General features: G+C 42.7%; 1 long non-coding RNA gene across 3 annotated transcripts; it reads right to left on the bottom strand.

Moving 5' to 3' along the window:
- Positions 1–40,488: 40,488 nt before the first annotated feature.
- Positions 40,489–58,578, bottom strand: LOC306665493. 3 transcript variants are annotated; one of them, XR_013765046.1, is made up of 4 exons: positions 58,467–58,578; positions 58,201–58,379; positions 44,518–48,998; positions 40,489–42,254 (listed from the first exon to the last, which is right to left on the bottom strand). It is a non-coding gene; the product is annotated as an uncharacterized lncRNA (long non-coding RNA). The 3 variants fall into 3 exon arrangements; XR_013765047.1 differs by having other exon boundaries at positions 58,201–58,526; XR_013765048.1 differs by having other exon boundaries at positions 44,518–44,750; positions 58,201–58,526.
- Positions 58,579–72,089: the final 13,511 nt, after the last annotated feature.

The raw sequence follows: 72,089 nt of genomic DNA, 5'->3' as shown, positions 1-72,089 counted from the left end.
AATGTTAGGAATGTTCCCACTATCCCTATTTTTTCTAGTGTTTTGAGCATGAAGGGGTGCTGTATTTTATCAAATGCTTTTTCTGCATCTATTGAAATAATCATGTGATTCTTGACTTTAAGTCTATTAATATGGTGAATTACGTTTATTGATTTCCTGATGTTGAACCAACCTTGCATCCCTGGGATGAAACCCACTTGATCATGGTGCACTATCTTTTTAATATGTTTTTGTATGCGATTTGCTAAAATTTTGTTGAGAATTTTTGCGTCGATGTTCATTAAGGATATTGGTCTGAAATTTTCTTTCCTTGATGAGTCTCTGTCTGGTTTAGGTATCAGTGTGATATTGGCTTCATAGAATGAGTTTGGGAGGGTTCCCTCCTCTTCTATTTTATGGAATACTTTGAGAAGTATTGGAATGAGCTCTTCCTTAAAGGTTTTGTAGAACTCGGCTGAGAACCCATCTGGTCCCGGACTTTTCTTTGTTGGTAGGCTTTTGATGACTTCTTCTATTTCAGTACTTGAAATTGGTCTATTTAAATTGTTTATGTCCTCTTCATTCAGTTTAGGCAATTCATATGTCTCTAGAAACCTGTTGATGTCTTCGAAATTTTCTATTTTGTTGGAGTATAGATTTTCAAAATAGCTTCTAATTATGTTTTGTATTTCCATCCTGTCTGTTGTGATATTTCCTTGTTCATTCCGAATTTTAGTGATTTGGGTTTTCTCTCGTCTTCTCTTCGTTACTGTGGCTAAAGGTTTATCAATTTTGTTTATTTTTTCGAAGAACCAACTATTTATTTTGTCAATTTTTTGTATTGTTCCTTTGTTTCAATTTCATTGATTTCAGCTCTGAGTTTAACTATTTCCTGTCTTCTACTACTTTTGGTGCTGTTCTGTTCTTCTTTTTCTAGGGCTTTGAGCTGTAGTGTTAGGTCGTTTATTTGTTGAGTTTTACTTCTTTTATTAAATGCGCTCCATGAAATAAATTTCCCTCTAAGTACTGCTTTCATAGTGTCCCAGAGATTTTGATATGATGTTTCTTTGTTCTCATTTACCTCTAAGAATTTTTTAATTTCCTTCCTAATATCTTCTGTTATCCATTCATCATATAATAGCATATTGTTTAATCTCCAGATGTTGGAATAGTTTTCTGTGTTTTACTCTTTCATTTATTTCTAACTTCAATCCATTATGATCTGATAGAATACATGCTAGTGTCTCTATCTTCTTGTATTTGCTAACATTAGCTTTGTGGCATAATATATGGTCTATTTTAGAGAAGGATCCATGTGCTGCTGAGAAGAAAGTGTATTCACTCTTGGTTGGATGGTATATTCTATAAATGTCCGTTAAGTCTAAATTATTGATTGTGTTATTGAGATCTATGGTTTCTTTGTTCAATTTTTGTCTGGAAGATCTGTCCAGTGGTGAGAGAGGCGTGTTAAAATCACCTAGTATTATTGTGTTGTGGTCTATTTGGTTTCTGAAATTGAGAAGGATTTGTTTGACATACATAGATGAGCCACTGTTTGGGGCATAGATGTTTATGATTGTTATATCCTGCTGATTTATGCTTCCCTTAAACAGTATGAAATGACCTTCTTTATCCCTTCTGACTAACTTTGGCTTGAAGTCCACATTATCGGAAATGAGGATGGATACTCCAGCTTTTTTGCTGAGTCCATGTGCATGGTATGTTTTTCCCCATCCTTTCACCTTTAATCTATGGGTATCTTTTTCTATGAGGTGAGTCTCTTGCAGGCAACATATTGTTGGATCTTTCTTTTTAATCCAGTCTGCCAGTCTATGTCTTTTGATTGATGAATTCAGGCCATTAACATTCAGGGTTATTATAGAGAAATGATTTGGTTTCCCGGTCATTTGGTTCATTTTTAAAATTTTGTTTATTTATTTGTTTGACACAACTTGTTTCCTCCTTTATTTGACAATTCCTTTAGGATAATTCCTCCCTTTGCTGATTTGCTTCTTTGTTTTTCATCTCTTCCTCATGGAATATTTTGTTGAGAATGTTCTGTAATGCTGGCTTTCTTTTTGTAAATTCTTTTAGCTTTTGTTTATCATGGAAGGATTTTATTTTGTCGTCAAATTTGAAGGTAAGTTTTGCTGGGTATAAGATTCTTGGTTGGCATCCATTTTCTTTCAGGGCTTGAAAAATGTTGTTCCAGGACCTTCTAACTTTTAGAGTCTGGATTGAAAAATCTGCTGATATGCGTATTGGTTTCCCCCTGAATGTAATTTGGTTCTTTTCTCTCACAGCCTTTAAAATTCTGTCTTTATTTTGTATGTTAGGTATTTTCATTATAATGTGCCTTGGTGTGGGTCTGTTGTAATTTTGTGTATTTGGAGTCCTATCAGCCTCTTGAACTTGATTTTCCATTTCATTCTTCAGATTTGGGAAATTTTCTGATATTATTTCATTGAATAGGTTGTTCATTCCTTTGGCTTGTTTCTCTAGACCTTCCTCAATCCCAATAATTCTTAAATTTGGCCTTTTCATGATATCCCATAGTTCTTGTAGATTCTGTTCATGATTTCTTACCATCTTCTCTGTTTGTTCAACTTTGTTTTCAAGGTTAAATATTTTGTCTTCAATGTCTGAGGTTCTGTCTTCCAGGTGTTCTATCCTACTGGATATGCTTTCTATGGAGTTCTTAATTTGGTTTATTGTTTCCTTCATGTCAAGGATTTCCATTTGGTTTTTTTTCAATATCTCTCTTTATTGAAATGATCTTTTGCTTCCTGTATTTGCTCTTTTAACTGTCGATTCGTGCGATCATTCAATGCTTGCATTTGCTCTTTCATCTCATTGTTTGCTTCTCTGATCATTTTAATTATGTACATTCTGAACTCCTTTTCTGTCATTTCTTCTGCCATGCTGTCATTGGGTTTTATTGATGTAACATCTAGATTTGTTTGCAGCATTTTCTTTCCTTGTTTTCTCATATTGTTCAGGTATCAGTGGACCGCTGAGATATTGCAGATTTCCTCTGTTGATTTACAATGTCCCTGAAGATTTCTATATATATCCCCTCTTAGCCTTCAGTAGGCTGAAGTCTTGGAGGAAGTTGATAATGCGGTGCTCCACAAGGAAGCTGCCTCTCTAGGAGTGGTGGCCTTCAGGTGGGGTATATTCCCTGCTAGTGGGCAGAGGTGCCTCCACTTGTTGACCAATGGTCATCCAAAGGGGACCTAGGCTGTGGGCTGAGGCAAGGCCTGTTTGGGCCTGTGTCTCTTGTTTTACCGTCCTTGTGGGGAAACCTCACCAGGCAGGGAAGACTCACCCAGTGGGGAGGTCTCGCTGGTCAGTTTCCTCCTAGAGGTTCCCCTCAATTTACAGCTACCGCCTGGGCTGGGCTGCCTTCCTCTGCAAAGTTTCCAGGGGCCCGGCCCTACCTCCTGGGCCTGGGAGCCTCACCCTTCGCAGATGAATCTCCTTAGGCTGCCCCTCCTCAGAGAATTTGCCCACAGGCCTGGAACCTTCGCTCCGCCCTAAGCCTGTCTCTGTGCGGCTCTTCCACCCAGAAGCCTCCTAGATCCTGGGACCCTACTCTGCACCTAATCGCCTGGCTGCGTGGCCCCTCCTCTGAGCAGCCACCTGTGGCCCCGAACAATCGCTCTGAGTCCCAGAGACCCGCCACAGGCCTCTTCCTCCAGACAGCCGCCCAGTATGCCGGTGCGGTCACTAGGAGTCCAAGAAACTCACTTCGTGCCTCCTCCTCCCACCAACCACCCGTAGCCCGGGGCAATCAATCACTCCGAGTCGAAGTGACCCTCCCCGTTCCTCCTCCTTCTCCAGATTACCCCCCGGGTGTTCAGGAGCAGTCCCTCTGAGTGGCTCTGAATCCACGTGACCCGCTGCACGGGTCCTCTGGGCACCGCCCGGAGCTCTGGTGCGGCCACTCAAGACCAAGCGTCCCACCATGCTTTTCCTCCAGGCAGCCCCCCTGTGTTCAGGAGCTGTCACTTTAAGACCAAACAACTCACCACTCGCCTTCTCCTCTGAGCAGCCGCCTGGAGCGCTAATGCAGTCACTGCGAGTCCAAAGGACCCGCCGCGCTCCTCCTCCTCCTCCTCCTACTCCTCCGGGCAGGCCCCGGGGTTCAGAAGTGGTCAGAGTCCAAACAGCTCGCCACGCAGCCCCTGCTCTGGCAACCGCCTGTAGCTCTGGTGTAGTCACCTGAATCCAAGCGGCCGCGCTCCTCTTCCTCCTCCTAGTCCTCAGGGCAGGCCCCGGTGTTCAGAAGCGTCGTTCTGATTCCACACAGCTCGCCGCGCAGCTTCTCCTCTGGCAACCGCCTGTAGCTCTGGTGCAGTCTCTCCAAATCCAAGTGGCCACGCTCCTCTCCTCCTCCTCAGGGCAGGCCCCGGTGTCCTGAGTCCACACAGCTCTCCTCGCCACTCTTCCCCTGGGCAGCCGCCGGAGTCCCCAGTGGCTGCTCCGAGTCCCAGCGCTGTGCCATTATATTCATTTTTTATTCTGGTTTTAAAAGTAATTAAGATTCAAACATTTTCCTGGGCCCACGATTCTATGACTGGATCTGCTGGCCTTCCTCAACCAGAGGATTTGGTCCATGGTTACAGTGCCCGTGTTCCTCCCAAGGGCTAACACACTTCATAGAGAAAGGTCCTGTGTATCCTTTGCACAGTGTCCCCAATCTTCCCTCCTCTTTAAACCATTCCTCACTGCCTGGTGACACACTGCATTAACATGTGTATCAAAATACAGTTAGTAATGCTTTCTAAGCTGCTGTTACAAGTCTTCACTGGCATTGAATAATTCGTCGTTTTTGACACTAGTGACATTCGTTCCTGAATGTTTTTAAAAGGCCATAAAATATTTTAGGTTGTATTATATCGTCACTATTATTTTCTAATTTTAAAGCATTTTAGAACCATTCTCTAAATGTTTAAAAAGAAATCTCAAAATCATTGCTTTCTTTGGAAGGATCCTAACCTCCAATAGATGGCATGGCCCATATTGGGTGGATTGGCCCCTGGCTACGTGCCGGGTGATAGCGCAGGAGAAACAGTTTCGTGGGGCTCCTTACCCGCCAGACCCCCACCCTCGTGGGAAGCAGTTGAGGACACTTCACGGAGGTGGAGCAGATTTCCTCAGCGGCCTGGGCACCACGCACGCTTCGCGTTGGGCTGGGCAGGCCTACGTGGGCGAGGGAGCTGCACTGCGCCCTGGACAATGCCAGTAGCTTCCTTGGCTTCCACCCCAGCTGCCAAGAGCACCCACTCCCACCTTCCGTGTCCTGACACCGCCAAACCCCCAACATCACTCCGACTGAGATTCGCCCGCTCGGAGAAGGAGGTCAGGAAGGGCGGGTTGGGGCACAGGGTGGTGAGGATGTCTGGAGGTCCCCAGGAGGTGTGCTCTTTTCCCCGGAAACCCTCCAGGTCCTTGTTTCTGGACCGACCTCCCTCCACCCTTGAAAAACAGGCTGCGGAGCCCACCGCTGGGCCCACACTCCAGCTTTGCCATTGGCTAAGGGTGCGGTTCAGGCACGTTTAGAACCCTACCCCACGATTTCCTCATCTGTAAAATGGGAATATAGGAGAAACTACCTCCTATGAGAGAATCCAGGCCAAGCGCTCTTAGGGGTCACAGTGCCTGGTGTATTGTGCCGGCGTGCACACACACACACACACACTCTTTCAAGCACACAGCACAGCAGTTGAGACTTCCTGGCAGAAAACATGGGGATGGCTCTTTTTAGAGGTTTAAGGAGATCCACCCTATTGAGTGACTCCAGACAACAGTAACACCTAGACTAGGGAAATGGACTGCCTTTTACAGAAAGAAGGGCGACAACATTTAGTAACTAAGCACAAGAGCAATTTCTTCACTCCATTGAGAAGCCAGGAGAAAGCACTTACCACAGGCCAGGCACTGATGTATTATTCCTGATCTCCCCTACAGCCACTTAAGAAGGATATTATTAGTCTAAATGTAGGGAAGGAAAAGAAGGTTCAGAGAGGGTACGTTACCGACTCAAAGTCACAGTGCAGATAAGCTGGGGCAGCGCAGAAGTTGACCCACTGCTGGACAGATTCCACCCGCCTCTTTGGGGCTGTGGGTAGGTGGAAGTAGGGCAGAGAAAAGAAACTGAAATGATCTGGCGGAGATCGGGAAGAAGGCACCCGGCAGAGCAAACGCCAAGAGAGACCAAGGAGAGCTGTTCTTTGAGGGAGTCGAGATTCCTTGATGAGAAGCCATGCTGATCTTCGTTTGCCCTGCCTTTATCTGTTTCGGGAAACTAAGGAGAGAGGGGAGGCAGGTGCTGACCATCGGCTGGGGAAGGTGTGATGGAAGAGCTGTCTCGTGCGTCTAGGTTGCTGGTCGCTGAGCGCCAGCTGCTGCGGAAACCCAGTTGGGGGAACCTATTGGCAGGAGTTTAAGGAGGCTTCGAGGAGAAGGGCCCAGGGAAGATGAAGGAGTTTTGAATTCAGCCTTGGCTGGGATTACTTGGAAGGGAGATGTGCACACGCTGCCGTCTGGTCTGTCTGCTGTCTCTGCTTGTCCCTTTTAGTCCACCTGGCAGGTAAATCCCTGGAAGGTCAGTTCTTGGGGTGCTGGAAAATGGGGGATGGGGACAGTCTCAGCTCTTCAGAAACGCACATGCCAAGGTCTCTGACTCCAAGTTATTTAGAAGGGAAAATGCGGCCCTTAGAAAATAAGCAGCCATTGATAAACTGGGGCTAAATCTTGTCTAACTGGAGGCAGCACAAGGGCTGCCAGGCGGAGGGTGTTTGGACCATATTCCTCTTTTCAAAGGCCCCTGGGCCAGCTGGAGGCTTTACAAGGGCCCCTCTCAGGCCGGCCAGCAGGGAATTGAAGTAATCTAATTTTAATTATGTGACAAAAGCATGAAGAATCATTTAAAGGTCTGTCAGAGGGAAAGATGGCTCCAGTCTGCCAGGAGTCCTTAGATGGAAATAAAGAAAACCACAGGCTAAATGCTGGGTTTGGTGCTTTGAAACATAAGACTTGCACAATACCCGGATGGCACATGATTGGAATAGAGATAAGTTGTGAGGGTCGTCCACAGCTTTGCTAATGAGGGGCTGAGGCACCTTCCAGGCAGCTGTTCAAGGGCCACTACGTCTGATCTTTCAGTGGTTTCATTTTGTAAAAAAAAAAAAAATGATTATGTCCTATTTTTCTGAAATTGAGAAAAAGAGCATTTCCATGGACAGCACCAAACCCAAGTGGGTTAAAAAGCACTTTCTTGTGCATCATCCAACTGGGGCTTTACAAACATGATCTTCCTGGGTGTTTAAGGAAAGTTCTTAGTTTTAAGTGGGGAAAAAAAAAAAAAGGTGGATTTCTAAGGTTTCGATCTGGTTCAGTTTACTGCTGGTTTCTACTTATGTAAACATGAAAATAAATGTCCTTTTGTCTAAAGCGAAGTAGTACTCTTTTAAAGTTCCAAGAGCCTCAAGCCAAGAGGTCAGTTTTTCTTTAAATCAGTCAGCCTCGAGCAAAAGAACTTTGAGGATTGGGCCCATTTCCTAGGCAGCCTGATCCTATAGCAAGGCTTTGACATCAGTCAATAAATAAGGCAGAATTGAAATCAGTAAGCAGAGCAAGAATAGAAGCTTTTCAAAGGTCTTGCTTCATGTTTCTCAAATTCAGGACAGAATTCTGCCCAGAACTCCAACTCAGGTAAACATGATTTGATTCACTGAAAAGTTTGCCACAAAAGGTATGAGTCAGGAGTTCAGAGTAGACCTCAGAGAATCTGGGCAAATAGACACAAAATTATCTTACCTCCACTATGCTTTTGTCTTATATGTCTTTGTGGCTCCTGCCAAGTGGGAAGGCAGTCTTCCTGAGTTGATTTCTAAACTGAAGCCATAGGCCTTTTCCCTGTATACAGATTTCCAGTTGGAATAACCTTCCCATTTATCCCAGGGACTGGGTTAGCATCAGTCTAGGTTATGCTTCAGTAACAAACCAGCCCCAAGTTCTTAGTTGCTTAACATCACAAAAGTGTGCTTCTCACTCATGTCACAGTCCCAGGCAGACCCCCTTGACAGCTCTCATCTAAACAGTGATTTTGGTGTCTGGGTTGCTTCTCTCTTATGCTCTCTGAACCACATAGCTTCCCAGTTCCCATGGAAAGCAGATGCGAGGAAGAGAGGAAATGCCTTGGCTTTGAAATGCACTACAAGAGACAAATACTATTTCTACTCCAAGTTCATTGTCCTGGTCTAGTTGTGTAGCCCCAACCCTACTGCACGGACCTGAGGAAAGGTAGGGGAGCCCACCTATCTGGGCAACCTTGACCATCTCTGCCCAACGCACGAATTACTCACCATTCCTCGCTCACATTCTCATCCGGTTATTCTAATGCATGGGAGAAATCATTCTTCCTCATAAGAGACTGAGTTCATACCAGACAGAAACTATTTACCAGGAAGAATTTTTTTTTTTCTTGTCTCACTCATAGGACTATTTACAAAATATCTTAGATTTCATTGGCAATATATTACAAAAACTCATTTGTTTCTCTTATGGTACTAAAAATGACCAGTTAAATATGGTATTTTGACAGTTTATTAATAGCAGCACATATGAGGGCTGAGGATATAGCTCAGTTGGTAGAGTGCTTTCCTCACATGCACAAGGCCCTGGGTTCAATCCCCAGCACCACACACACACACACACACACACACACACACACACACACGTGTGCACACACACACACACACACATAGAGAGAGAGAGAGAGAGAGAGAGAGAGAAGAAAAAGAAAAAGAAAAAAAAAATCCCATCTGAGTGTGTGGAATGTTGACCTGAGAGTCCCACATCTGATTTAGAAAGAAAGCAGAAAGTCCTTGGGTAGTCTTGCAACTTCCAAAATGAAGTTCACGTGCACATCATCCTCACATATGTGGGACCTCAGCATGGATGATACATTCGAGGAGTAAGTGAACATACTTTAAAGGCACACAGTCCTCTTACTTGGATTTCATAGAGAGAATTAGAAGAAATTCCTTTCATAATCCACAGCAATACTTAGCTCCACCTTTTTCTTGTCTCATATTCACTCATGTGCAAGGGTAAAACCGATCGCTAACAGCCAGGGTAGTTTTCTGCTAGTCCCTTCCTTCCTCCATGTCCTTTCATCTGTATCTTTTGCAATACTAGGGGGAGGGTTGAAATCAAGGAGATTGTTTTAGTCAGCTTTTTCGCTGCTGTGACTAAAAGACCCAACAAGAATAATTGTAGAGGAGGAAAAGTTTATTTGGGGGTTCACAGTTTCTGACATCTCAGTTCGTAGGCAGCAAGTTCCATTCCGTGGGGCTCGAGGTGAAGCAGAACATCATGGTGGAAGAGTGTGGTGGAGGGAAGCAGCTCACATGATGATCAGAAAGCAGAGAAAGAGACTAAGCTCAGCTCACCGAATACATACCCCAAAGGCACACCCACTGCCCACCTCCTCCAGCCACACCCCACCTGCCTTCAGTTACCACTCAGTTAATCCCCAACAAGAGATTAGTTCACTGATGAGGTGACGGCTTTCAGAACCCAATCACTTCTCCTCTGAACCTTCTTGCAATGTGTCACACATAAGCTTCTGGGGAACACCCCACATCCAAACCATAGCAGAGACAAATACAAGATTCAGCCGTGAGGACAGGGGAATGACTCTGAACACCATGCAGTGATAATTTGTACCCCATCCCATTTGCTGGCCTTGACTCTGTTGGAAGCACCTTACATGCTTAGTACTCCCTGGACTTAGCAACTCTTCCAGAATCCCACTTCTTTAATAGCCCATCACACCACATGCAGTCAGAGGCCCAAATGTAAAGTTAAACGAGAGAAATGGAAAGGTCGAAGTGGAGTTGACATAATTTTGGAAAGAAAATGAAAAGAGGAATTCCTGTTGGCAGAAAAGCACTCCCAAAAGAAAACCTGAGTTTGTGCTTCAATACCTTCATTTCCCGTTAGTTCATAATCATGGATGCAGAGCTACCTTTCTTGTTTTTCCATTTTCCACTCTGTAGTGGTGAATTTCGTCCTTGTCCCATAGTGTGACAAAGAATTACTATTGCTCTGTCTTCACAGACCATCTTCCCCAGCAGACCGCGTGGGTCCCGGGGTCTGAAGTCCTCGTTTTCATATGCACATTGCCAACAGGTTCCTCTGCAGCTCAGATACTGCAAACTCTCAGATCCTGACTCCCCTGCTCAGCAGTTCCCAGCCCTGGCTGTGTACTGGAATCATCCGAAGAACTTTGAAAAATCTCAGGGCCCAGTTGCACCTCACATTGTTCAACCAGCGACTCTGGGGGAACACCCAACCCCAGTATTTTGTACAGTTCCCTAGTTGATTATAGAGTGAAACCAAGGTTGGGAACCACAGCTCTAATGGGGTACTTCTCAAACTTTAAGGGGTATCAGAATTTCCTGGTAAAGAAAAATGCAGTTTCTTTTCCCCTTTTGAAAGATTCTGACTTGCCTAATCCACTCTGTAGCACTCGGGAGAATGCTGACAAAGTGTTCCCAGACCACTCTCTGAGAAATATACCCTCACTCTGGCTCAAATACCAAGTCTCACCATGCTGCCATGTGTCTGCATCATTTAAAACATTTTTATTCCAGGAATTCTTGTACATACATAAAAACAGATAATATTATGATAAACTTTGTGGCCATTTATTGTTGCATAATAAATCACTTCAAATTCATTTGTTTAAAATGACAGCAATTTAATTTGCTCATGAATATGCAAGTCAGACAAGCTTCAGCAGAAACAGCTGGTTTCTGCTCCATCTGTCACCAGCTGGGATAGCTCAGCTGGGGTTAGAAGATCCACTTCCAAGATTGTTCACTCATGTGACAGGCATTGTAGTGCTGGGTCTTGCCTGAAACTCAGCAGGGACTGCTACACAGATCTCCTTTCCTTTACAAGGCTGCTTGGGCTTCCTCTTAGCATGGCGGCTGGTTTCTAAGTGTGAAGCTATCAATGGGCAGAACCGAAACTGCAGTTGTTTAAGGCCCCAGGCCAAAAAAACTAGCAGAGCATTATTTCCTTCCTGTTCTGTTGACGAATCAATAACAATAATAAAAATCTGCCCACATTCAAGGGTGGAGGAGAAAGGCCCATCTCTTAAAAGCAACAGTGTCAGATTTGCAGCCTTCATTAACCCACCACAATGGACTGTTCTGTACCCCCCACCCAGCTGTACTTAGGTCTGCTTTTGAAAACTGGCCTTTTTCCTATTTCTAAACCATAAGGTCAACCTTAAACTTAATTCTGTGAGCAGATTCCATTTTGGGGGGTCTACCCACATCGTGGTCAACCTCCCTGGTGCCATCTTCCCTGTGTGGTTTGAGTCTCTGAAAATTGACAACTCTTGGATCCCCACCAGTTCTTCACCTGCCATTTGGGGGCCACAGATTCTGGCTTCTGGAGTTCCCTGAGAGCCAATGTGCATCGACTGGCTACTCAGACCCCAATCTGTCCCTAGTTTCTGGAGCTAGGCTTAATCTTCCAGGACCTTTCTCACCCAAAAAACAGATGGGAACTATCTCCACCTTTTGGTCCTGATCCTTGCTGTCCAGACTGATATCACCAGGACAGATGGGACATGCCAGTCATTTCTGAGGTAGCTCCAAAACTTGACTTGCCTGTCTTTCCTCCTCACTACCTTTCTTCATTCAGATCCCAGAATTTTAGAGTTCTAGAGCAGGAAGGGGCCTCAGACTATCTAGAGCATAGCCTCAAGTTTTACAAATAAGCACATCTATATTCCTTCCCCACATTTCCTCCTGGATGTCTTTGGAATTCTTGGAATGGATTTCAATTCTTTTTGGGAAAAGGACTTTTCCATTCTCTCATTAAAAACCTGCTTTTTCCAAAGAAGAAATAATAAGAGTAGATAAAACTAACTCTATAGCCCACAATAGAGCTAATGGATAAAATTGAGTGGGGTGTGATAGAAAGAAACAAGTCCTTGTGATCTTCTGGTATTAAAAGAAAAATAAACTTACTTCCGAATGATTTGAGGACTTTCATGTGTTTGTATGCTTTTTGTGTTTTCTTCTGAACAGCACTGACAGCTTAATAACTTCAAAGCATTACTGTTTTCCCACTACACTGTTCGGAAGAGAGAGTGTGTCTCAGTCACAGGGATAATGAATGTGTAGGACAGTGTCTTCCATGGTGGCAGCAAATGATCCTAGCAACCTGAGCAAGGTGCAGATACTTGCTTATGAGATGCAAAGTGGAGAGGAGAGGGGTGAGGTGGGAGCCAGGTGAACGAGAGGCTGATGGCTCCTTCTGCTGACCTTGCCTTTCCAGCTTTCTAGCCCTGAGCTAAGTAGACAGAGGTCTTTTGTGGACGGGGAAGAGGAACAAATCAATTTGAGTTTTAAAATTATGGTTTAAACTAGTTTTACACTCTAATGTCAGTGTCCTATCACAAAGTCCATTTACCTATAACTTGTGGAACCTCCTCAAAAATCCCAGATCCTCGAGCAGCTGGGTGCATCCATGTTAACTATTTCCTGTAAGTGGTGGTGTGTGGGTCCATGCACACACACACAACCTCCATCTTGAGATTTCCCCAGTGCCTTAACAACATCACAGGAACAGAGTGACCATTGTATGTGAGGAGCTGATTTATATAGGCCCTGGGGATACAAAGCCAAACAAACTTCTGGATTTCAAGGGTACTGATTGAAAGCACCCAGAAACCACTCCGGATGTGGGAACTCATGCAAGAGATTTTATTAAGCAGACAGGCAGAGTGTCTGCCTACAGGGTGAGACTGAGAGAGAGAGAGAGAGAGAGAGAGAGAGAGAGAGAGAGAGAGAACGAGAATGTCAGTGGAGCCATTCTTAAGTAGTGGAATTTCCCAGGCTGATAACAATGGACCACTGGCTGATGAGGAGGTTCGCAGGCTGACAATCTGAACCAATGACTTGACTAGGAAGTTTGCAGGTAGCAACCTAGGTTGTAAAGTGGTGAGGGGAAGGGAGAATAATGGCAGCAGCAAAATAGCAGATCTGATGCCAAATATTCCTCCCTTTTTGTTTTTATAGATATTGGGCGTGGGATGATGCTGTTTCTTCTGTAGCTTCTTCCTGCTGGTTAGGGGTGAAGAGTCTCATTCCTGTAAATAAAAGGCATTATTGAGGACTTTAGTTGGGGGCAGAGTTTTTGGAGCCAGAGGTGTCAGTGGTGAATCGCAGGTCTCAGCTTGGGGTGTCAGGAGCTGGTAGTCTTGAAGGAGAAGCGGTTGATTGACTGATTGGTTGGTGAACTTGTGTGTGTCTGCCAGCTCCAGAACTTGTGTATCTGATTTTGTAGGAACTTAAGATCTGTAGACCTTAAAATGACCCAAAATTTCTGACTAGCAGTTTCTCTAGATGATAATCAGGCACTCCTGCCTAAGATTCTCTTTTGTAGCCTCCGATCTCACTTGTTCTTGGGACTAACACAAGTGTAGGTTTTAAGTTCCAATAAAGGAACTATTGTCTTTCCTTTTAAACCTAGTTATGGCTGTATTTTTATTATAACTGTTTTTGCTAGGTGTTCAAGACCAAGCAGGTCTAATTGATCTTGTTCTTATCTGTTGTTAAGGGTTAGCTGAGTTCCCACAGGGGTTACTCATGGAGAACTTGAGAGCAGCTTCTTAGCTCCTTTAAGGCCATTCACTAGGTAGGGTCTCCTGGATGAGGTAGCTTCCTTTGGGAGCAGCAGGGATGGCTCCCTTTGTCAATGACCCTCCTCTGCAGCACTGATTGACTTTTCATCTTCTAGTGGTCTCATCAATCTCCCTGATCAGGAGGTCATGTGGTCCAGAGTTGCAAAGTACCTTAGAAAAACTCCCATTCCCTGGGTTCAGGCTGACTCAGAGGGCAAGAGCCAAATATTGATTTTCTTGGCCTTTTTGTGTCAATCTTGATCTTAAACTTGATCTTAAACATCCAGCAAGCCAGTCTCACCAGTCATAAAGTAAGAGTACTGAGCTTTAACTTTAATGTTTATGACTTTACAGTTATTTACACCCTTTTATTTAATTGGGGTCTATATTATCTTATCTGTCCTATAGGTGATGGCTTATTATCTCAAGCTAATTTAGGTTGTTTGTTCTTGAAGTAGTACTTCTGAAAAACATTAATCAGGCAACAGTTATAGAGTTTACAAGGAAAATACTAAATGGAATTAACAACAGTAAAACATTTAGTTTGTGTAATAGCTATCTTTAATTTTAGCTGAACTATACATTATATCCCCTGTTTGAGATCACAGTAATTTTACAACAAAAAACAATCTTTTGAATATAACTTTAAATAAGCTGAAGTCTGGCTTATTTTGGTGCCATTCTAACATGCAGCAGGGTGTGAGGCAGAGCCTTATCTCAGGTAAGGCAGGGCTCTTTACAAATCTTAGGTAAAGTATTCTAATTCTGAAGTTGATCTTTGCCTCCTCTTTAAACATCATTTTACAAAGTTTACACATATTGTTTCCTGATCTATGTGAATGTTAGTTAACACAATGACATTACATCCAAAACATAAATCAAGGAAAGTCATATATCTCTAACAAACACATTTGAGTAATCCTGTACATGTTAAATCTAATTCAGTCATCTTATTGTAAAAACCCAAGATATCAGACAAGTGTATTGAACAGTATCTGCCATCTCTTTCTATGGAAGAAAAGTTCTAGAAACAATTGATACTGAACATTTATAAATATCAACATTTTATTAATTTGACCACCTAGAGACTTGTGAGGTAAATAATTTTAAAGACATTTTACCTTGGTTTACCCATTTTAAATTGACCCTTTTTAAATCATGTGAATTAAAGGTATTTGGATCCCTTTTTAAATTTTAATTCATAAGTGCTGTATTTGGATGCACATATATAGACAGACAACACAATATCAGACAACAGGATATACACATAAAACAAAAGCAAAGGCCTTGTAGCTTTTTATAGGTGAATCTCGATTGCAATGTAACAGATGTTTGAAAATAACTAGAGTTGAATAAAAATAGAACTGATCAAAAAATCATTAACCTAGGTAGCATTTAAGAAAAACAAGAGTCCTAAGAAAAACAAAACAAGAGTCCTAGAAAAAAATGGTAATGTCCATTAATTATTTTAGTAAAAAAGCATGAGAGTGCAAGAAAGAGAAAGGCAGAGAGAGGAAGGGAGAAGGAGAGAGAGAGAGAGAGAGAGAGAAAGAGAGAGAGAGAGAGAGAGAGGGAAAGAGGGAAAGAGAGAGAGAGAGAGAGAGAGAGAGAGAGAGAGAGAGAGAGAGCGCGAGAGAGAGAGAGAGAGGGGGAGAGAGAGAGAGAGGTCAGGTTTGCAGGAAGAGCGAAGAGATCAGGTTTAGTGTGCAAGAAAGTGAAAGCTTGAAAATAAATCCCGTTCCATCTGCCTGCTCACTCATAGACACTGTGTGCCATTATGTGGCCATTTTGGATTGATTATCAAAGGATAAGTTTTGGTGGTTTTAGGCCAGGGGTCAGGTAAAGGGTTTTAAGATTGTCTAGTAGACACCCCAGGGGTGAATCTGCTGGCATGGAGGACCCATGGAGGATCCCAAGGTGGAGACTGATACAGCCGAGTCAGCGTCCAAGGCGTCCTGAGGTCACAGACTAGTTGGCTGGAGATGAGAAGACAGCAGAGTGATGGGGTCGTCACCCAACCCTCAGTGTGTGCCAGGCAAAAGCCAAGAGAGTTGAGGACCTTACATCAGGATTTTTGAGAGAGAGAATGAAGAGGAGCCTCAACCATGAGAGAGAAACTCCACCATAAAGGTCGGGGCCCACCCATCAGATAAGGTCAACCAAGGGAGCCATCCGTAACTGTAGAAGTCATGGCTGGGGGAACCCTCACTCCTCAACTGCCTCGAAGGTGTCAGATGATCAATAGTCACGTCTCAGGTCAGCAGAGTAGTGTTTAAGCTGACCCAGGGGAAAACCCACCAATCTGAAGCTGGTGTCTGGATGTGGAGGAGAGCGTCTGGGCAAATGGAAGGTGAGAGCAGCGTCTCGGGGTCTGGAGCAACACGTGGGATTCCAACCACCTAAGTGGTGGTAGAAGAGCCCATCTGAGTCATGGCACCAATGAAAGCACCAGAAACCACTCTGGATGTGGGAACTCACGCAAGAGAATTCATTAAGTGGACAGGCAGAGTGTCTGCCTATGGGGTGAGAGAGAGAGAGAGAGAGAGAGAAAGAGAGAGAGTGAGGAGGAGAGAGGGAGGGGGGAGAGAGAGAGAGAGAGTGGCGGTGGAGACATTCTTAAGTAGTGGAATTTTGCAGGCTAATAACAACGGACCAATGGCTGGTAAGGAGATTGGTGGGCTAACAATCTGGACCAATTACTGGCTAGGAAGTTTGCGGGTTAACAATCTGTGTTGTAAAGTGATTTGGGGGAGGGAGAACACTGGTGGCAGCAAGATGGCAGATCTGATGCCAATACTGATAAATCTACAGTTATTCTTAAATGTAAGGAGTGGAATAACTGGTGCTTTTTAAAGTGTATTGTTTCATATTTTAAAAGAGCATAATTATATCACTCATTAAAAGTCTTCTTGGTAACTTCTCTCTCTCTCTCTCTCTTTTTTTAACCACCGTAAACATTTCCTTCTTTATTTCATACTTTGGCTTTAGGGAAGCAAAATTACATTCCCTAAAAACAGCCTGCCCTGCCCTGGCCCATGCTGGCTCCTTTGTTATTCTTATGATATGGCCTCAAAAAATCATGGCCTTGGGGCGCTGGAGCCATTGGCGACAGTTCCCTTCCCAAACTGGTTTTTGAAACATGTGGTGTTACTTTTCGTTCTGTTATAGATATTGTGCAGCTGTTCAAGGTCCAGGAGTGGGAACATCGCTGGTATAAATAGCAGGCCTCACTCAACCAGCAATGTGCCCCTGGGCCCTTTGGAAGTGAGAGGAATCTTCCCCTGAGTGCAAGTCACCATCACCAAGCTGGAGATTTATTGCTCCTAACAGAAAGAAGAAGATGGTGGAAATGAGGGGGTGCTGAGGTGACTCTGAGAAGAGAATTTCTTTGTGGAATCATGTCCCAAGGCTGGTTTGGTGCTTCCAAGATCCAAATCCTCAGAGATAGTTCAGAGAAAAAGCTCTTAAGAGGCAAACACTCATCTCTCGGATGAGAACTTACATTAGGAGTGCAGAAAAACCTAACCCAAGGTGTTAATCACATTTAAACAGGTCTTTAGCCAGAGTGTCTCAGAGGCCTGAGTGTAATTATTAATCAGGTTGGCGACATCAAATTAGAAACTATATGCATTTCACCTCTGTTCATACCACCATATATTTTAGAAATACTGGTTGAATTTTTCTTACTCCAGAGTACATCTTATATTTAATATATGAATAAAAGTGGCAATTTTCTTAACTTTGGCGCCCGAAGATAGGAAAAGATCAGCATATTTGACCATTTACCAAAAAAGAACATTAATTTATTCAACAAATATTTAATGAACTCTCTTAAGACTTCATTATTCTTAATCATTATAGCTCCGTATGCTGAGACATAAGGTAAAATAAAAACATAAATATTGTGAGAAAATACTTTGTGAAATTGCAAAGTGCTCATCTGCTAACTAAATGAATTTCAGTGGAATTACTTTTTGTGATGGTGAGATGCAAAGCTATGTTAGGAAGACATGAAAGAGACAATAAAAAATGAATAGGTTAAAATCTAATGGAAAGAAGAACCAGGAGACCAAATGGAAATGCCACCCACACTCTGAGGGCCTTCGTTCGTGGAGCCGATTGAATGTAGGCTTAGGTTTTGACAGTGTCCTCATGCCAAGGGGACAGGAGCCAAAGCCAGGTTCCCTGCACAGTGGACAGTCCGTAGGAGCCTCTCCCTCCCTCTTTTGTGGACTGAACTGAGTCCCCACAAAATCACATACGGAAGCTCTGCCCCTAATACCTCAGAGTGGGACAGTCAATAGGCAAGTCAGTGAAAACGAGGCCATTAGTGTGTGTTCTGACAGCATGATTGTGTCCTGAGAAGAGGAGATTAGGACACAGGAAGAGACACTGGGGGCACGAGGCACAGAACCAAGATGGGTTGAGGGCCAGGTGACAGCCCTGGGAGCAAGGCCTCAAGGACCCCCTGCCGGCCCCCTCTGGACTTCAGCCTCCAGCACTGTGAGAGGGTGAAGGTGGTTTGCGCCCCAGGCCTCAGTGCATGGTCCAGCCCTGGCCTACCAATGCACCTCCATAAAGCTGCTGGGGCCGGTCAGAGTAAGAGGAGACCAAAACCACTTCTGCCGAGCTGCACCCAGCAGCTAGTCCTCCCGAGAATTGGTGGGTCAATTTGATGTTACCTGAATGGTATGACAAATATAATCAAAATGCATTCTACTGTCATGTATAACTAATTAGAACAAGTAAATAAATAAACTAAAATAGAGGTTTGATTTAAAAGCAGACCCACACTGGTAGTGCTTGAGCTGCCTGGTGTGAGCAAGTGCAAATCTCCCCAGGAGGACTGTGCCTTCCCCTTGGCACCAGCAAATTCCCATAACACAGGCCACAGCACAGAGGGACCTTAAAGCTTGCTGTTGGGACACACGGGGACAGACACAGTACGATGCCCCTTATACAAGGGAGCTATTTTTTTTCCTGTGCTGGGGATCGAGCCCAGGGCCTTGTGCTTGCAAGGCAAGCACTCTACCGACTCAGCTATCTCCCCAGCCCTCACACAAGGGACCTAGAAGAGGAAAATTCACAGGGGTGGAAAGTGGAATGAAATAACTAGGAGAAGGGGAGCGATGGCTTGAAGGGCAGAGAGCTTCCAGGGGGGAGAATGAACATGCTTTGGAAATAGATGGGGGTAAAGGTTACACAGTGCCACACTGAGAGGGGGTTTCATGACATGTTAAATATATTTGCGTAATGCCTTTTAACGTGGCCTTGAATGCCACCTTTGCTTACAAATGGTTAAAATAATATTTTGTACATTTTGCCATGATTTTAAAAACTCAAAATTCCCTAGAATTATGTGTCTCAGGCAATGACAGCAAGTAGACAGAGATAAGCAAGTCCTCGTGAGCGAGCTGTGAGAGAAGCAGCAGCTGGTGGGAGGCCCGCAAAACCTCCTGAGGTGGAACTATTACCTACTCACCTCCCTCCTTTTTTTTTTTTTTTTTTTTTTTTTTTGATACCTGGAATTGAACCCTGGGGCACTTAATTACTGAGCCACATTCCTAGCCCTTTTTAATATTTTATTTAGAGACGGGGTCTCCCTAAGTTGCTGGCTTTGAATTTGCAATCCCCGTGCCTCAGCATCCTGAGCCATTGGGATTACAGTTGTGCACCACTGTGGCCAACCTATGACTCATCTTTTAAATTAAAACTTCTTATGGTTATAGAACAAAGACAAGAGTGAATCTGAACATAAGCAGAAACTATAAAAATGACCTAGCAGCTTTGAAAAAGAACCAAGTAGATATTCTAGAACTAAAACATGATCATTAAAATGAAGTGCTCAGAGATGAGTTTAAAAGTAAGTTCAATGGAGCTGATTACCAAGCCATAAGATATATAGGAAAAATTCTCCAGAGCACAGACGACAGACCGAGATGTAAAAGACGAAAGACAGGATGGAGAAGATGAGTCTTGGGAGAGAGTGAGGACTTCCATCCCGGGTCTCATCAGAGGTCTGTGGGGAGAACAGAGAACAAACAGAGCACAGGTCATCCTGGAGAGGTGAGAGCTAAGACTTCTCCAGAGATAGAGGCACAAATTCGTGAGTTCAAGAAAGTGGACGAACATAAAACAGGATAGGAGGGAGGAAATCGATGGACAGATTCAGTATGAAGATCAAACAGAGCAACAAATGCAAAGACAAGAGAAAATCTTCAAAGTAGCCAGAGAAAAAAGATGGGTTGCCTTTGTTTCCATCCTCCATTGTTGTGAAACAAATGATTCCAAAACTCAGTTACTTGAAATTACAATGCGTTGCCACTTGTCACCATCTTGTGTGTTGGCTAAGCAATTTTTCTATTGGTCTGTGCAGGCTCACTCATGCAGCTATATTCTGTGTCTGCTGGTGGGCTAACTATGGGCTGGGTTTAACTGGAATGTCAGGGATGGCTGGATCGCTCTCTCCATGAGGCTTTTCGTCCTCAGAGACAATGGATTAGGTTTCTTCTCCTGGCAGTAGCAGCGTTCCAGGAAGAAAAACAGGACACGGATGTTCAGGTTGCCACTGCTGGTCACATATTTGGTGCCCACCCTCACCAAAATAAGTTAGAGGGCCAAGCCCAGGGTCAAGGCAGGACAGGATCACCCTGGGCAGGACATCAGGAAGCATGACCCATTGGAAGCCACTGACCGGCCAATCAAGCACAGTCTGCCCACGGGTCAGTTCCCTCCCTTACAGAAAACTCGGTTTACAGGATCCAAAGTATCATCCAATAGCAGAATCAGGTTCCATTGTCTTGTGATCTGTACCAGGTCTGGATGCACGTGAGACTCCTTAGGCGCCGCTCCTCAGGGGTAACTCCTTTCTTCTTAGAGACCTGTGAACTATAAAGTTGTGTGCCTCTTACCTACCCAGCTGCTTTTCCTATGCTCACACACACTCGACCCCACACTAGAGAAGCCAGATGTGTGGAGTAACTTCCCTCACACGCCCAGCAGTTCTTCCGTGGATCACCTGATGGTCTGACACTTGAATTCGATTCGGATTCTGTCAACCTGGAGGTAACATCAGATACCACGAGTTAAGGGCTCAGTCCCACAGTACCACAACCACTTCAGATGCCAAGTGCTAATCAGGTGGTGCCTGTTGCAGATGGATCAGCTGTGAGTCAGGGCTCCCGTGACCCTCTCCTCAGATCTGATTAATTTTGCTAGAGGAGCTCACAGAATTCAGGGAAATGCTTTTATCCTTATAGAGGGTACAGATGGAAAGCCGGATGGAAGAGAGTCATAGGGAGGGGCATGAGGGAAGGGTCATGCTGCCCCCCGACTGTCTACTTGTTCAGGATTCTGGCTTCTTGGTTTTCATGGAGGTTTTATTATGTACGCATGATTAGAGAAATCATTGGCCACTGGTGGTCAAACGTCCTTCCCTGGAGGATGAGCTAAAAGTCCCAACCAACTAGTCATGACCAGCTTTACTTTCTGGTGATTGACCCTCATCTCAAGATGATCTGCAGGGTCTGCCCTCATCACTCAGAACCAGGCGCAGAGACTAACACGTCCTTCGTGTTGAACCATAGTACCACAGCACTGTCCTCTTCAGCTCTTGGTGTCTCTGGGCTTTTGTTTCTCCCTCATCCATCTCTCGTTTTGACATAGGAAATGGCTCATGTTAGCAGCTAAGTAGCATTCTAAGCTTTTAGTAAAATTTTTAGCTTGTAGATAGTTGGGGATCCAGAGACTTCCTGGCATTTTGAGCTATCTTTATCCCTTTTAGTCCAAGCATCTTCCTTTAAAAAATACTATTGGTTTCTTATGAATTTAGTTAGGATTTACTCCATGCTCCAGAGCCATGAGGCCCCAAGAAGCAGAGAGAGACCTTTCTGTATTGGGCATATCAAGCTACTGGATGATTCTCCATTCTTACAATTCATAGATGCCCATTTGTCTAGCTCACAGGGTCTATTAAGCACAGCCTAAAATCTTTCCAAGGCCTAAATAAAGACATTTACAGCCACACTTGGATTTTATCTTAAGGCCATTAACTTAAGAGGTTTTTGCTGACTGGAGAGACTGTATTAGTCAGTTTTCCATCACTATAACAAAACACATTAGACAATTAACTTACAGAGAGAAAAGGTTTATTTTGGATCATGGTTTTAGAGGTTACGGGTCAAGACTGGCCAACTCCGTTGCTTTTAGGCTGGTTGGCAATGATGGGGAACATATAGTAAAGCAAAGCTGCTCACTTCATGACAGGGAAGCAAAAGAGAGAGAGGAAGGGGCCAAGGTCCCACAGGCCCCTCAAGGGCATGCCTCCAATTACCTAGGGACCTTCCACTAGCGTCCACCTCCTAAAGGTTCCTCTGCTTCCCAACAGCACTGCTTGGGGGCCTAGCCTCTAACACATGGGCCTCTGGGGGACACAATCCAATCCACAATACGAGTGAGAAAAAAGCTTATTTATGACCCAGTAGGTCCTGAACACTCTAGATTTCATTTAAATCTTACTTTCAAGCAGACCAGACTCTTCCGCTCCTCTCTCTGGCTGTGTGTTACAGGTTTCTTGTCATAAGCAGGTAAGAGAGGCCAGCTGATGCTTTCAGTACTCTGTCTGGACATCTTAGCCACAGCTATAAGTGTACCTCGGCATATATCAGGCATCTGTTTTTTCTCTTCCAAGTTACTGCAGGCAACAATATTGCCAATTTTTTATGGTCTGAATGTTTGTGTCCCCCTTCCCTCCAGAATTCATAATTGAAATCTCAGCTCACAGCACATTGGTATTAGAGGCATGGCCTTTGGGAGGTGATTAGGTCACGAGAGTGGAGCCCTCGTGAATAAGAGAAGAAGGAGACCACAGATCGTCAAGAATACAAATAAAATGAAGAACACACGCAGCAACAGTGTTGATGAGGAAGTGGGGAAAAGGTACACTCCATTCATATATTGCTGGTGGAATTGCAAATTGGTGCAGCCACTCTGGAAAGCAGTATGGATATTCCTTAGAAAACTTAGATTGGAACCACCATTTGACCCAGCTATCCCACTCCTTGGTCTATACCCAAAGGATTTAAAATCAGCATACTACAGTGATTCAGGCACATCAATGTTTAAGGCAGCTCAATTCACAATAGCTAGATTGTGGAACCAAACTAGATGCCCTTCAATGGGTGAATGGATAGAGAAACTGTGGTATATATGCACAATGGAATATTATTCAGTCATAAAGAAGAATAAAATTATGGCATTTGCAAATAAATGGATGGAGTTGGAGAATAGCATGCTAAGTGAGATAAGCCAATACCAAAAAACAAAAGGCTGAATGTTTTCTCTGACAAGTGGATAATGATACATAATGGGGGTGGGAGGGAAGGAAGGATGGAGGAACAATGAATCGTGTAGAGGGAAATGAGGGGAGGGGTGGAGGAGAGGGAAAGGAAAGATAGTGGAATGAGACAAACATCATTACCCTATGTACATGTATGATTACACAAATGGTGTGACTCTACTTTGTGTACAATCAGAGAAATGAAAGTTATACCCCATTAGTGTACAATGAATGAATTAATCAATAAATAAACAAAGCCAGGTGTGGTGGTGCACACCTGCAATTCTAGCAAGTTGGGAGACTGAGGCAGGAGGATCAAGAGTTAAAGCCAGCCTCAGCAACTTAGTGTAAGCTTGTCTATAAAAAAAAAAAAATATATATATATATATATATATATATATATATATATATATATATATATATATATTTGGGATATGGTTCAGTGATTGAGGGCTCTCAGTTTCAATCCTTGGTACCAAAAAAAAAAAAAAAGAAGAAGAAGAAGAATACAAATAAAAATAAGTGCTGAAGACGTTGTGGAGAAAAGGAACACTTTTACTCTGTTGGTGGGACCATAAATCAGTACAACCACTATGGAAAATCAGTATAAGGGTCCTCAAAAGACTAGGCGGCATGGAACCACCATATGACCAGCTAATCACCCCTTGGTATTTATTTTAGAGACGTTACACTGCAGTGATACACGCACACCCATGTTTATAGCAGCACAGTTCACAACAGCAAACTGTGGAACCAGTCTCAGAGTCCATCCATGGATGAATGGATAAAGAAATTGTGGCAAAGTTTTGTTCAGCCAAAAAATAAAAATGAAATTATGTCATTTATAGGAAAACGGGTGGAACTAGAGACCATGATGTTAAGCAAAATACGCAGGCCAAACTCGGAAGGTCAAGAGTCGAATGTTTTATCTCATGTGTGGAAGCTGGAGAGAAAAAGGAAAAGAAAGTCGGGTGCATCTCATGAAAAGCCAAGGGAGATCAGGGGAGCAGAGGAGAGGGGCCGGAGTGAAGCAGGGAGGGAGGGGGAAGTGCTGGGGAGTGAGAGTGGCCGAGTTGCACTGTCCAGTTGTGTGCACGTAGATACGTAACAGCAAATCCCTTCGTTGTGCACAGCCATAGTGCACCAACTAAAAAATGTGGGAAAAAGCAAAAGAGGCTGCAGAGAACCCTCTCCCTCCTCCCATCACGTGAAGTCACAGTGGGAAGACAGCCATCTGTGAATGAGGAAGCAGGCCCTCACCAGACGGCGGATCTGCCAGCACCTGGATTTTGACTCCCCAGACTCCAGAGCTGTGAAAAGTTTCTTTTGTTTATAAGCTAGTTGTTGATGTTTTGTTATAGCAGCCCAAATGGAATAAGGCACAATCATTTCACTCTACACAAATATGACTACCCTCTTAATAGTGTCTGATTAAAGCCCTCCCAGCCTCCGCTTGGTTGGTCCAGCATAAAGCAAGGCTTCATCCATACTCTGGAGCTTCTCAGCCTCCACTCCCGGCCCACCTTTCAAAGTTGATATAACATGTTTTATCTTTCTGTTATGGCAAGATGCCTAGGTTCCAATTTCTCTTTTAATTACATGTTGCTGTGTAACTAATCTCCCTAAAACTTAGTGGCTTAAAACAACAATGATTTTTATTATTATTATGATTCTGTAGGTTGGTAAAAGATTCTTCTGCTAGTTTAGCCCATGATGACTTATTTGACTGTTTGAGGGAGTTGGCTGGAAGTGGGACTCAGCTCTGATGTCTGGGATGGTGGGGCCTCTCTCTCCACCTGCAATGAATTCAGAGGGTTATCAACCTGCTGAGAGCCATCGTGTTAGCATGTTCCCCCACCTTACAGGTCCAGCATCACAGGTAGCAACCCTTCCAACAGTAATAGGAGGAGCTGGAGGGCACTAGAATGGTATCTTCAGCGCATGACAACTAAACAGAAACTAAAAGCGGATGACTTAGCATTCTCCTCCTAGTGAGAGTATCAAGAATGAAGGCAACAGAAAAGCAGAGGTGTGTAATTAGTCAGAAAGGACTGTGCTGAGTAAAATTGAGAGTTAGCCACAAGTAGATGCTCACTAAAAGAAATCACAAAAGGTGAACTTCAGGGAAATGGAAAGCAATCCCAGGTGGAGAATCTGAGATGTGAGACGAAACAAAGGTCACATCAAATAGCACAGCAGGATCCTCAGGGATCCAATATGTGTCCTCAATCAAACGTAAGCTGGACGTGGCTAGAAGGAGTTCAAGTTGTTCTGAGTCTCTTGGTATGGTATAGCCCAGTGTCTATTGCTGATCGCTTTGTTAAATAGATATGCAAGGATCTGAAAGAAAAAGACAGTGTAGAATGGATGGACGGTAAATATAAAGCACAGAATGATATGATTGACAAAACTCAAAATAGATCACCAAGTACATTTACTGTAAATGAACTAAAATTTTAAATTAAAAGGCAATATATCTTTGGCAGTATAACTTAATCACCTAATCTCGAGATACAGAACACATAACAATGAGACAAGTTGACAGTTGCAGCAGAAGTTTTGATAAACACCTCCAAGTGATTGATAAACTTAGCATGTAAGAACTAGATAACTTATAGAAGCTTGTCGTAGCATAATTAGCAAACTTGAACTAATGAGCATGGAGAGAATACTGCCTGCTGACTCTTTCCCCAGCACACACAAAACATGGACAGCAAAGGATCAAGTAGAAGGCCGTATAGTAAGGCCTAATAAATGTTCAAGAACAGAAATTTTACAGATCTTGGTTCAATTACAATCTACTGAAACTAAAAATCAATAATAACAATAAGTAAAAACCCCTTATTTCTAGAAATGAAAAAATATATCTCAATATAACACACAAATCAAAGAAGGAACCATAATGAAATTAACTGATATTTGAACTGAAGCTAGTATGTCGTTAGCAACTGTTTGTGGAAGGCAGCTAACACATTTCATAAAGGAAAATATCAACCCTTACGTGTCCAGTTAGATTAAAAGAGTGACTGAATATTAATGGGCTAAGCATCTGTCATAGAAGTGAGGGAACAGTGAGCAATTAGCCTTCTTCCTCCCCAAAAGCAAATGACAGGAAGTAAGATTCAGAAATTAATATAGACAACAATTGATGAAATCACAATGAAGAGAATTGAGAATAGCAACAGAAGGTTCCTTGAAAAAAAAAAATACTGGCATACACTCAATAATATTAAATCAGGACAGAAAAATATGAGGTATAAATAATCAATAATGGGAATGAAAATGAGTTTCTACTCCAGAGGCTGCAGCTATTGTTCAAGCAGAAAGAGGAGGATATGAGTACTATTGCTTGAAAGCTCTTGGAAGTCCATCTAACCTGAGGGCCTCACCTTTTACTTCCCAAGAAGCTTGGAACAATCAGTTTCCCCAGACCTGGGTCACTCCGCCCTCCTGCTTGTGAACATAACAAAGTTATCCACGCCCCCAAATGAACACAGCCTCTCTCCTGTGCATGGGATTCCTCTCTCCACTTAGGGGTGTTGGTTTCCCAGGTCTCCCTGGTCCTGGTTACAAATCATGTTTTTATTCTTTACTTATATATATTGTACCACTGAGTAACTAGGGGGTAGTTGGGGGAATGCGCAGACTGATCGATCCTCCCTTCCCATTTGTATCTAGAAACCCTAAGCCTCCCATGTGACAGTCTTTGGCGGGTGGTTTGGTTTTGAGGCTGATCTCTCATGAATGGTAGTTGTACTTCTCCAAAAGAGGCCTTTGCCCCTCTGCCTTGGAAGGATTCACCACAAGGAAAGGGTGGTCTGTGAAACAGGAAGCAGCCCTCACCAGACACTGAAGCTTCTGTCCCCTGGAGGTAGGACCTCCCAGCCTCTAGAACTGTGAGAAAGAACTTTCTTTTTTTTTTTTTTTTTTTTTTATTGTAAACAAATGGGATACATGTTGTTTCTCTGTTTGTACATGGCGTAAAGGCATACCATTTGTGCAATCATAAATTTACATAGAGTAATGTTGTTTGATTCATTCTGTTATTTTTTCCCTTCCCCCCACCCCTCCCACCCCTCTTTACCCTCTATACAGTAGTTCCTTCCTCCATACTTGCCCCCCTCCCTAACCCTAACTCTAACCCTAACACTAACCCTTCCCTTCCCCCCATTATGTGTCATCCTCCACTTATTAGTGATATCATTCGTCCTTTCGCTTTTTGAGATTGGCTTATCTCACTTAGCATGATATTCTCCAATTTCATCCATTTGCCTGCAAATGCCATAATTTTATCATTCTTTATGGCTGAGTAATATTCCATTGTATATATATACCATAGTTTCTTTATCCACTCATCAATTGAAGGGCATCTAGGTTGGTTCCACAGTCTGGCTATTGTGAATTGAGCAGCTATGAACATTGATGTGGCTGTATCTCTGTAGTATGCAGATTTTAAGTCCTTTGGGTATAGGCCAAGGAGTGGGATAGCTGGGTCAAATGGAGGGTCCATTCCAAGTTTTCTAAGGAATCTCCACACTGCTTTCCAGAGTGGCTGCACTAATTTGCAGCCCCACCAGCAGTGTATGAGTGTACCTTTCTCCCCACATCCTCGCCAACACCTGTTGTTGCTCGTATTCTTGATAATCGCCATTCTAATTGGGGTGAGATGGAATCTTAGGGTGGTTTTGATTTGCATTTCTCTTATTACTAGAGATGTTGAACATTTTTCCATATGTTTGTTGATTGCTTGTCGATCTTCTTCTGTGAGGTGTCTATTCATTTCCTTAGCCCATTTGTTGACTGGATTATTTGAATTCTTGGAGTAGAGTTTTTTGAGTTCTTTATAGATTCTGGAGATTAGTGCTCTATCTGAAGTATGATTGGCAAAGATATTCTCCCACTCTGTAGGCTCTTTCTTCGCATTGCTGATAGTTTCCTTTGCTGAGAGAAAGCTTTTTAGTTTGAATCTATCCCAGTGGTTGATTCTAGCTTTTATTTCTTGTGCTATGGGAGTCCTGTTAAGGAAGTCTGGTCCTAGACCAATAAGGTGAAGATTTGGACCTACTTTTTCTTCTATAATCTGCAGGGTCTCTGGTCTGATTCCGAGGTCCTTAATCCATTTTGAGTTTAGTTTCGTGCATGGTGAGAGATATGGGTTTAGTTTCATTCTGTTGCATATGGATTTCCAATTCTCCCAGCACCATTTGTTGAAGAGGCTATCTTTTCTCCATTGCATATTTTTGGCACCTTTGTCTAGTATGAGAAAATTGTATTTATTTGGGTTTGTGTCCGTGTCCTCTATTCTGTACCATTGATCTACCTTTCTATTTTGGTACCAATACCATGCCGTTTTTGTTACTATTGCTTTGTAGTAGAGTTGAAGATCTGGTATTGCAATACCCCCTGTTTCACTCTTCCTGCTAAGGATTGCTTTAGCTATTCTGGGTTTCTTATTCTTCCAGATGAATTTCATAATTGCTTGCTCTATTTCTGTAAGGTACACAATTGGGATTTTAATTGGAATTGCATTGAATTTGTATAGCACTTTAGGTAGTATGGCCATTTTGACAATATTAATTCTTCCTATCCAAGAACATGGAAGATCTTTCCATCTTCTAAGGTGTTCTTTAATTTCTTTCTTTAGTGTTGTATAGTTCTCATTGTAGAGGTCTTTCACCTCTTTTGTGAGATTGATTCCCAAGTATTTTATTTTTTTCGAGGCTATTGTGAATGGGGTAGTTTTCCTAATTTCTCTTTCTGAAGATTCATCACTTATGTATAAAAATGCGTTGGATTTATGGGCATTGATCTTGTAACCTGCTACTTTACTGAAATCACTTATGAGTTCTAAGAGTTTTCTGGTGGAATTTCCTCTAAATATATAATCATGTCATCAGCGAACAGGGATAGTTTGAGTTCTTCTTTTCCAATTCGTATCCCTTTAATCTCTTTGGTTTGTCTAATTGCTCTGGCCAGAGTCTCAAGAACGATGTTGAATAGAAGTGGTGAAAGAGGGCATCCCTGCCTTGTTCCAGTTTTTAGGGGGAATGCTTTCAGTTTTTCACCATTTAGAATGATATTAGCCATGGGCTTAGCATAAATGGCCTTTACAATGTTAAGGAATGTTCCCACTATCCCTATTTTTTCTAGTGTTTTGAGCATGAAGGGGTGCTGTATTTTATCAAATGCTTTTTCTGCATCTATTGAAATAATCATGTGATTCTTGACTTTAAGTCTATTAATATGGTGAATTACGTTTATTGATTTCCTGATGTTGAACCAACCTTGCATCCCTGGGATGAAACCCACTTGATCATGGTGCACTATCTTTTTAATATGTTTTTGTATGCGATTTGCTAAAATTTTGTTGAGAATTTTTGCGTCGATGTTCATTAAGGATATTGGTCTGAAATTTTCTTTCCTTGATGAGTCTCTGTCTGGTTTAGGTATCAGTGTGATATTGGCTTCATAGAATGAGTTTGGGAGGATTCCCTCCTCTTCTATTTTGTGGAATACTTTGAGAAGTATTGGAATGAGCTCTTCTTTAAAGGTTTTGTAGAACTCGGCTGAGAACCCATCTGGTCCCGGACTTTTCTTTGTTGGTAGGCTTTTGATGACTTCTTCTATTTCAGTACTTGAAATTGGTCTATTTAAATTGTTTATGTCCTCTTCATTCAGTTTAGGCAATTCATATGTCTCTAGAAACCTGTTGATGTCTTCGAAATTTTCTATTTTGTTGGAGTATAGATTTTCAAAATAGCTTCTAATTATGTTTTGTATTTCCATCCTGTCTGTTGTGATATTTCCTTGTTCATTCCGAATTTTAGTGATTTGGGTTTTCTCTCGTCTTCTCTTCGTTACTGTGGCTAAAGGTTTATCAATTTTGTTTATTTTTTCGAAGAACCAACTATTTATTTTGTCAATTTTTTGTATTGTTTCTTTTGTTTCAATTTCATTGATTTCAGCTCTGAGTTTAACTATTTCCTGTCTTCTACTACTTTTGGTGCTGTTCTGTTCTTCTTTTTCTAGGGCTTTGAGCTGTAGTGTTAGGTCGTTTATTTGTTGAGTTTTACTTCTTTTATTAAATGCGCTCCATGAAATAAATTTCCCTCTAAGTACTGCTTTCATAGTGTCCCAGAGATTTTGATATGATGTTTCTTTGTTCTCATTTACCTCTAAGAATTTTTTAATTTCCTTCCTAATATCTTCTGTTATCCATTCATCATATAATAGCATATTGTTTAATCTCCAGATGTTGGAATAGTTTCTGTGTTTTACTCTTTCATTTATTTCTAACTTCAATCCATTATGATCTGATAGAATACATGCTAGTGTCTCTATCTTCTTGTATTTGCTAACATTAGCTTTGTGGCATAATATATGATCTATTTTAGAGAAGGATCCATGTGCTGCTGAGAAGAAAGTGTATTCACTCTTGGTTGGATGGTATATTCTATAAATGTCCGTTAAGTCTAAATTATTGATTGTGTTATTGAGATCTATGGTTTCTTTGTTCAATTTTTGTCTGGAAGATCTGTCCAGTGGTGAGAGAGGCGTGTTAAAATCACCTAGTATTATTGTGTTGTGGTCTATTTGGTTTCTGAAATTGAGAAGGATTTGTTTGACATACATAGATGAGCCACTGTTTGGGGCATAGATGTTTATGATTGTTATATCTTGCTGATTTATGCTTCCCTTAAGCAGTATGAAATGACCTTCTTTATCCCTTCTGACTAACTTTGGCTTGAAGTCCACATTATCGGAAATGAGGATGGATACTCCAGCTTTTTTGCTGAGTCCATGTGCATGGTATGTTTTTCCCCATCCTTTCACCTTTAGTCTATGGGTATCTTTTTCTATGAGGTGAGTCTCTTGCAGGCAACATATTGTTGGATCTTTCTTTTTAATCCAGTCTGCCAGTCTATGTCTTTTGATTGATGAATTCAGGCCATTAACATTCAGGGTTATTATAGAGAAATGATTTGGTTTCCCGGTCATTTGGTTCATTTTTAAAATTTTGTTTATTTATTTGTTTGACACAACTTGTTTCCTCCTTTATTTGACAATTCCTTTAGGATAATTCCTCCCTTTGCTGATTTGCTTCTTTGTTTTTTATCTCTTCCTCATGGAATATTTTGTTGAGAATGTTCTGTAATGCTGGCTTTCTTTTTGTAAATTCTTTTAGCTTTTGTTTATCATGGAAGGATTTTATTTCATCGTCAAATTTGAAGGTAAGTTTTGCTGGGTATAAGATTCTTGGTTGGCATCCATTTTCTTTCAGGGTTTGAAAAATGTTGTTCCAGGATCTTCTAGCTTTTAGGGTCTGGATTGAAAAATCTGCTGATATGTGTATTGGTTTCCCCCTGAATGTAATTTGGTTCTTTTCTCTCACAGCCTTTAAAATTCTGTCTTTATTTTGTATGTTAGGTATTTTCATTATAATGTGCCTTGGTGTGGGTCTGTTGTAATTTTGTGTATTTGGAGTCCTATAAGCCTCTTGAACTTGATTTTCCATTTCATTCTTCAGATTTGGGAAATTTTCTGATATTATTTCATTGAATAGGTTGTTCATTCCTTTGGCTTGTTTCTCTAGACCTTCCTCAATCCCAATAATTCTTAAATTTGGCCTTTTCATGATATCCCATAGTTCTTGTAGATTCTGTTCATGATTTCTTACCATCTTCTCTGTTTGTTCAACTTTGTTTTCAAGGTTAAATATTTTGTCTTCAATGTCTGAGGTTCTGTCTTCCAGGTGTTCTATCCTATTGGATATGCTTTCTATGGAGTTCTTAATTTGGTTTATTGTTTCCTTCATGTCAAGGATTTCTGTTTGTTTTTTTTTCAATATCTCTAACTCTTTATTGAAATGATCTTTTGTTTCCTGTATTTGCTCTTTTAACTGTCGATTGGTGCGATCATTCAATGCTTGCATTTGCTCTTTCATCTCATCGTTTGCTTCTCTGATCATTTTAATTATGTACATTCTGAACTCCTTTTCTGTCATTTCTTCTGCCATGCTGTCATTGGGTTTTATTGATGTAACATCTAGATTTGTTTGCATCATTTTCTTTCCTTGTTTTCTCATATTGTTCAGATATCAGTGGACCGCTGAGATATTGCAGATTTCCTCTGTTGATTTACAATGTCCCTGAAGATTTCTATATATATCCCCCCTTAGCCTTCAGTAGGCTGAAGTCATGGAGGAAGTTGATAATGCGGTGCTCCACAAGGAAGCTGCCTCTCTAGGAGTGGTGGCCTTCAGGTGGGGTATAATCCCTGCTAGTGGGCAGAGGTGCCTCCACTTGTTAACCAATGGTCATCCAAAGGGGACCTAGGCTGCGGGCTGAGGCAAGGCCTGTTTGGGCCTGAGTCTCTGGTTTTACCGTCCTTGTGGGGAAACCTCACCAGGCAGGGAAGACTCACCCGGTGGGGAGGTCTCGCTGGTCAGTTTCCTCCTAGAGGTTCCCCTCAATTTACAGCTACTGCCTGGGCTGGGCTGCCTTCCTCTGCAAAGTTTCCAGGGGCCCGGCCCTACCTCCTGGGCCTGGGAGCCTCACCCTTCGCAGATGAATCTCCTTAGGCTGCCCCTCCTCAGAGAATTTGCCCACAGGCCTGGAACCTTCGCTCCGCCCTAAGCCTGTCTCTGTGCGGCTCTTCCACCCAGAAGCCTCCTAGATCCTGGGACCCTGCTCTGCACCTAATCGCCTGGCTGCGTGGCCCCTCCTCTGAGCAGCCACCTGTGGCCCCGAACAATCGCTCTGAGTCCCAGAGACCCGCCACAGGCCTCTTCCTCCAGACAGCCGCCCAGTATGCCGGTGCGGTCACTAGGAGTCCAAGAAACTCACTTCGTGCCTCCTCCTCCCACCAACCACCCGTAGCCCGGGGCAATCAATCACTCCGAGTCGAAGTGACCCTCCCCGTTCCTCTTCCTTCTCCAGATTACCCCCCGGGTGTTCAGGAGCAGTCCCTCTGAGTGGCTCTGAATCCACGTGACCCGCTGCACGGGTCCTCTGGGCACCGCCCGGAGCTCTGGTGCGGCCACTCAAGACCAAGCGTCCCACCATGCTTTTCCTCCAGGCAGCCCCCCTGTGTTCAGGAGCTGTCACTTTAAGACCAAACAACTCACCACTCGCCTTCTCCTCTGAGCAGCCGCCTGGAGCACTAATGCAGTCACTGCGAGTCCAAACGGCCCGCCGCGCTCCTCCTCCTCCTCCTCCTCCTCCTCCTCCTCCCACAGGCAGGCCCCGGGGTTCAGAAGTGGTCAGAGTCCAAACAGCTCGCCATGCAGCCCCTCCTCTGGCAACCGCCTGCAGCTCTCGTGTAGTCACTCCGAATCCAAGCGGCCGCGCTCCTCTTCCTCCTCGTCGTCCTCAGGGCAGGCCCCAGGGTTCAGAAGCGTCGTTCTGAGTCCAAACAGCTCGCCGTGTGGCTTCTCCTCTGGCAACCGCCTGTAGCTCTGGCGCAGTCACTCCGAATCCAAGTGGCCACGCTCCTCCTCCTCCTCCACAGGGCAGGCCCCGGTGTCCTGAGGCCACACAGCTCTCCTTGCCACTCTTTCCCTGGGCAGCCGCTGGAGCCCCAGTGGTTGCTCCGAGTCCCAGCGCTGTGCCGAGCGGCCTCCTCTACGGCGCTCCCAGCTGTCCGAGTTCACTGCTCCAGCGGGGGGAGGGGCGTCTCGCCGGCAGTTCTACTTCACAAAGTTTCCTGCGTTCCGGGACCACCGTTCCATCCGGGATGCCTCCCCAGGGGGTGAGAGTCACCCGGCTGCTTTGAGTTGGTCCCAAGCGTCTCAATATCTCCTCTTTTGAATCCTGAGTCCTGGAGCAACATGAAATGCAGCCACCCTCTAGGCCGCCATCTTGAAACCTCTCACTTTCTGTTTTTTAATAAGCCACCCACTGTGGTATTTTTGTCATAGCAGCCTAAGATGACTAAGACAGAGAAATTTTTCTTTATAGAATTAGTCCAGATTAAATGAAGTGGGTTGGTAGGATATCATCCTTTTGAGTTCCTTACTGATTTAAAGGGGCTACACAGTAATCACCGTAGTTGCCAACTTCACAACACAGGAAGTGACTAGATACTGTATTCCTCCAGGTTGAAGAACATACAAGCACCTAAGAAGCAGTCTTCAGAACAGTCATCCTGACTGATCATACTCCTGGATCCAACTTCTCATTTTCAGGAAATTACAGAGGAGAGAGCAACATGATGAAATTCCCTGGGGATTAATGTGCAAATCCACACTGGGAAACTATGAGACAAATCACTCAGTTTTTTTCAACAATAGCAGTTCTAGAAAATAAGATGCTGAAATAGGATCCTAAAGGTTACAAGACACTTAGGAAATTAGGAACAGAGCAATCGATGGCCATGGGTGGGCCAATTTGTGTCCAGATTCAAATCAACACATTTGTAAAAATTCAAATGCATCTATCAATGCACTTGTGAAACAGAAGTGTGACCAGATACTAGATAGTCAATGATAGAGTGGAATTATGCTAGTTTTGAGAGATGTGATACTTGGGGTTAAAGAATCTTTATCTTTTAGAGATATACATTAAAGAAAATGATGGATGAAATTTAACAAGAAAGTAGAAGTCACCTTGGAAATCACAGAGAAAGCACTCCAGATGTGAAAGAGATATCATTCATTTCAGCCAAGTTTCCTTACCTGTCCATCCCATCCCCGAGGCCACTTTACCTTGTTGATTCATGGACAAGCTGAGGCCACCTGGAGGGTGGAACTTAAGCTACAGGAGCAGGAAAGAGGTGAGGTGGGGAAAGCATTCCATGTTATCTCAGTCTCTTCCCTTATCACTTAAGTGTGACACCATTCCCCCTGTATCAGTGAGCTTCAGCTGCTGTAACAAACATCACCAGCTGGGAGAAATTCACAACAGTAGTTTATTTTATTGGTGTTAAGAGGCTGAGAAGTCCAAGATCAAGGCTCTGGTGACTTCTATTTCTAATGAAGACTCTCTTCCTGTCTGGTGGACTGCGGATATCTCTCTTTCTCTCTCACTCTCTTCCTCCTTTTACAAGGCCATATCCACTATATCAAGACCCATCCTCATGACCTCACTTAACATTGATTACCTCCTGTAAGCCCTGTCTCCAAATAGAGTCACTTTAAGGTTTAAGGCCTCAGATATGGATTTGGGGGTGTGACTCAGCCCACAGCCTCCCCAGGCGGCCCTCTCCTGAGGGCTGGGTCCATGCCAGATCTCTGCCAATCGCCACGCACCTGAGAAGATCCAGCTCCATGAATGTTTGCAGGGTGTCATGATGGCCCATATGGCTTGGCCCTGTCTGTCAGAACTGGGTTCAGTTCTTTAGACCAAAATCAAAGAAGAGAGCCTGATGCGATGTTGCTTTCTTCTGGACTTTTCTGTCAAGAGACCAAATACTAAATGGAATTAATCAGACACATGACAGGAAGGGAGGGTCGTGTCCTGGTGTGTGTCATTTAGTTCCGTTTCCAGAAAGCTTTTACCACAAGGGCAACACATAAACATCTAACTCATCTGCTTTTCAACGTAAGAATAGTGAACATGGGCACAAGTCTGAGGAAACAACAGATTGTCCCAGGAACGCAATAGCAGGAGCCATTGAAAGAAGAGGGGCAGGTAAGAGGAAACCAAGAGACCGAAGAAATGAAGAGCAAAACTAGAGGAAAGGCACGGGCACACGTCGGGGCGGAGGAAGGTGATCTGGAGGGCTCTGTGCAGGAAGAGCAGAGCCAGGACTCGGCAGAGCAGCCATCCAGGGAGACGCACGAGGGGCCCAGCCCTGCAGCCCTGTACTGTATTCCTCCAGGTTGAAGAACATACAAGCACCTAAGAAGCAGTCTTCAGAACAGTCATCCTGACTGATCATACCCCTGGATCCAACTTCTCGTTTTTCAGGAAATTACAGAGGAGAGAGAACGGCTCTTGTTTCTTCCTGAGGCTGATGAAGACTGAGAGGGTAAAAGATAAAATCATCATCCTCTTTCTAATTGTTTGGTGGGTTAAGTGTTCCCACTTAGTTCTTCTATAGCCTTCAATCATCAGATGGTCTATTCTCAGCAGAAAAGCTACAGGCACCAAGCGAACGAAATTAGTTTTCAAAACAATGTCAACCCAGCGGTAGCGTGAAATCAACCCCAAGACCAAAATGCTTCTGTGCCTGCCTCCCCAGCAGCCGTCCCCGCTTCTTCCTTCTCTGCGAATGGGACAGTGTTTTGTTTGAATGACAGTGTACCCCTCTCTGCGGAGCAGGGAGTAAGTGGCCACAGGCTGAACCAGGCTATGCCATCCTGCTCCCCCTTGGTAGTGGGCAACGAGGTGGGAGGGGAACCTGCTTAGCAACTTACGGGAAAGTTTTTCTCATCGTTAATAGAGAGTATTCTCTCCTGCTCTGGATGCTGTTGTCTCAGCATGTGCTGCTGCAGCTAGGTTGTGACCAAGAGTTGGGGAAGCATGGAGAAGCTGCCTTTGTGCCCTCATGTGAACTGCCACTCAGAACCATAGAACAAACTCTGAAACTCTTATCTCAAGACTTCTTATAGTGCAGGGCAATTAGATGTCCTGTTGCTCAAATCCTATTGGCCCAATGTTCTGTTACTTGCAACTGAAAACACTTAACTGAGAACATTAGTAGGTGTGGTGGCTTGAAGGTCACCCCTGATTTTGTGTATTGGAAACTTAATCCACAAAGTCATATGTTAATGGATTTTGGAGATGGGGAGTTTGGGAGGTTATTAGGATTCGATGAGGTCATGAGGACAGGGCCTGCATGATGAAGTTAGTGGCTTTATAAGAAGAGGGAGACTGAGCTGGCACACTTGCTCTGTTCGGCCATGCAATGTCCTCTGCTATGTCCTGACCAACAGTAAGTCCTCACTACCTGCTGGACAGTTGATGACATCATGCCCTTGGACTTCCCAGTCACCAGAACCATGAGCTGGCTAAACCTTTATTCTTTATACATTACCCAGTCTGTGGTATTCAGCTATAGCAACAGAGAACCACCTAGAATAATGGGCTTAGGTCCATTTATGAGGTGCAGAAACCCCAATATAACACTGAATCAAAGGAGATAGAGGTTTGTTTCTCTCTCACGTAATAGTCTAGAAACAAGCAGCCCAGGTCACGTAGTCCTCAGGTGCTCACTCCGCCTGGTTGGTCAGCAACCCACACCCTCCTTTCCCAAAGTCACCGTAGGATCTGTGTTGGAGGCTCAGTTCCAGTGCCGTTTCCTTTTTTCAATCCAGCAGAGATAAAAGGGAACAAGGGGCACAGGCATGTGGCTTATGTCCAAATAATAAAGAAATAAAGGTTTTCAGGTATGAACCCCAAATAATGGGTGTATCTAAAGGATCTAAAGGGCTCAGTATTGTAGCAAAGGAGATTTCCCCCCACTTCAGAGACACCCAGTGTGACTACTTGGGGTGTCCTGACCAGAAGCAGTGCCCAGTTGGCAGGCTGGTGGCAGGGTCAGTGGGTGGTGGCATCAGTAGGAGCAGGGGGTTAAGTTTCCAGAACAGGAAAAGCACCTGTGGAATACGTACAGGTAAGGCTCAAGGTGAGAAAGGGCAGCAGGAAGTCGGGGGAGAGAAACGTTTTTCATTATTATAACATGGCCCATCCCCACCTTTACCCCCAAGCTAGTGTGAATCAGGAAAGGCCGGCCACACAGCTACGTGGCGTATCTGAGCCAGGCAGACCAGAGCGCGACGTGCTGGTGGGGGCCTGTGCAGTGCCAGCTTCCCAGCTCCTTAGCGCTGGCCTCATTTCCAGAATGAACCTGATGCTTAGGTGGGTCCCGAAGAGGGTAGGACTAAGGGTGGGATGGCTTCTCTGGTCACTGGAAGACAGTGGAGGATACTGAGGCCTGAGGCCACGCTCTCTAGAGAGCTGCAGCTCATAACCCAGAGAGCAAATGACGTGCAGCAGATAAGAAAGATTTGGATCTGAAGCTGGCTCCCCGACTTCCCAGTTCTTGGTCACGTTACCTGACCTCATTCAACTTGAGGGTCCTCATCCATAAAACAAGATCCAGAAAGGGCATCCGTCTGTGGTGGGAAGGGAGTTTCCTTTGCTCTCTCCCTTCTTTCTCTCTCCTCCTTGACCATCCCTAATCTAGGTGCTGACGGGTCCATGGTATGGCTGGAGAAGGCCAAGAGCTCTGTTTTGGGAACTGACAGTATGGAAACGTTACTGTGAATGGTGGTCATGACAGCCAGAAGAGACCCCTGTGAAGGCCACTGTTGTGCTTGGATGTGAGGTGTCCCCCAACAGCTCCAATGTGAGACAGTGCAGGAAGGCTCAGAGGAGAAAGGACTGGGTTGCCAGAGTCCTGACCCCATCAGCGATTTAATCCCCGATCAGGATAAGTGAAGTGGTGCGTGTGGCTGGAGGAGGGGAAATTGGGGCGTGGCTTTGGGTATATATTTGTGTCTGGGGAGTGGAGTCTCTGCTTCCTGATGATGCCAGCTGCTTCCCTCTGCCACACTCTTCCGCCATGATGTTCAGCCTCACCTTGAGCCCTGAGGAATGGAGCCAGCTGACTATGGACTGAGACCTCTGAGACCGTGAGCCCTCAAATAAACCTTTCCTCCTCCATAATCGTGTTGGTCAGATCCTATTAGTGAAAAAGCTGCCTAAAACAGCCACACAAGGAAGACGCTCCTCTGAAGGTCATGCAAAGCCTTCGCAGGACACACAGGGCCCACCCTCAGAACACTGGGGACCTCAGGGTGTCCCCACCTCCCTCCAGGGCAACCAGCCCGAGAGGAAGAATAAAGCACAGAAAGGCCACGAGGACCCTGAGTGGAGGAGGTCAGAGGAAGAGAGACCTGTGAGAAGATCGCTGAGCTGCCTTCTGGGACCAGGAGCTGGAAGTCTCTCAGTGGGAAAAGACAGGTTTACACCATCTTCTTACCATCGCTTTTTTTCTTTTCTGGTAATGGACGATCCCAGTACATGCTTACACATGGGAGCTTCATGACGGGCTCCCATCTCTCAGAGAGAATTCAGTGCGCTAACAGGTCTGAAGCACTGAGCACAGAGCCCAGCATGCGGTAAGCATTCGAGAGCTGCCAGTCACCGTGTTTCAATGCAAGCGACTTTAATTTTTGTCTTAGTCTGGGAACTGTGTGAAGACATAAATGCTGATCTGGGTCTTTCTTTAAAAAATGAGATGACCTCTAGCATCTGTCGTAGCTCTCATGCCCTTGTGGGGTCCAGCTGCAGGGTTCGAAGGACCAGGAGAGCATTTTTGCTGTGATCTTAGCTGATGGGAATAGGCTAGAGGGGTAGTTGTCTTAAGGTTCCCCTAAAGGCATCTCAATCCCAAACCTGGGGAGCCCCCCAGAGGGGAGTGTCTCTTCCTCCTCAGAAGGAAAACTGTGTCTAGTCTTAAACTATTTTCCTTGTATATGAAATTCTATCATTTATCACTTATTTTTAAGAATGCTCTTTAAAAATGGCAATGTTTTGGGCAAAGGGTAGTAGCATTTTTTTTTTTTTTCCTAATGGGACTGGTTCACTTAAATTGATGTTCTTCGCAGCCTTGATGGACAGGAGCCACAGTTAGGAAATGAGGGGTTTGATATTAGGATGGAAACATGGAGAGCAGAGATGAGAAGCAGTCGGGGGAGGGCAGAAGACAAGCGGCAGACCGCAGGTCTGCCTGGGACACTTTGGCTCTGGGTCTGGGAGGGGTGCCCAAGGCCTCCAGATTGTATCAGTGTCTTGTGGCTGCTGTAACAAATTTCCACAAACTTGATAGCTTAGAACAATAGCTGTTTATTCTTTCACGGTTCTGGAGGCTGGAAGTCCACAATCAAAGTGTCAGGAAGGCTAGGCTCCCTCTGAAAGATCTGGGGGAGAATTCCCCTTCACCTGTCTCTAGCCTCTGATGACTCCCAGCTTCCCTGACATGGGGCATCCTCACACTGATGTCTGCCTCCCTCTTCACATGATCTTCTTCTCTGTTCATGTCTTTCTCTGTCCTTTCTTCTTGTTATAAGGACAACAGTCATTGGACTTAGGGTCCACTCTAAATTCAAGATGATTTCATTTCAAGATTCCTCACATTTACATCTTCAAAGATCTTATTTTCAAACAAGTTCCCTTGGAAGGTTCTGGTTCATAATGAATTTGGGGTGGGCCATGATTCATTTCACCAGATAGACACTGCAAGAGCTGGGCCCGGGTGGGATGGGCAGGGGCTGAATAGCAAACAGGACCGGATGCAGTTACATGTTTTCCCCAGCACTGCCCCTTTCTCTCTTCCTGTCTGGGTGGGATGTGGCTTGCTTCCGCTTTCAGAAAATTAGACTTAGTGGGCAGGGATGGATGCCATCTGCAGATGCCAGCCTTGGCACACCTTAAACTTGATGTAACCAGAGAACATTCTCCCTCTGCTACCACCCCCGCCCCCCACCCCGTCCCTTCTCCCTGCCTGCTTGCTCTTCCCGACACAGGAACCTGATTCTAAGGAACCTGGGAAGGCTTCACAGACATTGGCTGCAGAGTGCTCTGGACATGAGAGAACCTGGTGTTTGAGGTTTCCGTCCAGGAGAGAAGTTACTAGTGGCATTCACTCACCTAAATGCATCTTCTAATAGTCTAAGAGTTATTATTAATCATGGGCATAACTTCTACGTGAGTGAGTGGATCTCCTCAACCTCTCCCCAGAGCACTATTTGGAAGACTCCACCCCATATTTAAGAGCTCGTGTCTCCCAGACTCATCTGTGCGGCTCCTTTATGGGTGACACAGTGAGTCCAGGGTCCAAGTGTGGGATTAGCGTTTCCCCGCAGCCAGGCTGGGGTCTCTGGTGCAGACGTGCTGGGCGCTTCCTTTTATGTGAGCGTCTGATCTACAGCAGGGCTCTCCTCTGACTGCTTTCATCCTGCTCAGATCTCGCAGAGCCTTGAAAGTAGGGCTCACCTGGCAGCGCTATCAAAAGAGTTGGCCTTCTTATATCGAGGAAGAGTTCTGACGTGGCCCCGAAATTCCTGGAGACAAGCGGCTCCTATATTTTCAGTTTGATGGTGCAATCATCGGGAGTTGGTTTTATTCCTCTCTTTGATTATGATAACAGGTCCACTCAAATGAACTGAAGCCCATGAAGAGATCTGATAGGATATTGGTGTTTCTTGTATAAACAAAGGAAAGAATGAACAGACAGCAAGAAGGGCAAGGACGAGCCACTGAGAGATGCTCCATTGTCACAGGGAAAAGCTCTGTCGCTGCTCTCCTGGTTGGTCCCCCTGTCACTACAGACTGGCCCAAACTCTGCATCTTGCTGCTCGCACATCTGGAACAGACGTGACTCACTTCCCCTTTGGTCCCAAAGTAAAATACATACCAGGGAAGGCTGATCGGCTGCACTAAGGCCAAGGGGTCACTCCTGGACCGGGAGCCATGACACTTCTGGAGAAATCGTTTCCCTGGAGAGTTTTTCAAATCATGTTGAACACCTTAAGCTTAATTAAATCAGCCCTTTTGTGTGTGTGTAATGTAGGTCTTGATGATTTTGTTCAACCCATGTCTCTTCTGAGGACGTGGATGCTTTGAATTTGGTGTTTGCTGCCTTTGACCAGACTTTTCTGGAAATATCCATCTCAGCAAAAAGTCTCGAGTTGCAAGTTCATTAAAATGGGTTCCGTATTCTGCTTAAAATTCTCTTGTCACTATGTAAAGAATATTTAGTGCTATAATGTGTAGATTTAATAAACATTATTCAAATATATCAATCAAACTCTGTTCTGTTCTAAGTATGCTTTTCACTTGTTGAAGAATTGCAAGGAGGTTTCGGGGGAGAGTTGGTAAAGCAGTTCTGGGCTGCATCCCCACTTCTTAAAAAGAGGAGTCTGCCATGGTAGGACGTAATACGTAGGAAGACAGACGTGGATTGCAGCAGAGAAGCATGGCCGGTCTAATCCCTGGGCCCTGCTCGGTGTGGGCCATCATCGCCCCTATCCCCCTCTCTCCCCATTCCTGGTTCCCTGGGGTAGCTGGCACTGCCTTCAGAAATACTTATTTGCCCCTTTGGAAGGTTGAAGGCCAAACCAGGAAGGCTGAAGAGAGAAGCTGGCTGTCTTGTGGGGGGAACATGGTGCAGAGTGTGAGACGGAGCTGGCAGTCTGGACTCAAACGCATACTCGACCTCATGCTGTGTGACGCTGACCGTAACACCAACGTTATAAACTTCAGAGTTTCTCATCTGTGCAATTGGGATGAAAGCATCACAGGGTGGTTCTGAGTGTTAAAGGAGATGCTGGTGTAGGGTGCTGGGCACGTGGTGACTTGAGAGTGCTGTTTGAACCCAACCATACTCTGATCTCATTCTCTCACCCAAGTCTCTTCCTGGAGCCCTCGACTTTCCCAGCACAAGCGAGGACCACCCCCACCCCTGGTGCCAACTTGAACTTCCCTTCTCCCTCTGTTATAAGAATGCATGGTCACTTTGGGTTGGCTGGCATTGTTCAGGGACGTGGAGTGACTACCTCTCCTATGTGCCCAGAAGACTTGGTGAGGCGAGAAGCGTGTCTTGAGCAGAATGTTGCACTCCTTTAAACCCACGGCTTGGTATGTATCCCAGTTCTCCTTTCTTTTGCCCTCCATATTTAGTTGTATGTTCCTTTCAAGCATCCCATATTATTTGGAGAATGTTCGCTGAAGAAAGTTTTCTCAAGTAAAAGCACCACACAGGTGGAAGGGCACTGTTCTCTGGAGTCAGTGGTCCAGTTAACCCCATTCTTGGCCGACTAACCCTACCCATGGCTAGCACACCCTATCCATGGTTGGCTTAGGGTCTGGAGAATTCCATAAAGGAAAATCCACTGGTGATCAGAAATAGCACCGTGTAAACACTCAGGCACCAATATCCTCATCCAAGAAACTTCTGTGAAGGTCAAGTGCATCATATTAGCTGTGGTAGAATCAGAGAGCAGCCAAAGCCTCAGCCACTGGCAACAGGAGAGTGAAACATTACTGTCATTTCTCCTGCTCCTTAATATTGAGTTTTTCTGGGTGACATTTCCCCTGGTACTGGAAGGAAACAAACATGTCTTTGGCCTTCTCTGGCTCTGGGTATCAGGAGCCCAGAGTCATTCTAATTTTCTATTTATATCAACATGGAGGGCAGAAAGAAAAATCCACAAGGCAGGGCTTCTACTGAGTGGCCAAGGATCCTGCCCTTTCCAGCGCAGCTGAAGGAAAGGCAGTGTCCCGCTGTCTCCGGAAGGTCATACCTAACTTCCTGAGAGTTTGTACAACTGCAATAGGCCGCAGCTCTGCCCTGGAACGGCCAGTGAGTTCAAACTGCCTCTCGCTGAATGCTGCATACCACACACTCTGAGGCCTCCGCCACCCGGCCCAGGGCCAGGTTGATGCTATTTCTGTTGAGAAGAGTCAGGAGCACTCTTCATTTAATCCAGTCTCAGATAACACTCAGCTGCTCTCACCCATACAATGAATCCAGTGCTTGGAGGTCTAATGTGTGTCTGGGTGTTTATATATAGATGGTGGGAGCTATATTTCATTATTGGCAGAACGGGGACTAAATGTCTGTAAGATGAAGCCCGTGAAAACATTTTAAAGCTTATCATTGTCTTGATAATTGGAGAAAATTCAATAGAATCCCATAAAAAAGAGTAGATTTTGTAAAATTCTAAAGATGATAAATGGATTAGTAGTTATAAACACTGTTGCAGAGGCTAATTTTATTTCTTAATTTAAAAAGGTTAAGAAAATCATCCCTTATTGCCTTTGGTTCAGTTTTTGAATGAATAGTTGCTGCTGCCTCAGAATGGGAATTTAATTTATCTAAAGAGACACTACGGGGCCATTTAAAGTGGCGAAGGCAACAGCTTATGGATCTGTCCAAAGCACACTTTGGGGACAGGTGCATGTGGCCGCCTTGATTTCAGCCCAGGCAATGCAATGAATTAAAGTTCCTGCTAAGAGAAGCAAAGTGAAAATCCTCTCATCACTGGTTTTTAAATGACAGTTCTCATCTATAAACATAGTGTAGTGACTACAACCAGCTATTTATTGGGTAAGTCAGAATCTGAAAGAGTTTTAGGGTTATCCTTTGGAAAAATCAGTTCCCTATGTAGAGACTCAAGCTTGGATTGTAGTAGCTAACTGTCCATGTGTGTTTTTAACAAGTTTTTTCTCATGCAATTTACCTCTTAATGACAAAACTGAGAGCAGAAAAATTCATTAGTTATACATGACGGTAGAATGCATTTTGTACACAAATGGAGCACAGCTTCTCACTCTGTAACAGGGGTTCACTTCTTACTTTGAATATAGCCCTTGCTGCTCGGCCACTGCGACTTATTTTTAAAAAGGACTTGTTTCTTTCTCTTCTTCTCTCCCTGCTTCTCCCTAATCTCTCCCCCTCCCTAACTTCAGGGGAAACAGGATGACCTTTCTTCCCCGTCCTAGGCAGAGTTATCTGTCCCTGAGTACACACTCACCTTAGGAACAAAGTGATCCAGACTTTAGGGATGGTACCAGAAGATCTCAGAAATGACTGTCTCCCAAATGAACACGGGAATTATAACTCCAACGGAAAACGGGTGGAATGGAGACTTTGAGTCACCTCTTTGAAAGCCCCCCGTTCTTGCTGATGGGCAGAATCATAGCCTTTGGGACAGGAGTACCTTGTGTTTCTCCTTTGCTAGCAAAGCAATAAACCTTTTCCCTTTTTCTCAAAAAAAAAAAAAAAAAGAAAAAAAGAAAAAGAAAAAGAAAAAAAAAAGAAAAATTCATTAAATTGATGATGTAAGTTGATCACATTATAGTTAATAAAGATGTTCTATACATAGAGACACACACACATACCCACTCTCCCTTTTTGTCTTTATTCCATATTTTATTCATGCATTATAATTATACATAATAGTGGGATTCATTGTTTCATATTCATACATGCACACAACTTAACAATATAATTTGGTCAACATTATTTCCCAGGATTACCCCTCTCTCTCCCTACTTTCTCCCCAAGTCCCTTTTCTCTATACTACTGGTCTCTGATTTTCATGAGATTCCTCTTACCCCTCTTTTCTTTTCCCTTTTTTCTCTTTAACTTTTACACATTAGAGAAAACATATGACCCTTGACTATCTGAGTTTGGCTAATTTTTCTTAACATAATGCTCTCAAGTTTCATCCATTTTCCTGAAAATGAAATAATTTCATTTTTCTTTATGACTGAATAAAACTCCACTGTGTATATATACCACATTTTCTCTTTTCATTCATCCATTGATGGACACCTAGGCTGGTTTCATTGTTTGGCTCTTGTGAATTGTGCTACTATAAATATAACTTTGCATGTGTCACTGTAGTGAGTTGACGTTAATTCTTTAGGATAAATACTGAGCAGTGTTATAGCTGGTCATATGGTGGTTCCATTCCTGGTCTTTTGATAAAACTCCATGTTGACACTCATAATGGTTGCACCAATTTACAATCCCACCGGCAGTGTAAAAGTGTTCCTTCTTCTCCACATCCTCTTCAGCGTTTACTATTGTTTGTGTTCTTAATGATTGCCATTCTGACGAGTGAGATGAAATCTCAGCATAATTTTGATTTGCATTTCCCTAATTGCTAAGAATGTTGATCATTTTCTCATGTATTTGTATTTGTTGGGTATTTATATTTTCTTCTTTTGAGAAGAATCTGTTTAGTTTATTTACTCATTTATTGATTAGGTTATATATTTTATTTTTTGTGCAAAGTTTTTTGTGTTCTTTATATATTCTGGGTATTGATCCTCTGTCAGAAGACTAGCTTGCAAAGATTTTCTCCCATTCTGTAGGTTTTCTCTCCACACTCCTAATTATTTCCTTTGCTGTGCAGAAGTTTTGCAATTTGATGCAATTCTCTTTTATTAATTCTTGGTATTATTTCCTGAGCTATGGGAGGCCTATTGAGGAAGTTGTTGCCTATGCCTGTATGTTAGAGCATTGATTCTAGGTTTTCTTCTATCAGTTGCAAAGTTTCTGGTCTAATTCCTATGTCTTTGATCCATTTTGAGTTGACTTTTGTGCAGGGTGATTGGTAATGATCTCTTTTCATTCTTCTACATACTATGTTTTTTCCGGAACCATTTGTTTAAAAGGCTATCTTTTCTTCAACATATGTTTTTGGCATCATTATCAAGGATCACTTGACTGCATCTATGTGGTTTTTCTCTGTGTCTTCTATTCTGTTCCACGGGTCTATGTTTTTACGTCAATACCATGCAGTTTTTGCTACGATAGCTCTGTAGTGTAATTTGAAGTCAGGTATTGTGATGCTCCAGCATTGCTTTTTAAATTTTTTTAATTTTTTACTTTTTTGCTTTGGCTATCTGGGTCTTTTATTCTTCCAAATGAATTTTAAGACTGTTTTTCTGTTTCTATGAAAAATATCATTGGTATTTTGATGGGGATTGTATTGAATTTGTATATGGATTTTAGTAATAGGAACTTTTTAACAATACAAATTCTCGTATCCATGAACATGGAATGTCTTTACATCTTCTCGTGTCTCTTCAATTTCTTTCCTCGCTGTTCTATAACTTTCACTGCAGAGGTTTTTTACCTTCTTGGTTAGATTCTAAGAACTTTTTGTTTGTTTTTAAGGCTACTGTGAATGGACTTGCTTTCCTGATTTCTTTCTCAACAGATTCATAACTGGTGTATAAAAAAAGCTATTGATTTTTGTTGATTTCTTTTAATCCTGTATGAACTCCTTTTCAAAATATTCAAAATGTGCTTTGCTATCCAAAACTTGTAATCTTCCTGCCATCCAGATGTGAGCTACCTGAGGGCAGGGATCACACTGCATGGAACTTTGTACCTCGAGTGCCTAGCACGGGGCTCTTTAGGATGGTGAATTTAAAGTTGTGGCTCCCTATCTTGGCTGCACATTGGAAACCTCAGGTGAGCTTTCAAAATGCCCAGGTTCCACCCTCAGAGACTTATTTAATTGGTATATAGAACATTGTGGATATTGGGAATTTTAAAAGTTCTCTTGACGATTCTAATGTACAGTCAGTATTAGGAACACTTATTTCAAGTACAAGTTTGCCAAGTGCAGAAATGGTAGTATCGCTTCTGTGAGACACTTTAGGGCAGCAAGGAGGAAATGGGTGATGCAAAGGCACTTGGGGATTTGCCTGTGACCACATGGCAATGTCTACCTCCTCTGCAGAGCTGCCTGGCATAGTAGAAAAGCATCATGGGAGTTTTTCTGTGCTGTTAGTCACAAATAGTTGAGATGAGTGAACAAATGCATCTGAGGACATTAGAAAATTCCAGAACTTAGGCTGGGTGTGGTGATACATGCCTGAAATCTCAGTTGTTTGGGAGGTTAAGGCAAGAAGTTTAAAAGTTTTAGGCCATCCTGATCAACACAGAAAGGTCTCAAAACAAACACCCCTCCACAAAAAGACAAGATCAAAAACAAAAAACAGAAGGAAAATTCCAGAACTTAACTTCACCTCTGCCATGAGTTTCCAAATTATTACTTAAACAAACAATTCAGAAAATAGAAATTAATAAATTAATAATAAATACTATATGGAAATGTTTTACTTAAGAAAAATCATGAGTAAAAATTCATATTTCCTCCTTCTTGATTATAATAAAATTATTTTAATGATATTCAGGGCTAACAGGGATCAATTACAAATTGTTTTCAATTGATTGAATCTATTTTGCAAATCACTTGGGGAGTATGAATCAAGGACTATAAAAATGTTCTTATCCTTTACTTCCATAATTCCCTTTCTAAGGGAATCATTCTCAGTATGGGAAAATCTACCAGAAGTTCATCATGGTTGTCTCTAATACCACAATATCAGTAGTAAAATATGAATATTCCATGCTTGTATAATTATATCAAAATGTACACTACTGCCATGTATAACTGAAAAGAACCAATTTAAAAATGTGAGATTCTTTTTTGGGTGTGGTAGCACCCACCTATAATCCCAGCTTAAAAAAAATAAACATGAGAAAGTTTTAAAAATACAAAATGCATCCACTGCAGTCATATAAAAATAGATAAAAACAAAAATTGTGTTTTACGTAGAAATATTTATGCTCTAATGTTAAAAACATCATGATAGAAAGCTTTTTATAAATTATGATGTCAATTTGGTTTTAAAAAGACCTCCTGGGATATCAATTCCAAAAAATATTCCTTTCCTGGAAATATAGCTACTCTGACTCATCACAGGTTTGCTTTCTGTGTTTGTTGGCCTACAATAGCTCAATCTGGGTTCTAGTCTTTATAAACTTTTCTTGAAAATAGTCATGATCCTTTTCATCAGACATTTTTTTAAATGGTTAAGATAGTAAAAATTTTTTCATATGTATTTTACTAAAATAAAAAAAGTTTACATTAGACAAACTACTTCAAGCAGTACTTGAAGTATGTTAAACATTTAAAAATTGTTGAGTATCATTATCTAGTAAAAGAGCTATTTCTATAGCTGAGGGTCTTTAGGCTGTGAGTGAGGTAGAAAGAGAAGATTGATATTAGGAAGTCAATCTATTAAAGTGCTGTTCAAAGTGCAGCCAAGGGACTTGTGGCCATCTGTGATCAACTTGCTACTCATCCATGATAAAGTAAGGACATAAATAGAGACTAAGCACTTAGAAATTTTTAAAACAACTTAAAGGCATCAGAGGACTTTAATAATAAAGAAAAACTTATTTTGTATGTTTTTTCATCACACATTTTAAAAATCTTTGCATCTACCTGTCTTGAATCCCTTTATAGGAGCCAGATATCAATGAAAGGGGGAGGCAATTAAATCTGGTGGAAGTTCTCTCTGTATATTGAACATGAGAGAAATAAGAAAACACATTCAACTTATCTTTCAGGTGATCTATTCCTGGAGTCCTGTACCTTCAAATTGAAATTTCCAGATGTTATTAATGAAGAATCTCGCCAATCACCTTAAAAAGCAGTTCAAGGGTGTGGCATGTTACAGACAGCTCAGGATCTCCAGCTTGAGTAATGTAAAAATAACCAAATGGGAAAGTTGGCTTCAGAAGAATTGCTACAAAATGAATAAGAATTATCTTGAAAATTCCTCTGTGAGAATTTCAGAATATACATGGGTATTGAAGCTTTGGCATAGAATTGGGAACAGTTTTGAGAAAGCAAAGCTGTTGCTTGATTTTCCTGCTAATGAACCCAGCCTACACTTCTGTACAGCAAACTGTGTTATGGCCAGTCTACAGCCAATTAATCAATTCTTATTGAGAGAAATGCAAGTTAAATTATGGTGGAATGCTTGTAATCTGGTACTAACTTAATAAAAGTGGCAAGACTATTATTTAAAAAGTTATTTAGTCCAAGATATTTCCTATGTTGTAGCCCAAAGGATATAAGTCAGGCTGACCCCTATATGATTTTTTTCCAATCAAAGGGGATGGAAATGATTCCAAGCAGGTGAGCACCCATCCCAAGAATTAGGTTATAAAAAGTAGCTTTTTGGACCTTAAGACTGTTTTATTTTCATAAATATATACATATATATGAATGTATTGTTATGGCGAGATTGCAATAAATAACCAAGTCAATCTTGGAGCAGAAGATGGAATTTTATTCACCACCTGCTGGGCCAAGAGGTAGGCTTAGTCCTCCTCCAGGAGTTAGAGCACATATTTTATAGTTCAGAACCACAAGTAAAGCATATCAGTCAGTCCATTAAACATATGTGGCTATTGCTATGATTCAAAACCACAAACACACATCATGAGATCTAGAATCATAAGCAGAAGGGGAAGTGGGTTGAGTACAATTTAAAGAATGGTTACTAGTGTCTAGACAACCATTCTCTGACAGTCTATGCAGTTAGGGTACATTACCCAAGTACAGTATATAAGAAGTGCCATTTTGTGTTACCAAATATGCTATGCTAAGCAGCTGTTGGTGAGTACAGAGGCAGGGTTTTCCCATGGGAGAAGCATTTCTTATATTACATGGAGTCTCAGGGTAAAATGGAGGCTGTTTGGTCATCGCCCACATAGCCTGGCCCATAACAGTATGTTTGTGTGCATGTATTTATAGTTGTAGTAAAAACATAACATTTGCCATCTTAACCATTTTTCAATGTACTATAGTGTTAAGTATGGGGTATATTCATATTGTTGTGCAAGAGATCTCTAGAACTTTTTCATCTTGCAAAACTAAAACTCTCTATCCTTTGAACCTTCCTGTTCCCTCCTCCCCTCAGCCCCTGGCACCCACCATTCTACTTTCTGATTTTCTGAGTTTGACTCCTCTAGGTACCTCATATAAGTGGAATCAAATGGTGTTTGTCTTTCTTTTTTTTTTTTTTTTTTTTGGCATCTGGGATTGAACCCAGGGCCTCTTAACCACCGAGCCACAACCCGAGTCCTTTTTAAAAATATATATATATTTTATTTTGAGACAGGGTCTTGCAAAGTTGCTTAGGGCCTCACTCAGTTGCGAAGGCTGGCTTTGAACTTATAGCCTCCTAAGTCACTGGGATTACAGATGTGTGCCAATGTGTCCAGCCAGTATTTTTCTTTTTGTGACTGGCTTATTTTATTTAGCATATTGTCCTCAAGAGTCATCCAAGTAGTTGCATGTGACAAGATTTCTCTATTTTTTAAGGCAAATAAGATTTTCCATTTTTCGAGTAATCCAATTAAAGAATGGGCAAATTATTTAAATAGACACTTCTCAAAAGAAGAAACAACGATGGCCAAGAAAAATATGAAAAACTGCTCAGTCTCATTAACTGTTGTGGTCAATACTTGTCAGTGCCCAGGAATGCCTGTTCCTGGGGCTGAGGTAAGAAAGACTCCAAAGGATGTGGAAACAAGGTAAGGGGGAGGGAAACTGACCACTTGCTTCATCTCCAATCTTCAGGTGAGAACCAAAGCAGAGTGACCCTCATCATGAAGTAAAAGACATCCTCGAAATGCCCAAACAAATCCACCTGCACAGTGGGCATGCAGCCTATCCTGTGTATTCGCCTGCTTGTAGGTACGGGCAGCCTTCCAGCTTGTCCTGACTTGCACTGCCAGAGTGTGTGCGAGTAAAAAAATTAAAGTGTCCAAACTCTCCATTGAGTACTCCAAATTCTTTCTTTGGGATTGGAAACCAGTATGCTGGGGCTCTCACAACAACGGGGTTGAACATTATCCATCAGGCAAATGAAAATCAATCTACACCGAGAGTCCATCTCACCCCAGTTACAATGGCTATCACACATATGCACACACAATGCACTAACACATCCTGGCAAAGATGTAGAGAAAAAGGAGTTCTTTATACCGCGGATGGGAATATAAGTTAGTACAGTCAATAGAACTACCATAGGATCCAGCAAGTGCACTCCTGGGTATAAATCCTAAGAAATGAAATTGGCATGTTGAGGAGACATCTACACTCCCCATGTTTATTGCAGCACTGTTCACAGTAGTCAAGATATGGGATCAGCCTAGTTGTCCATCAATAGATAAAAGGATAAAGGAAATGTAGTATACATGCACAATGGAATACTATTCAGTCATAAAGAAAAATAAAATTCTTTCATTGCAGCAAAATGGAGAGAATAGGAGGACATTTAGATCAAATGCTGGAAACAAAAATAAGTACTGCATGGTCTCTTTCAAATGTGGAAGCTAAAAAATGTTGACCTGAAAGTAGTAGACTGATTACTAGAGGCTGGGAAAGGTGGGGTGGGGAAGTGGGATTTGATGAATACTTACCTCATGCATGTGTGGAACTATCACACTGAACCCCAGTAACACATATAGTTAATATGTATTAACAAAAATTTTTAAAAGAATTTCTGTTTTTGGTTATTTTCTTTCTTTTTTTTGGGGGGGGGGCGGGTGCTGGGGATCGAACCCAGGGCCTTGGGCTTACAAGGCAAGCACTCTACCGACTGAGCTATCTCCCCAGCCCCTGGTTATTTTCTTTAGACTATAATTATGCTCAATGATTCCATCCCACAATAATAAAAATAACAAATCTCTTTTCTCAGATCAACCCTCATGCTTCTACTTTCCTCTTTTTAATCATTAAGCTAACAAAGCCCTACCCAGCCCTGTACTCGGTTCTTTACTTCCTGTGATCTGTTTTCTAACTCGCCACTTCTAAAATGATTCTTTGAGGAGTATTAGAATCTCCTCAAATAAGGATCAAAACCAAAGATGCTTCCTCCGCAGCAGGATGCACGCATTGATGGGAAACGACTTCTGTTGCTTGGCTTACATTTTCTTCTAGACTGAGTTCTTTGCCCCTCTTTGCATGTGCTCTCCTTTTGGTTTTGGTAACTTGGTGTTTGGGGGGTTTTTTGGCCAGGGAACACCTGTAGAGCTCACTGAGGCAGTAACTCAGGTTTTCGACAGGCAGAGGGGGCGAGTTGCTCTTAGTGTGGTGAATTCTGCTCCACGGTTCTCACGTTATTCTGAGACCAGTTTGTGTTTTGTGCCTTTTCAGTTTTAACGCCACCTGTTGCTTTTAGTTCGCTTTTATGGAGGTTGGTGATGGGACCAGGGCAGAGTCAGAGTCAAGCTATGGCTAGCATCCAAACCCAGAGGACGAGGGTTCTGAATGTTCTTTGAGACTCTGCCACATGTCACGTTGCCCACTTGACCCTGGGAGGGGTGTGTCCAGCTCCCAAGAGGCTGGGTCATCACCCCAGGTCAGGGCGATGTCTTGAGGGGTGAGAGGCCCTGAGTGGCCTTTGTAGGGTCATTTGGGTGCCCCTGTAGAGGAGGACTTCTAATCTGGAAGGCTTTCCCACAGTTTCCCCAGGGATGCCAGTCCACACCTTTGGTACTTCTCCAGAATACTCTAGTCCTTCTCTTGATACCTCAAGTTCTTCCTCTTTTCTTGCTTTATTGCAAAGGGTAAGTTTTTATTGTTTGCTCTTAACTTTTGTGTCTCTTCCCATGTTAGCTATTGGAGAGAGATCCTGTGCGCTGGTTTGTTCTGGAAGTCCAACAGCATCCTCCTCACTGCTAGCTTACATTTTCTCCATACTCCCTCCCTGCCCCTGAGCATTTTTTTTTTTTTCATTCTTATAAATCAGTCTCTTTTATAAAGTTTTTGAGATTCATTCTTTTTATTTATACACGACAGTAGAGTATATTTTGACATATGATACATACATGGAGTATACCTTATTCCCCTTAAGAATTTTAATATGGCTCACTCTGCCCTTATTTGACCTGAGTTAAAGATATAATTTTACATCCCTGACCCTGAGTTTCTGTCTTGTTCTGACTCTTCACAAAAATGAAGTCTGTTGAACTGGTTACTGTTCTCAGTGCTAGTTGCACACTGAATCACCAAGGGAGGATCTTAGAGAAATTTCACTCCCAGGAATTCTAATTCATTTAGCCTGAGCTTGAGCCTGAGAATCCCTGTGTTTAGTAACCCCCCAGGGAATTTAATGAGATCAGAGAGCTGCAGGCCTCTGGGGAGTGACAGCCCCTCCCAGCTCTGATGACGTAAGAAGGCTGACCTTCTCTGCAAAGAAGGCGGGCAGAAGGTTCCGGAAACCCCCCAACATTGAGCAACATTAATAGGAGGGTGGATTCCATGAGTGAAAAACAGAAGAAAATGAGAGAAGAGAAGAGGAAGAGGAGCCCCAAACAGCCCATTCTGCTTGGTAAATGCAGAATGGGGTGAAGGAGTTACATTATTTAGAAGCCACCTGGACAATTCTGGAAACTAATGAGATCTGAGAACTAGTGATTGAGTTGTCTTGCTTGACTCCTGCCAAACACGAGGCTTTGGAAAGGTCTCCATCCTGTCTTCCCGGATTCCTGCTCCAGGTCTTCTTTCCTCAGGTTGGAGAGTCCCTCTGCCCTTTTCCCGCTTATCCCCCACCGCTGGTCCCAGAGCACTGGGATCCTCAATCTTGAGTGCACATCAGAATCACCGGAAGCTTTGTTTCAACAGATTCCCAGGCCCTTTGAGTCTCTGGGGAGGGTGGAGGTGTGTGTGGGGGGCGGGATTTGCAATTCTATCAGGTTCCCAGGTGATGCTGCTGCTGGTGGTCCTGGGCCACACTTTGAGAAGCACTGAGATTGTCCCCCAACAGACAGGTGTTTCTTGAACTCTTATGGCTGCGGCTGCGGCTGAGGCCTCCAGGAGTCTTCCTCCACTCTGCCTCCCTGACGCAGGCCCACCCTGCTGTGTGTTCTTTCACACCTTCAGCCTTGCAGGCACAATTCTCTCCCTGAAGTCTTTGCTCCTGTTTCTATATTGGGCAGACTCCCACTCATCAGTCAAGATTCTGCTTAAATGTCACTTTCTCCATGAAACCTTCACAGAACCTTTCAGAAATACAGAGCTTCTCTCTTCTCTGGGCTCTCATTCAGCGCATGTCTCAATGCATTTCAATTTCCTGTTTGCCTATCTACCTCCTCCCCTGAGTCCCCATAAATAAAATAAGGGTTCGTTCTCTTTATCTCTGCCATCTTTGCACCCCCTGGATCTACCACAGTGTCCAGCATGGAACACACCCTAAATGAACATTTTATGGCATGAAGCACTGGATTGTCCAGAGCAGACTATATAAACAAAGAGTTGGGGGACTTTTTTCTTTAAAAAGGCAGAACCACTCTTTAGATGGTGTTGGGTATTTCAGTTTAGCTGAACCTAGAAATTGTTTTCAATACTGGACATTATGGAAAAGATGAAGATGTTAAAAAAAATTTCCTTAGACAACTCTTCTCTACACAGGAATGCTGCCATCGATCCCATTCCCTACCCCCTACCCTGCAAAAAACTACTTAAATCTGATCAGTAGGAAAGAGTTTGAGCATGGCCTCATCCTTCTGAGCCAATAAACTGCAATTTATTTTGTCTGAAGAACAGTCAGGGGAATGACTTAGTAAAACTCTTCATCTTTGAAAAACAAGATATGCCGTAGTCTACAGGAGAAAGATAGAGGTGTTCCTTTTTATTAGGAGGAATGCAAGCTTTTTAAGGGTTAAAGACACTTAAGTGGTCACAGTAGAAATGTAGCATGGTTCAAAAATCCTACTTTATAACTGTCCATTTGGAATTTTCTCAAATATGGGCTAGGGTGGGGAAAATTTAAATTTATAGATGATTCTGAGGTTGATTCTTTTTCTCTGTCCCTATGTGGTATTTTACAAAGTATGTCTTTTGTGTTTGGCTTTGTAGAATTTAAGCCATTAAGAGCTGTGCATTCAGAAAAAAGCCGGCTAGCGAGCGAGATGGTTGGCAAAGCCTATGTTGGTAAATGATTTACAAAAGCATATGAGTTGGTTTATTCTTAGTTTTAATCTTCTCTTACAATAAAACATTGACCAAGGACTTGGAGATCTGCCTGGGCTTGTCCCTCAGAGGAGCAAGGTGCTGTCAGTCAGGAGTGACAGGAGATCCTTGCGTGTTGAGAAACCTTCAGAGATTCAACTGCTGGTTCAGTGTGGAGAAATCATTCAATCATTCCGTCACTCAACGAGTTGGCCTCCAGGGCCAGACCTGTGTGGGATGCTTTGCTTGGGAGATGCAGCAGAGAGCAAAAGTCGCCAGTCACTGTCCCCAGGGATCCTGCACTCCGACTGGGGAGAGGCGGGAAATGAACCAGTGTAAACCAGCTTGGAGAAGAACCAAGCTGGAAGCAGCCTAGAGAAGCGCGAGAGCAGGGAGGCTGTGCGGCTGTGCTTTAAACCAGGAGCTGAGGAAGAGCCCTCGGCTGAGGGACAGGGAGAGGGAGCCCAGGACATGAGCTCCCAGTGGAGCCCACGCCTGGCACAGAAGACACAGGAATTCAGGGACTGGGATGGGGGCAGGAAGAAGGAGCAAGAGGGAGAACTGTGGAAGATACAGGCCAAGGGCACATGGGGACGGCCATGCTCGGCCATGTTGGACGTTGTGACAATTCTGCCCTTTACCTGGAAATCCATGTGACGTTGGTTAGCAAAGCGATAGCATCTGTTATAAGGTCATCCCCCCTGCTGTCTTCAGAATGAGCTGAAAAGAGATAAAGGCAGGGCGGGGAGCTGAGTGGGAAGGCCCCGGTGGTCACCCAGGTGAGAGACCGTGGTGGACCTGGATGAGGATTTTGGTGCCGAGGAAGTGAGAAGTCAGACTGATGTGTTTTGTTTTGTGTTTGACAAGATCCACTAAAAGAAAATGTGAGGAATTAAGAACAACTTGGAGGTTTGGGGCCTGAACGGTGAGGAGGAGAAAGTTGTTCTGAGATAGAAAAGTCTTCGCGAGGAGGCAAAAGAGTGCTGTTGGGACAAGTGGAGGTTGGACGGTGGTGGGGAAGGCGTCTGTGCTGGGCTCCTCAGGGACCATCCTCCATGAATGGCATTCAACCCGCAGACTGGGCAAGGTCAGCAGAGATGAGCAGGTGGAGAGAGAGGAGAAGACACCCGGTGGGAAAGGTCGGGACAGGAGAAGCAGCCAGTGAGTTAGAAGGAAGTCCAGGGCAGTGTGGTCTCCTGGAGGCAAAGTGAAGGGAGAATTTTAAGAAAAAGGGAAGGTCCGCCATGTCCAATGCCATGGTTGATCAAGCACCATGAGGATGGAAAATTGTCCCATTAACTTCCCCTTAACAGGATTGGTTTCAATGGGCCGGCAGGGGTGACAGGGGCGAGATCATCACCGGGCAGGGTTAAAGGGATGACACGTAGGAAAGAAATTGGTGCCACGGGCCTGCATGACTCTTTCAAAGACACAGGCTGGGACGTGGAGGGAAACCTTTGGATAAGAGGGAAAACGGGTGTTCAGGTAACTGCAGGTATTCAAGAAGAAAGAAAGAACAGCCATGGACACGAAGCCAGGTCTCCCTGGGAACCCGCTGGATGTTGGTAGTTATGATTAACATGAGATGGGTCAGCATGGGCAGCACCTTGGAGATCACCGGAGGAGAGGCAGTGAACTGGGAGACCAAGACTTGGGAGGATCATCCAGTGGATATTGAAATCGCCAAGAATTGGGACAGATAGAAGTGTCGGAGAATGTACTAGTTATCCAGAAGGTAAAATGTGCAAAGTTTTGGTTATTATGTAATCAAGTAGAAAGATGCAAAATGCCTTATAACCCCACCAATGCTCAATCTATTTTCAAGACCTAGATTGAGTTTTATTAACTGTCCTTTGATGCCACCTGCTGGACACAGATCAAAGTAAATAACTAAGATGAAGTTTCTCGGTCCTTGCAATTTTAATAAATTTCGAGATGGGTTGGGAAACAGAAACACTCTGAGTGAACCAGGATTAATGAGAAACATCATAGTGTGGCTTCATCGCATGTAATCAATCTACTTTCCTTCACAGGAAAGTACCTGTAAAGAAGGAAACAAGAGCTCGGGATGTACTCAGTGGTATAGCACTTGACTTAGGTTGCATGAGAGCTGGGCTCCAGCCCTAGCAATACACACACACACACTCCAACAGGGGAAATAGTATGGAGAAGACTGAAAAATAAGCACACAAAGGGGTACCATCTGTCCTTTGGGGATTATATGTCGTTCATGCCACCTCTTCTGATGAGCATGGGGTTGTCCCTCCCAATGAGCTACAGTTCTCTCTACCAGGCACCTGATCTTAAACATGGCCTGGGTTATGCCCACTCTACCTCTCTACCTCTTCTAACATGTCCATGCAGAGAGTAGGTGCATAATGTTTACTGGAGATTGGAGTTTGAGAAGCAGTTGAGAGTAAAGGTAGTCATACAACAATGTAAATATCCTTAATGCTACTTAACTGTACACTTAAAAGTTGTAAGGGGATAAATTTTATGTCAGGTGCTTTTTAAGCATGATTGAAAATGAAGAATAATTTTAAGAGGGCAACATGAGTACCTGTAGTGATGGAAATATTCTGTACTTTGACTGGACCAATGTCAATACCCTGGTTGTGATAATGTGGTATAGTTTGGTGAGACGTTACCACAAGAAACTGGATGAAAGGGACATGGGATCTCTCTCTCTTATTTTTTGTTATTTAACTTTGTTATTTTGTTATTTAACTTTTGTTATTTATTTTTTTCTTATTTAACTTTGAAATGAAAGTTAAAGACAAATAAATATGTAAAATATGATTTGGTATTAAACTGATCAAAGACTAGAAGCAGAAATAAATTCTATATGGACAGAAATGAAAGTGCAATAAAACTTACCTATGTAGCTGTCTCGAATTTAGAAAAGTTGAATGCAAATTATTTAAATCCTTGGTGATAAATAGGAAGACTATAAGAAGACCGTCGGACCCAAATGTAGCAGATTGGAAGGAAGGAAGATGGCCGCATAGCTTTTGGTGTCCAGTAGAAAATTCCTGATATCCTTTGGAGATACAATCCTGAAGGAGAGAATCATATCCCAATGATAGAAGATTCAAAGAAGGTACCAGCAAAATGAGTCCAGGAGCTTTATGTTCAAACAATACCTCATGAAGTGTCTGCACTGCTGCTGGCCTGTCCAGCATCCAGCTGACCTTTCTCTTCTCTTTGGAATCCAATTTTTTTTGGTCATCCACCCCTGTCCACTGGCTTCAGGGAAAGCCATCCTATCTGCAGCCCCAAAAGGAAGTTTGATTGGTACCTGGTTAACTCCATTCCTTTGACCTTGACTGGTTTCAGAATTGGCAAAGATATAACCGGGCATATGGTAGGCAAGGCGTAGGCAAGGCGTAGGCAAGGCGCGGCTTCTGGGGTTTGTGGGAAAGCTTCCTAAACAGACTCTTCTGCTAGCTGTAAGAGAGGAAGCACGGAGCCCTGGCTGCTACTGAAAACCATCCTATGATCACAAGGAGTGGAGAGAGAGTAAAACCTGCGTCCTGCATGCCCGGCGAGTCCTGGATCAGCCAGTTGTGAAGCTGCCTTGATTTTTTAAATTCTTTATTGTTGGATTATAATATTACATACATAATGGTGGAAGGACCACTTTTGCATATTCATACACACACAACAAGACAATATCATTTGGACAGTTTCTTTCCCTAGTATTTCCCCTTTCCTTTAGCCTCCTAACCTCCATGCCTAGTCTTTTGGGGACTCTCCAGATTGGTTTCCACAGTGGTTGTACTAATTTACAATCCCACCAACAGTGTAAAAGTGTTCCTTTTTCCCCACATCCTTTCCAGCATTTATTATTGTTTGTATTCTTGATGGCTGCCATTCTGACTGGTATGAGATTAAATCTCAGTGTAGTTTTGATTTGCATTTCCCAGATTGCTAAAGATGTTGAACAGTTTTTCATATACTTGTTGGCAATTTTTATTTCTTCTTTTTGAGAAGTGTCTTTTTAGTTAATTTGCCCCACTTGTTAATTACCAGGTTATGTATTTATTTATTTTGATGTAAAGCTTTTTGACTTGATATATTCTGGATATTGATTCTCTGTCAGAAGAGTAGCTTGCAAAGATTTTCTCCCATTCTGTAGGGTCTCACTGCACACTCTTAATTATTTCCTTTGCTGTGCAGAAGCTTTGCAATTTGATGCAATTCTCTTTTATTAATTCTTGGTATTATTTCCTGAGCTTTGGAAGGCCTATTGAGGAAGCTGCTTCCTGTGCCCATATGTTAGAGTGTTGATCCTAGGTTTTCTTCTATCAGTTGCAAAGTTTCTGGTCTAATTCCTATGTCTTTGATCCACTTTGAGTTGACTTTTGTGCAGGGTGATTGGTAATGATCTAGTTTCATTCTCTACAGATAAATATCCAGATCCCCCAGCACCCTCTGTTTAAAAGGCTCAAGAGGCCAGTATAATTCATTCCATCAGTAGGTCAATGAAGAAAACCAAGATCATCTCTCTCTCTCTCTTTCTTTGATAGTAGAGATTGAACCCAGGGCACTTTACCACTGAGCTATAGCTCCAGACTTTTTTATTTTTTATTTTGAGGTAGGATCTCGCTAAGTTAATGAGGATGGCCTCACACTTGTGATCCTCTTGTCTCGGCCTCTTGAGTTGCTGGGGTTATAGGTATGTGCCACCAGACCCAGCTAACATGATCATCTTGATAAATATTGAAACATTTGGGAAAACTCATAAATACATTTATGTGAGAGAGTTCTCTCTTATTAAACAATGAAAGAAAATACTTCCAAGTTTTCTCAGAAGCATTTTGGTGTGAGTGAGTTAGGTCACTAACATACACCAAAAACATTTGTATCTTTCCACATATGTGTTATTTATTGAATAACAATAAATTCATAGGTTACACCACTTTGGGCAGTAGCAGTTCACTGAATACTTGTGGGTCATCCGATAGACAGAAGTCAGACCATAACAGATTATTCTATTCCAGTCTCAGTTATTAATATCTATAACACTGAAGTCACAATCTCACATTCCTTTTTTTTTTTTTTTTTAACAGAAAGGCTAAGAAAAGGTTAAGGTGGTCACAGGGATTCAGGAGGTTGAATTGAGTGCAAAGGCAGAGAGCAAATGCAGAATGCAGTCTCTGTTGGTGGTCAGATAAGATTATGAACCAAAACCAGCTGAAAAATTCGTTCAGGGAGCAGAGCTGTCAAACACAGGAACTTATCCTAGGCCAGGGTCCAGATGGACCGCAGTTCAGAGTGTCAGCTTGAGATGTCAGCTTGGGGCCGGTGGGAGAAGACACACGGAAGCCCAAGGACAGCGGTTTGGAGTTTTGTCACTGTGGTGCTTTTCCTGGGCGTGGCTTGGGATGAGTGACCAGGTGACAGGGCCAGGTTACAGGGTGGCAGTCAGCTTCTACATGGTAACTGCCTGGAATGGAAACTTGCTTGCCTCCCTCCTGAGAGTGCTGCCTTTTAGGGTATTTAAACAGTCTCACCCAAGTACACCCATCAAACCTACAACAACTACAAATCTCAGAGTAGTCAAAGTCAAAAACAGGATCAGTTGTAACAAACAGAATACACACTCCAGGAAATGAAGCTGCTGGAGTTAGGGTGGGGGATCAAATAAGAGGAGGTCGGCAGTGCAGAAAAGTATGTTGAGGCTAAAACATAATGTGGTATGTGGGGAGCCATCCATGGTTAGCTGAGTCAGGCTCAGCTGAGCCATGGGATACAGAAGTCTGACTCCCACGAACTGGCGGTCATGAGAGACTATTTCAGAGAGCCAGGAAGTAGGTGGCCCTGTACAGAGGCCACCTACAGTATTCCCTGAGCATATGCTAATTCTCTAAGCAAATGGCTTCCCTAACTCCACCCCATCCTGTTCCTCACAGAAGAAGCCCCTCTTGGCCCCTTTACCTGTGGGACTATAAATAAAGGTGAAGGTGGGGCTTCTCCATCCTATTGGAAGCCAGATCTGCTATGATCACATCCCCTTCCATTTGAAAAGAGTATTGGCTCTTGTGTTTATTGATTATATAAGTTTACTAGTAATTCATTGATCACTGGCACCGTTGTCTTCCAACAGAAACTCTTCTCCTCATCCACACAGAATGTGGAAAACCCCCCACAGTGGTATATACATATGATGAAATACTACTCAGCTTTAAAGAAGAATGAAATTCTGGCATTTGCTGGTAAATGGATGGAGTTAGAGAATATCATGCTAAGTGCAATAAGCCAAACCCAAAGAACGAAAGGCCGAATGTTTTCTCAGATATATGGAGGTAATTCAGGAGCTGACCAGATAGCTCTTTTTTTTTTTTTTTTTTTTTTATTATTTTATTGTAAACAAATGGGATACATGTTGCCTCTCTGTTTGTACATGGCGCAAAGGCATACCATTTGTGTAATCATAAATCCACATACAATAATGTTGTTTGATTCATTCTGTTATTTTTTCCCCTTCCCCCCACCCCTCTCACCCCTCTTTACCCTCTATACAGTACTTTCTTCCTCCATACTTGCCCCTCTCCCTAACCCTAACTCTAACCCTAACACTAACCCTTCCCTCCCCCCCATTATGTGTCATCCTCCACTTATTAGCGATATCATTCGTCCCTTGTCTTTTTGAGATTGGCTTATCTCACTGAGCATGATATTCTCCAATTTCATCCATTTGCCTGCAAATGCCATAATTTTTGTCATTCTTTATGGCTGAGTAATATTCCATTGTGTATATATACCACAGTTTCTTTATCCACTCGTCAATTGAAGGGCATCTAGGTTGGTTCCATAGTCTGGCTATTGTGAATTGAGCAGCTATGAACATTGATGTGGCTGTATCTCTGTAGTATGCTGATTTTAGATCCTTTGGGTATAGGCCAAGGAGTGGGATAGCTGGGTCAAATGGAGGGTCCATTCCAAGTTTTCTAAGGAATCTCCACACTGCTTTCCAGAGTGGCTGCACTAATTTGCAGCCCCACCAGCAATGTATGAGTGTACCTTTCTCCCCACATCCTCGCCAACACCTGTTGCTTGTATTTTTGATAATCGCCATTCTAATTGGAGTGAGATGGAATCTTAGGGTGGTTTTGATTTGCATTTCTCTTATTACTAGAGATGTTGAACATTTTTTCATATGTTTATTGATTGCTTGTACATCTTCTTCTGTGAAGTGTCTGTTCATTTCCTTAGCCCATTTGTCGATTGGATTATTTGTATTCTTGGTGTAGAGTTTTTTGAGTTCTTTATAGATTCTGGAGATTAGTGCTCTATCTGAAGTATGATTGGCAAAGATGTTCTCCCACTCTGTAGGCTCTTTCTTCACATTACTGATAGTTTCCTTTGCTGAGAGAAAGCTTTTTAGTTTGAATCTATTCCAGTTATTGATTCTTGCTTTTATTTCTTGTGCTATGGGAGTCCTGTTGAGGAAGTCTGGTCCTAGGCCGACATGTTGAAGATCGGGACCTACTTTTTCTTCTATAATCTGCAGAGTCTCTGGTCTGATTCCAAGGTCCTTAATCCATTTTGAGTTGAGTTTTGTGCAGGGTGAGAGATATGGGTTTAGTTTCATTCTGTTGCATATGGATTTCCAATTCTCCCAGCACCATTTGTTGAAGAGGCTATCTTTTCTCCATTGCATATTTTTGGCGCCTTTGTCTAGTATTAGAAAGTTGTATTTATTTGGGTTTGTGTCCGTGTCCTCTATTCTGTACCATTGATCTACCTGTCTATTTTGGTACCAGTACCATGCCGTCTTTGTTACTATTGCTTTGTAATAAAGTTGAAGTTCGGGTATTGCGATACCCCCTGCTTCATTTTTCCTGCGAAGGATTGCTTTAGCTATTCTGGGTTTCTTATTCTTCCAGATGAATTTCATGATTGCTTGCTCTATTTCTCTAAGGTACGTCATTGGGATTTTAATTGGGATTGCATTGAATCTGTATAGCACTTTAGGTAGTATGGCCATTTTGACAATATTAATTCGGCCTATCCAAGAACATGGGAGATCTTTCCATCTTCTAAGGTTTTCTTCGATTTCTTTCTTTAGTGTTCTGTAGTTCTCATTGTAGAGGTCTTTTACCTCTTTTGTGAGATTGATTCCCAAATATTTTATTTTTTTTGATGCTATGGTGAATGGGGTAGTTTTCATAATTTCTCTTTCTGAGGATTCATCACTTATGTATAAAAATGCATTGGATTTATGAGCATTCATCTTGTAACCTGCCACTTTACTGAATTCACTTATGAGTTCTAACAGTTTTCTGGTGGAATTTCCTGGTTCTTCTAAGTATATAATCATATCATCCGCAAATAGGGATAGTTTGAGTTCTTCTTTTCCTATTCGTATTCCTTTAATTTCCTTGGTCTGTCTAATTGCTCTGGCTAGAGTCTCAAGAACGATATTGAATAGGAGTGGTGAAAGTGGGCATCCCTGTCTTGTTCCAGTTTTTAGGGGGAATGCTTTCAGTTTTTCATCGTTTAGAATGATATTAGCCATGGGCTTAGCATAGATGGCCTTTACAATGTTAAGGAATGTTCCCACTATCCCTATTTTTTCTAGTGTTTTGAGCATGAAGGGGTGTTGTATTTTATCAAATGCTTTTTCTGCATCTATTGAAATAATCATGTGGTTCTTGACTTTAAGTCTATTGATATGGTGAATTACATTTATTGATTTCCGGATGTTGAACCAACCTTGCATCCCTGGGATAAAACCCACTTGATCGTGGTGCACTATCTTTTTAATATATTTTTGTATGCGATTTGCTAAAATTTTATTGAGAATTTTTGCGTCAATGTTCATTAATGATATCGGTCTGAAATTTTCTTTCCTCGATTTATCTCTGTCTGGCTTGGGTATCAGGGTAATATTGGTTTCATAGAATGAGTTTGGGAGGGTACCCTCCTCTTCTATTTCATGGAATACTTTGAGAAGTATTGGAATGAGCTCTTCCTTAAAGATTTTGTAGAACTCGGCTGAGAACCCATCTGGTCCTGGACTTTTCTTTGTTGGTAGGCTTTTGATGACCTCTCCTACTTCATTACTTGAAATTGATCTATTTAAATTTTGTATGTCCTCCTCGTTCAATTTAGGCAATTCATATGTCTCTAGAAACCTGTTGATGTCTTCGAAATTTTCTATTTGGTTAGAATATAGATTTTCAAAATAGCTTCTAATTATGTTTTGTATTTCAATCGTGTCTGTTGTGATATTTCCTTGTTCATTCCGAATTTTGGTGATTTGGGTTTTCTCTCGTCTTCTCTTTGTTAGAGTGGCTAAGGGTTTATCAATTTTGTTTATTTTTTCAAAGAACCAACTATTTATTTTGTCAATTTTTTGTATAGTTTCTTTTGTTTCAATTTCATTGATTTCAGCTCTGAGTTTAACTATTTCCTGTCTTCTACTACTTTTGGTGTTGGTCTGTTCTTCTTTTTCTAGGGCTTTGAGCTGAAGTGTTAGGTTGTTTATTTGTTGATTTTTACTTCTTTTATTGAATGCGCTCCATGAAATAAATTTTCCTCTAAGTACTGCTTTCATAGTGTCCCAAAGATTTTGATATGATGTTTCTTTGTTCTCATTTACCTCTAGGAATTTTTTAATTTCCTTCCTAATATCTTCTGTTATCCATTCATCATGTAATAGCATATTGTTTAATCTCCAGGTATTGGAGTAGCTTCTGTTTTCTACTCTTTCATTTATTTCTAACTTCAAACCATTATGATCTGATAGAATACAAGGTAGCGTCTCTATCTTCTTGTATTTGCTAACATTAGCTTTGTGGCATAATATATGGTCTATTTTAGAGAAGGATCCATATGCTGCTGAGAAGAAAGTGTATTCGCTCTTGGTTGGATGGTATATTCTATAAATGTCCGTTAAGTCTAAATTATTGATTGTGTTATTGAGATCTATGGTTTCTTTGTTCAATTTTTGTTTGGAAGATCTGTCCAGTGGTGAGAGAGGCGTGTTAAAATCACCTAGTATTATTGTGTTGTGGTCTATTTGATTTCTGAAATTGAGAAGGATTTGTTTGACATACATGGATGAGCCACTGTTTGGGGCATAGATGTTTATGATTGTTAGGTCTTGCTGATTTATGGTTCCCTTAAGCAGTATGTAATGTCCTTCTTTATCCCTTTTGACTAGTTTTGACTTGAAGTCCACCTTATCTGAAATGAGGATGGATACCCCAGCTTTTTTGCTGAGTCCATGTGCATGATATGTTTTCCCCCATCCTTTCACCTTTAGTCTATGTGTATCTCTTTCTACGAGGTGAGTCTCTTGCAGGCAACATATTGTTGGATCTTTCTTTTTGATCCAATCTGCCAGTCTATGTCTTTTGATTGATGAGTTCAGGCCATTAATATTCAGGGTTATTATTGAGATATGATTAGTATTCCCGGTCATTTGGTTCATTTTATTTATTTATTTATTTATTTATTTATTTATTTATTTATTTATTTATTTATTTTGAGACGACTTGGTTCTTCCTTTATTTGACAATTCCTTTAGGATGGTTCCTCCCATTGCTGATTTGTTTCTTTGTTTTTCATCTCTTCCTCATGGAATATTTTGCTGAGAATGTTCTGTAATGCTGGCTTTCTTTTTGTAAATTCTTTTAGCTTTTGTTTATCATGGAAGGATTTTATTTCATCATCAAATTTGAAGGTAAGTTTTGCTGGGTATAAGATTCTTGGTTGGCATCCATTTTCTTTCAGGGCTTGAAAAATGTTGTTCCAGGCCCTTCTAGCTTTTAGGGTCTGGATTGAAAAATCTGCTGATATCCGTATTGGTTTCCCCCTGAATGTAATTTGATTCCTCTCTCTTGCGGCCTTTAAAATTCTGTCTTTATTTTGTATGTTGGGCATTTTCATTATAATGTGCCTTGGTGTGGGTCTGTTGTAATTTTGTATATTTGGAGTCCTATAAGCCTCTTGTACTTGATCTTCCATTTCATTCTTCAGATTTGGGAAATTTTCTGATAGTATTTCATTGAATAGATTGTTCATTCCTTTGGTCTGTTTCTCTAAGCCTTCCTCAATTCCAATAATTCTTAAATTTGGCCTCTTCATGATATCCCATAGTTCTTGGAGATTCTGTTCATGATTTCTTACCATCTTCTCTGTTTGTTCAACTTTGTTTTCAAGGTTAAATATTTTATCTTCAATGTCTGATGTTCTGTCTTCCAGGTGTTCTATTCTATTGGTTATGCTTTCTATGGAGTTCTTAATTTGGTTTATTGTTTCCTTCATTTCAAGTATTTCTGTTTGGTTTTTTTTTCAATATCTCTAACTCTTTATTGAAGTGATCTTTTGCTTCCTGTATTTGCTCTTTTAACTGTCGATTGGTGCGATCATTCAGTGCCTGCATTTGCTCTTGCATCTCGTCATTTGCTTCCCTGAGCATTTTAATTATGTACATTCTGAACTCCCTTTCTGTCATTTCTTCTGCCATGCTGTCGTTGGGTTTCATTGATGTAACATCTAGATTTGTTTGCAGCATTTTCTTTCCTTGTTTTCTCATATTGTTCAGGTATCAGTTGACCGCTGTGATATTGCAGATTTCCTCTATTGTCTTATAATATCCCTGAAGATTTCTATTATATCCCCTCTTAGTCTTCAGTAGCCTGAAATCTTGGAGGAAGTTGATAATGCAGTGCTCCACAAGGGAGCTGACTCCCTAGGGGTGGTGGCCTTCTGGTGGGGTATATTCCCTGCTAGTGGGCAGAGGTACCTTCACTTGCTGATGAATGGTCATCCAGAAGGGAAGTAGGTTATGGGCTGATGCAAGACCAGTTTGGGCCTGTGTCTCTGATTTTACGGTCCTTTTGGGAGAACCTCACCCAACAGGGAGGAGTCACCCGGTGGGGAGGTCTCGCTGGTCGGTTTTCCTCCCAGAGGTTCCGTTCAATTCACAACTACCGCCTGGGCTGGGCAGCCTTCTTCTGCAATGTTCCCAGGGACCCGGACCTACCTCCTGGGCCTGGAAGCCTCACCCTTCGCAAACGAATCTCCTTCGGCTGCCTCTCCTCAGAGAAGCTGCCTGCAGTCCTGGAGCCTTCGCTCTGCCCCTCAGTTTGTCTGTGGGGCCCTTCTACCAAGAAGCCGTCTAGGACCCTGCTCTGCACTTTTCGCCTGGCTATGCGGCCCCTCCTCTGAGCAGCCACCTGGAGCCCCTTACAATCGCTCCGAGTCCCAGTGACCCGCCACACGCCTTTTCCTCCGGCAGCCACCTGTTGTTCCGTGCGGTCGCTCTAAGACCAAGTGACCCACCACGTACCACTTTCTCCACCAGGCAGTCACCCAGAGATCTGGTGCGTCACGAGTCCCAAGAACTCACTGTGCACCTTCTTGTCCCGACTGCCTCCCGTAGCCCTGGTGCAGTCACTTCGAGCCCAAGCACCCCGCCGCGCTCCTCCTCCTTCTCCAGACAACCCCCCTATGTTCAGGAGCGGATGCTCTGGGACCAAACCACTCACCACGCTGTTCCTTTTCTTGAGTCCTGAGTCCACGCTGCTCCTCCGGATATCCGCCCGGAGCCCTGGCGCAGCTGATCCAATTCCAAGCGACGTGCCGAGCCCGTATTTCTCCTCCTCTGGGCAGCCCCCTCTTCAATGCTCCCAGCTGTCTGCGATCACTGCTCTGGCGGGGGGAGGGGCGCCTCGCCGGCCATTCTACTTTGCAAAGATCCCTGCTTTTGGGGCTACCGCCCCGTCCAGGACTCCTGCCCCGTCCGGGACGGCTGCCCAGTGGGAGACTCTCGCCCGGCTGCTTTGAGTTGGTCCCAAGGCTCTCTATATCTCCTCTTCTTGAGTCCTGAGTCCAGGAGCAACACGAAACGCAGCCACCCTCTAGTCCGCCATCTTGAATCTCCTCCAGATAGCTCTTTCTGGAGAGCCCCCGCCTAGCACGCGCAAGGGCCTCAATTCAAATCCCCGGCTCCTCCCAGTGGGGGAAAAACCCACCTTTGGAGCTGAAGAGATAGATGGAGCTAATTCACAGTGAGAGATAGGGAAGAATAGAGTTACTTTATATTAGGTAGAGGGGAGCAAAGGGAGGGGAAGGAATGATACCAGAGTGAAACAGACATTATTACCTCATGACCAATGTGATCCTGCAATGTGTGTAATCAGAAAAATGAGAGATTATACTCTATTTATGTATGATCTATCAAAATGTATAAATGCATCCTACTGTCATACACAACTAATTAGAACAAACAAAATTTAAAAATTTAAAAAATATAATTTGCCAATTAAGCAATTCCAAAGATAAGAAGAAGAGACATTTACTATTAGTGAGTGACCTGGAAGAAGTCCATAAAACATCTAATGACCAGAGGAAATGAAAGTGTATCAAGACAGATGACAAAACACTTGAGAATAGGCCTGAAAAATCTAAGTCTATAGTAGAGCTTTAGAAGGAGTAGAGGAAATATTTTAAAAATAGTAAAAGTTTCATAAGTATTAGTGACCTGAGATGTGTACTGATTTCTATACTACATTGATGAGAAAAGACTCCCATCTAGGAAACTCAATACAATTAGAAGAAAGAGAAAGTCATAAAACCTCATAAAGAACAAGTAATTTCTCAGAGAAAAAGAACCAAATTGACACTGTACTTCCTATATGTGACAATAGATGCTAGTGGAAGTGAATGGGTAGATTTGTGAGAGAAAGAACTGCAAGTCACAATCTTATACCCAGCCAAGTTATCCCATCTCACAAGGTAAAGAAGGCAGTTTGAGAGCATGCAAGATTCAGAGATTACGCTACTAAACATCCCCAAATACTCTAGCCAACTCCCACCCCCAACCCTATAGACATTAAGGGCAAGAGTAAGATGAGAAGAAACAGGACTGAGCCATGAAACTTGAGATACTTACATTTTTACTACATTCAGAACTGTCTAATTACCTAAATGAGTATGGGAAAATTGTTAGGAAATCTGTAATATAAATGCAAATTTGAACTTTAGAAATAAAAGAGCATACTTTATGAGTAATTTGACAAAATAAAACCAGAAGTATTATCTCAGAAAAACTGGGAATTGAAGTGAAGGTTGATAAATGAAATCATTCTAAAAGTTTCAACTTAAGACTTGGGAGAAAAGGAGAAAAAAGTGTCTTGAAAAACATGCAATAATCCTATGGGTGTGTATGAAGAATGGAGGAGAAACAGCAGCCACTTGCAGGAGGGCTTCTGTTGGTGGATTGCTTAAAGGTTGCAGAGGGTCCTGGTGTCCCCCACTGACATCCTAAGCTCTTCCTCCTCTGTTTCCTTTGTCTCCACCCTTGCCTGGGGGTATAAAACTTATGCAGTCCCTGAAATGCTCCTTGATTATAGGAAATAGTTTTTGATTAAGCTGAGTGACATGAAATTGCCAACGACTGCAAAATGCAATACTTGCAACCAAGTCAACAGTCCGAGGCCATCTTCCATGGACAGTGCATTTTTCTTCTGCTGTGCATAGCATGCTGGAGGTGGTCATCTTTCTGGTTACTGTTTGCAGGCCATCAGTTGTTCACCTTGGACTGAGGACTCATGTCCAAATGAGTTTCTCCACCTCAGTTGTGACTGGTGATGGTTTGTGTGTTTGTGTTTTCTGTTTGTGAATTTACAGTATTTAAGCTCCACAGATTTTCGCAAATTTAGAAGGACAAAGGAATTAACAGTCTCTCCCCAGGGTTTGTAACAAATGGTTCCCAGTGATCAAGGCTAATTGAGCAGCAACTCGTGGTCATAATATTTTTGTGGAAATGACAGTTCTCTGCCATTGTTGGATTTTCTGCAAAGGTAGACACAAGATCCAAAATGAGATCTTCCCTTCTATTTACCTTGTTGAGATAAAATTTGTGATTAAGGTAATAGCCAGCCTTTTTATGTTGATAGAATTATTTACAATAATTTATAACATTGATAAATTGAAAATAACCTAAACTTCTGAATAAAGGGATTGGTTAAATAAATAAGGATAGCATTTCCCAACTTTTGAAATTACAAATTCCTTAAAGTGGTTTTAAAAATATTTTTAGCAATTTTGAATGGCACCTGAGACAAAAGTGATTTTGAACACTAAGTATTCAACTTTTTTATCAATATATTAAAGATTATATTATTGAATTTCTTTAAAATACAATAGATGATGCTGGGTCTGGGACTTTACTAGTTAATAAAAAGCAGTTCTAAAATATAAGAAGTATGCATATAGGTCTCTGGCCATTGCCTGACAGAGCTCCTTAACCCCTTGGAGTTTCCTGGGTGGCAGAAACTTCTTTGTTCTAAGGAGGGGACTCCTGGAGGGATCCTGGAATGGGTTCCTCACCAGGAAGACCCAGCTGGCTTAGAAACTTGGGTATTTCAGAGTCATTCATCTCTGGAGAGGGAGAGGGGCTGAAAATGAATCAGTGATCCATCATGCCTGTCTGATGAAGCCCCCATAAAACCCCTGCACTTGGGGTTCAGGGAGCTTCCAGTTTGGTGAATGCATTCACGCACTAGATGAACGGAACTCTCCAATTCCATGGGGACAGAGGCTCCTGTGTGGAGGACATTTCTCCCCTACCTTGCTCTGTGCATCTCTTCCACCTGTATTCTTTGTAATAAATGGGTCGATCTAATAAAGGGTTTCTATGAGTTCTGTGAGTCATCCTAGTAAATTAATTAAACCAGAGGAGGGATTCATGGCAACCCCAATTTAGAGCTAGTAGATCAAAGGTGTAGGTGACAACCTGTTGCTTGCAATTGGTATTTGAAATAGGTTCAGCCTTGTGGGATCCAGGTAGATAGTGTCAGAATTGAAGGGAATTGGAGGATTCCCAGCTAGCGTCCACTGGAGAACTACTTGATTGTTGGTGGGGAGAAATGGGACACATTTTGGTGACTGTTAGGTTGGATTCAGGCGGATGGATGAGAAGGATCAGGACCGCGGGCAGCCTGCACATGCGCGACAGAACATCTGGCTGCCTGCTAGCACCAAAGCACAACCAGTGGCGTCTCTCACCCACTTGTCACTCAGCAGTATCCCCAGCCAATTCCTGACTATAAAGACCTGGGTCAGCCGGATTCATGTGCTAATTCCCCGGCAGTCTACCCTGGCCTTCACCCTGGAGGACTGGTGAATCTTGCACGAGAGCCAATCCCGATAAAGACTTGTTCAGCAGCTTTTGCTCTGACTGTTTTGGCTACCCACGTCGGACCTTCTAGTGACCAGAAGTGACATGTTCTGTTTTGTATCAAATGTGTGAGAGTAAGAAAAAGAAAAACACCTTGATTTTTTTACTATCTATTCATAGTCAGAGAGTCTTAAAAACAATGCATATATACCCTAAATAGTTTAATTCAATACACACACACACACACACACACACACACACACAAACACACACACAGTTTCATTTGAAAATACTGACACCATTTGAAAAATGTGACACCAATGCACGATTAAAATTCTTATAAACCACATCTGTAATACATCATCTATAATTAGTTTTAGTCCTCTTAAATTAGGGCTGAAATTTGGATATTCACAAAACCATGTGAGTGGAGAATGCTTTGTAGAATTCTTGCGAATTCATCTGTTCCTTTCCCAGCCACATTTAAAAAAATGATTCAAAATTAAATTTAATAGTCAGTACAAACAGCATTAATAGGCCTTAGGAGAAATCTAAGTGACTCTTGGCAAATATTCCACTTCACCCTTGGGGGAAGGAGTGCTGGGGCGTGTTGGAAAGTTGCCTT

The sequence above is a fragment of the Sciurus vulgaris genome (genome assembly GCF_902686455.1).
Source record: "Sciurus vulgaris genome assembly, chromosome: 7".
NCBI lineage: Eukaryota > Metazoa > Chordata > Mammalia > Rodentia > Sciuridae > Sciurus > Sciurus vulgaris.
The sequence above is the reverse complement of the archived record's forward strand: the minus strand, read 5'-3'. Positions and strand labels throughout refer to the sequence as shown.